Genomic DNA, 72,089 nt, shown 5'->3' with positions numbered 1-72,089 from the left:
CTTAATGCACTGAATTCTTATTTTTCCAAACTAATTCTTACAGAAGTTTATTATTTTCTTTAAAATATGTATCTCTGTAGTACACTGGTTGTTTTGAAACTTATTTCCACCAGGATTATCAAAAGTTGCCTACATGAATAATTTAGATATTTATTTGTGAAAGTCTTTCATATGTACATTCACTCAGCAGGATATAAAGATTTACTTAGTGATGGTCATCACAAAACATGTTAAATTTCCTATGACCACATCTAATTGAGTTGTCCAATTTGGATATATTGCAGTTGAAGGCAAGGCCCATTATGCAATATTAATTTTCCAAAGCCATTTTTAGTTTGTGAGATTATGTTTCACTTTCTTGTATTAAATCTGAAACTAAATTTGCATACAGAAAGTAGCGACAGTAAGAAAGAGGAAGATTTTGTGGATGGATGGATGGGTAAGTACATATATGCACACATATAAACATACAAATATATAGACATTAGGTACAACATGCATAATTGCTCTGACAGGGAAGTTAGACCAGTGCATTGGTAGTGTTATTTCTACTCTAAATTATTCTGTCACTTAATTATTCATTCTCCTGATCACTAAAGAATATGTGAGCACTTCACATACAATCAAAGATGGACTTTCACTACATTTCTCAGGTGTTAGTCTTCCTTCCTTCCTCCCTTCCTCCCTTCCTCCCTTCCTCCCTTCCTCCCTTCCTCCCTTCCTCAGTCCCTCTCTTCCTCCCTTCCTTCCCTTCATTCCCTCCCTTCGGCCAAGTTCTGCAATGCATGTTGTATCACTTTCTCAAAGGCTTTAGGGCAACAGTCAAATCTACCCTTTTATGATATTTCTATGGAGTACACAATATAAAAATGAGGTATTTATTGTTTAATGTTAGGACACGATGTTGCCAGTTGACTTTGACAAATAGACATGAAAATGTGAGAGGTTTCTTTCATCTTAATTTTCTACTTTTTCAACAAAACACTTTCTACACAACAATTTGAATTCCATTCAATATGTATATGCATGTTTTCCTCTCCAAATACATTTGCCGGAAGAAGAAAATAAATATTTCGTATGCATTATTTGGTCCTAAAAAGAAAAATAAAAATAGGTGATTTTATTTTTCAGCTGTTCTTAGTGGTCAAAGGGTTTTATGGCATCACATCTACTTTCTGCTGTTTGACTTTTTCCTCGATACTGAAAAAAATATTGATTGCCCTTGACTCTGCAAAAAGCTGGTCTTTAGAAGGTAAAAAAGCTATTTTCTTCCACTTTTAAAAGACTGAGGTGATGATGCAAGATGTCATTGCTTCATCAAAGTGTCTTCCTTATAAACTTAATGACAAACCTTAAAAACATTTCTCTACATGCAGAAATGAGTCTTTTAATCACATAAAAAGTGATTGAAGAGATAAGAATTTATCAAGGAAAAAGACTCTTTGGAAAGATGTTTTACCTAATGCATATGTGTATTTCTGTGCATTTCTATTGCTAGTACACAATTTATATTTCAGCCTATTTAAGACTATTCTATTGTTTAGTCTAGGTTGGCTTAAAAGCATGTTAAATAAAGTTAAAATATTAGAATGTATAATAATCTAGCTACTCCATTTCAAGTAACTAAAAAATAAAAGAAAAAAAATGAAATAAGAATATAGAATAATAAAAAAATAGAAAACAGTAAATAAATTTTAAAAAATAAATAAAAGAAAATTCATAAGACTTTCAGTTAAGCAAACTATTGCATGAAGTTGTTAATTACTGAAGACATTTAGGATTTACAGAAGTCAAAACTGTCTCATTTTGGCCACTCAATTTTTACACCATAACATCTGATTACTGATTAGAATATAGCACTCTTGCTATTGTTCATATCCAGATATGAACAGATATGAACAATATCTGGAAAACCAGAGGGCTAGTCTTCACAAATAATGTTCGTCCTTGCTAGTATCAGTCTTAGATCAGATGAATTCTGTACAGCAAACAATGAATAACATCTGCATAAGGGCAACCTGGGAAATATTTCTTCTGTTGTCACACAAAGTACAGATAAAGGCCCATTTCATTACTTCGAAGACATTACAAGAGGAAAAATATCTTTTATACTTGCCTAGAGAGCTTAGGAATTCCCAGTGTCACTCTTATGAGAGGCAAGAGGAATGTTTTATTGTTGCTAAAGGATATATAGAAGCCTCAAAACTGTCCTTTTATTATGGCTCAAGACCTCTAAAGTTGTTAAATAAAGAAAATCGATTTTTGGTTTGTTACTTTGTTGGTTTTTTTTTGTTGTTGTTTTTTTTTTTTTTTTCTGGTAGTTGTTAACTTTGAGATTATTGCCCCTAAAAAAAAGGAATTAAGTGTATATCAGTTTGTTTCCTGCTGTTGAAGAAATCAAATGACTTTATGTCTGGTTTTGTTCTTTTTTATTTTTATACATATACTTTAATCTTGACCTACTTATGAGCAACCATGCCTGCTACGTATAGCTTCCTCCTGGGAAAGATAATAAAAGAATGCAGTTAGATTTTATTACTGATCTGCATTATAGGAGGTATTTTGAATTTATCCAAATACTTCAACAGGATTTCAGATGTTAGAAATGAAACTCTCTTGTGTCACTTCACCACGAAGGTAGAAGCTGTACGATAGAAACAAACTTTTTAGTTGAAGACTATATTATTACTAAACTCCAGAAACTTAGCTGAAGGACTCTGCTGGCTCAAGTCATTTATGAGCTAAAGCTCAAGATAAAAGAAAGAGAATGGGTAGGTGGTCATGGATAGTGGATTTGTATTGACTGTCTTTAAGACTAAGATACACACTACACATTTGTTCAGAAGTTGACAGACTTGCATAGGTTGAATTCACAGCATTTCAGCTAGAGGTGTCTTTCCTGAAAATTCTACATGTTCTTACTGCTTAGCAGTGACTACTGGACACTTCTTGATGCCAGCCCCTCAAAATCCAGAACATCATCGTTTGTGATTAGGCACTGAGAAGGCATATTCAAATTTAGAGAATTCTTAACTTCATTTAGAAATTCTTGACCTATGAATGAATCATATGGTGCAACTTTCCTTAACCTCACTTTCTACCCAACTAACTTTCTACCCAAAGGGACCGTCAGTGGGACAGATAAGTAGGGTCATGTGGAGGCCTTGAAATGGAACATTTCACAATTTATTTTTAACTCAATATGTGGATTTCTTTCCTAAGACCATGCACGTTCACAGCTGTACATATGTGGATGTGTGTGCTGGAGGAAGGAAAGGGAGAAAGAGTCAGGAAGGAGAGGAAGTGAAAAAGAGAGAAGTATATATAATCAAATCTCTTGGTTTATGAGCCAAAATCAGATATGAAATGTCTCGTTCTCATGGAAAGACGAGGCCTTCAGGCAGAATGTGGCTTTTATCTTTGTTGAAGAGAGACAAAGCTTTTTTTCTCAAATAGCATGAATTAGTTTCTTTGAAAATGTCACTGAAAAGGATTTTCATTTTAATGTCATTATTAGGAGATTTTTCAACATTCTAAAAACCAAACAAAATAAACAGCCATAAGAAAATAATAGCTGTTATTAAACAGCAGGGTAAGAGGCAGAGCATTTCCAGTTTACATTTACATTACATAACAAATATCTAGTTACCAAGCTATAAAACAGACATGGAAAGTAGTTACATATTTTTATCTATTGCCACATCAAAACAATTACAAGAACAGAGAAGCTAAATCAGAAACTGAATCTGTAGCAGGGCCAGGAATATAACCTATGAAGTCATCTCTATTCTTCTTTGAGAGGTTAATACTTGAACTGACACTAACCTGAGCTTCTTTTGCCCTTGAGAGCTGAAAGAGGAAACCCTGTCCATTTAATTTAGATGCCACTTCACTAGCTCTATGAGTTCCTGGCCTTAAGGACTACCCAGCCTGCCTAACACAACTACCAAAGTTTCATACATAAATTGAGCCAAGCAAAGCATTAAACTCTGAAATCTTGTCCTGTTTGTTCCTCTCTTTCTATCAAACTCCTCAGGGTGTGAACTTTTCTTCTAAGTATGAAAGAAATATTTTAAAGTCCTTAACTTCCTGACATCTTGAAAGCTGATTGGAAATTTTATACACTAACACAGTGGCAAAACCTTTCCTTTTATACTGGTATGAAGTTGTATTATAAGGTGGGAAGACATAATGACCACAAAAAATAAGGAGACTGAGTAACCACACAAAGACATCTAGTGCTATTCCAGAAGACAGCAGAGTCATCTAGCCTGGCCTTCAGTTGATACTCCAAAAGTTAAAATATTTCCCATAGATTCTGTGCCATATATCCTAATTCTCTGTAGCCTACGTTTAAAAACAGACAAACCATAAAAAATAAATAAATAAATTGGGGACTATTTTATATGAGTTTATATGAGTTGTAAGGGTGAAACTGATCTTACACAGAGTAAGTAAACCTCCATATTAGAAATAAGACTTGAACCTAGTCACCTTAGGCTCAATTATCAGGTACAGAATAATAGAATCATAAAATCATAGAATAACTTAGGCTGGAGGGGACAATAAAGATAATATGGTTCCAACTGCACTGTCATGGGCAGAGTTGCCAACCACTAGACCAGGTTACCCAGTTTGTCATTTAGTTATCTAAAGTGAAGCAAAAACTTCCCAAAAGAGCTTTGAGATTTAAAAGACACTAAAATTTGTATAAAGCTTTCCATATCCATCTATTCTTTCACAGGACATTTCTTAGCACAGTCATTATTTCTGTAAATGTTACCATTCACATGTTCAGAGGAGCAACGCTTCTAACAGCAAACCCCAAATGTAAGTATTTATATTTGATAATGTAACATTGCTAATCTCTCTTCTTCAGGCACATTTGTTTTCCAATCGTGATCCTAATGTGCAAGGACTGCTCCAAAAGTAATTCCTCCTATTTTGTTAAGTTGGCCCACGATGTCAGAGTTGGAGGTCAGTGGTATGGCAGTAGAAGCTGAGCTTTCCCACCAGTGTTCCATTTAATTTTGTTTCTGTGTGACAGATGGCAGCCAAGGGGCAGTCTGACAAATGGCATCTGACATTATGTATGATACAAAAATGTATGGGGCAAAAATGCACCCCTTTACATTCATTGACACTTGCTTGAAGGTTTATGGAGAACAAACAGTGGATGCAAGCACAGTGAGTTGGTTGATGATGGGTTTCAGAAACAATGCCATCATAGCCACTGTGAAACCATGGCTCAGCTTCACTGGTGCAGATTTTTACAACCATAAGGTGCAGAATTCTTGTTCATCATTGGCCAAAATGCAGTAATGGTAACGGTAATGGTGGTAATGGTAATGGTAATGGTAATGGTAATGGTAATGGTAATGGTAATGGTAATGGTAATGGTAATGGTAATGGTAATGGTAATGGTGAGGACTGTGTAAAAAACTAATGCTTTGCTCTATCAAGCAGTGTTATGGTGTTGTTTGTACTTCTAGTTTCTATGGAAATATAAGAGGCATTACATTCAGAGTCACCTATGTATTTTGTAATAAAAAATGTTGTAAGTTGTCAAAAATTAATATATTTGCACCAGAAATAGGTTGAACTACATTGTGATTCCCAACTCACAGGCTGCTAAGTTGGAAAACTTGTTTACTATCTTTACCTCTGAGAAAGTATATTGTAGATGACAGAGAGAATGTAGGAGGCTTGAAGACTCAGTTATTAAACGAAGCCCTAGAGAGCTTCCCATCTTTAAGGAAATAGCATGCAAAAATGCCAGAAATGCAGACAGTTTAGATAGGAGTGGAAGAACAGTGTTTGCTAAATTTGGATGCTGCACTGACATTACAGAACAGAGAACCTATGGGACTCATTTTCATCTCACTCTGGCAAAATGGCTTTCTTGGGCTCCTGCCAAGGGCACTGCCATTGAGCTGGGAATAATGAGTGGTCTTTGGCCCCATGTGAAAAGGAGAGAACAAGCAGAATGGCAGATCCTTTTATAAAGTTTTTACAATTTTTTTCCATGGAAAACAAAACCACATTCCTCTTTCTTCTGCATTGTTCCAGTTATGTCTGGTCATATTTTTTCACCCTGAGAGAAAGGAGATAATTTTGTGATTTGTTTTTCACTCAGGAGAATATTCTGTTCATGTGACTGAAAACATAGAGCAGGTTGTGAGGAGAGAGAAAATGGCAGTCCTCAGTCCTAACCTTAGATGTTCAACAATCGAAAATACACACACACAAAAGCTGTAAGACTCCTTTTATTTTATCCCGAATATTTATTTATTTATTTATTTATTTAATGATTAGTAAAATGAATGAAGACGAAGGAAATGAGTTATGAAATACACTCTAGAAACAAAAATAGAACTTACATTCCCATGAAAGGAATCCAACACTGAGACACACACATCTCATATTTCATGTGAATCATCAGGTTGGTTAGAAATACAGTCTTGGTCTAAAATCACGAAAATTTTCTCAGAGCAGATTGAAACATATATTTCATTAATTTCACAATTTTTAAAGATCTTCAAGAAGAAGGTCATAGACAAAAATTTCCATATTATGATAGTCTGTATACTACACTTTGCTGTCTCAAGCAGGGAAAATGAAAGACATATCTGCTGGAAACAAGAGGCAACAAGGGATTGTTTCCTTTTCAATGCAGGATGATCTCAGGATTCTCTCCTTCAGCAACTTGGTCCTTCCAAAGTGCTTTCACCTTATTCATTTGTTTACTTCATCATGTGTGAAGATTTAAGCATTTCTGAATTTTCAGAAATGAGCTGGCACCTTAAGGACTTTAAACTATGTTGAGGGTGTCAGGTTGGCTTTGTATATCTTTGTGGTTTTAGTAGGTATTCTTTATATGTTTCTCTCACTCTCTATAGCAGAGAGGATGAAATGACAAAGAGCAGAAAGTTCTGGCATATCACATGGGGAAAGGAAGATTGCAAAGATGAAACTGAGATATAGATCAGTTTAACTGCCCAGGGACACATAATAAGCTGTTGGGGGAGGAAAAAAAAAAGCAAAACAACCAAAAATCTGAAACACCTTATTAAAAATACATATCAGAAGAGATAGAAAGGATGTGGAGCTTTATTGTGTGGTATAAAGGGGTTTCAGTATGAAGATTAAAGCCTGACAAAAGAGTCTTCCCACCCTATCCTAATATATTTTTTTCATGACTAATTAGAGGGATTCACATTAAATACTAGATACAGTATCTTACTTCTGTTTTGGATCTCAGAAAATTTGTACCAGTACTGCTCCTACAAGGAGAACTAATGACTTACTTTGGCTAGCCTGCTCAGCACTGTAACCAATTAAGAAAAAGGCATTCTGCATGGAAAACTTACCAATTCATTAGCAATTGTGTTGAACATCTGAAGGAGTGTACCTTTGGGAAGAGAACAGAGGAAAAAGAACAACCAGGATTATTTCAGGTTAGTTTTTCAGTCTGCTTATTGCAGGGAGGTTGAAGTAGATACCTTGGAGTATCTGTTCCAAACTAAAATATTCTATGATTCTATGTGGACTATGCAATAGTGCATCATTATAGTACTAATGGGCTCTGGAGCTATGTATATGTGTTTTTAAAATGCAAACATTTTTTAATTTCAAATCATTCACACTGGATTCCAGCCACTGTTATGACACCAAACCATTTAAGCTTCCCACTGCCTATTGCCTTAAACCACACTGTGCGATGGAAGAAGGCAGCTTCTTGACAAGCATGGCCAGGACCAAGTTGCTTCTTGTTTTGTCTTGCCCAGTGGCACAGATCCTTATCAGTGTTAAGCTTTTTCAATCTAAAATTGATCAAATCCACAGCATTCTCTGGGTTCACCATATACAGGACATTTCGGAATTTCTTGGGCCCCAGTGCTGGGGTGAGAAGACCCCAATGGCTCTGGAGGGAGGCACCCCAGCCTGGGTCTACATGCCCAGCTGAGCTCCAGAAGCTGGCACTACATTCCACTCACACTGGTCCCCCAGCATCTGGCATAAAGTCTGTAGGATTTTCTCATACCCAGAGAGCTTCACCTCCCACCAATTCCAGGGCCCAACTGGCTTCATTGTCTGGTACCAATTCCATTCACACTAGTCCCCAGAGAAAAGCTAACAGACGGGTAAAGGGAGAACTGTGCATCACTCTTTGACTCTTCACCAAAACTCTGACACAAAGCGTGAGATGCAGGATGGTTAATTTTGAGTTGTTTGCTCCAAGCTTTTTTCTATAATTAACCAGGAAAATGCAGCATTTTTGTGGCATTAACCCTTCCTCCTGTTTAAGACACCAGCTTCTGAAAAAATTATCTGTCTCTTAGAAATTCCTGTTGCTTAACTATTACAGCAAAAAGAAGCTTTGATCTTTACTGATATGATTCTATACTGAAATAGCATACTTCTGAAGTTAAGTATACAAAGTCTTTGTTTTCTTTGCCAGGAGAAGTCACAGGAGTTGCCTCCACTCACGGTAATCTTACTGCATTCAGAGCATTGATACTGAAAACAGGATAACCTATATCCTTTAAAGAATTTAGTAGTGGAGAACTGCAGTACCACTGGGTTAATCAGCTCTGTCATTCCCCTACAGACATAGCCCCAGTGATCCATTAGATGTAACTTTTGTTTACCATCTTGTTAATTAATTCACTATTGATTTAGGATAAAAATTAGATCTGATCTGCCAAGAGCACTGCACATGAATTGATTTGGTATTGGTAAGTTGTACACATTATCAGCAGACGTAATGCTGTCTGCTCTATTTACATCCTCAAAGCTGTATACTTGCATGTACAAGCTTCTACATATACATTTGCATAAATACAAAGAAATTAAACTCATTAAATAAGGGGAAGTGCTTAGTCTTGCTGGCTTATGTGAAATCAATCTGCATTGTCCACAATTAGGAGGAGAAAAAAAAAAAGCAAATCAGAACAAAGACACCAAAACAAATGTCTGTAAATAACTATTGTGCTTAGTGTTCTGGTACAGTATGGTTTGGTTTGGAAGGGATGGTAAGAGGTCAGGTAGAACTAGATTAGTCCAGATTTCATGACCTAGTGCTGTAATTTTATTTCAAAGTGGCTGTATTTTTCCACTTTGAATACTGAGCTTCTGAATGTACATGGAAGCATGAATTTCAGATCCAGGGGAAGTTTGTAGTCCAATAAAGGAATCCCAGCTAGTTTCAGGTGCTTCTAGATCTGAATAATGCTTTTGGGTTAGATGATCTCTAGGTGAACACTTAGGAAGTAAAAGTTCTGCAGAATACAACTTCAAGGCAAAGTTGCAATGATCAGCTTATTCATTATTTTCATATGAGATCTTGAGTTTGAGGTTGTTTTGATAATACAAGGTGGAATGACTTTTAACTAAAAGAGGGGAGATTCAGGTTGGCCATTAGGCATTTATTTATTTATTTATTTATTTTCCCAGAGGATGGAGAAATTTGCTCAGAGAATTTGTGCATATCCCATCCCTGGAGGCCTTCAAGGCCAGTTTGGATGAGATCCTGGCAGCTTGATCTAATGGTTGGTAACCCTGCACATGGCAGGGCCATTAGAATATGATGACCGTTCAGGTCACCTCCAAACTAAGCCATTTGGTGATTCTATGATTAACAGCTGTAAATCGAGGCTTTCTTGCTTGGCATCTACATGGTTCCACAGTGCAGTCTTAAAATTTGTTACCAAAACCAAAATTTTACGAGGTAAAAATAATAAAGAAATGCATCTTGTTTGAGTGCTGAGGATTACATACTCAAATTTAAAACTCTTTCTTTTTTCTCTGTAATTCCATTTACTGTAAGTTTTATGATCACTAATTTTTTGCTGTTTTAGCTCTTCCTCTAAGGTGCACACAGTAAATATTTCTGTAAATTTAAGTTTATATCTTCTACTTATGTCAAGAAAAGCCTGGGGGGGGGGGAGGGGGGGGATAGGGGATGGAGGGAAAGTTACATGTGACTTAACAGAAATAAAGCAGGCATGGTAGCCAGAGGGAGTATGAGTTACGTTCAGCAAACAGGTTCTCAGCTTCTCAGAGCTCTAAATGCTGAATGAGAGAATCAGGTACAGCTATAACAGCAGCATCCCTCCCAGAAGTGATACGAATCACTGCTATTATTTTATAAGATATTTTGAGATCATATGATGGAAAGCCCTGCAGGAAAGTAAGATGCTATGTCTTATTGTCATAGCCTTCTCTCTCTAAGCTATTCTGTGAACTCCATTAATAACTACGCTAGTCATTATCTTTCCTATATTTCACAATTATTCCACATTACACCAGTCAAAATCTTTCCCCCTTTTCACTATTAAACAAGACTTAACTTTTGATTCAGATGTTACTGAAGAAGTTAGTGCATCCAATTGAAGGTTTCTGACTCATTTATGAAAGTTTTAAGAGCCTAATCTTCAGTTTTGAGGGTCTAGATGACCTGATTACATGAGCCATGGCATAAAGTATGTCTTTCTGTATTTTCTGTGTCATTAAACCTCTGATTCATTTGATGGAAATATGACATGTATTTTTGCACTTCTCTGCATAGTATATGTATATGCTTCAACATCAACAAAATAAAGTTTGAAGCAGTGTGCTCAACTGTATTTCTCATATACTGTTTCTGTATCAGTCATCCTATTACAACAGTGCCATACAAAGCACATCTGATATAGATAAGTGAGTTTAAAATTAAGTACTTAAAAAGATCATGTAGGAGTTTTTGAATGTGGCATTCTCTTAGAAATCATGTGAAATAAGCACATAGTAAAGGTATGAGAATGGGTAGCAGGCTGTGAAGAGGACAATGTTTAAAATCATTTAAATTTTAGAAATAAATACTCAGCATTTTTGGAACTTTAAGAGGCTCATTCTTGGGAGTATCTAAAATAAAATCCCGTTCACTTAATTCAATAGGGTAAAAATAAGACCTCCACAGAATCCTAAGATCAAAAATTTCCAAGTGCTTGTCGAGTCTTGGATGGAGAATTCTTTCATTTGTAATGAAAATGAATCCTTACTTATTCTTAATATGAATTGAGTAAAAACTTATGCTCAATATAGATATAGTAATAATACACTTGACATACTTTTAGACCTATATCTATTACTGCATATTACTAAGAAACTTTCCCCAACAGTTTTTAACTTTTGCTATTTTTATATTGTGTGCAGAGATGGGATTAGGAAAGCCAAGGTACAGATGGAGCTGAACTTGGCAAGGGATGCCCTTCCCAGCGATCATGCCCTGGTTGAGTTTGTGATCTCAAGCGATGTGGGCCTGGCAAAGAGCAGGACCAGGACGCTGAACTATAGAAGAGCAGACTTCAAGCTACTCAATGGAATGCTGGCCAAGATCCCCTGGCACACTGCCATCAAAGACAAGGACGTTGAGGAGAGCTGGCTGCTCTTCAAGGATGCCCTCCTGAAAGCACAAGAGGTCTCCATTGCCCTGAATAAGAAAGTGAGCAGGCGAGGTAGAAAATCGGCATGGCTCAGCAAGGACCTGCTGAGAGAACTGAGGGTGGAGAAAGGGGTGTACAAGCTCTGGAAACAAGGCTGTGTCACCTGGGAAGAATACAAGGATACCGTCTGGACTTGCAGACGTGGGATAAGGAAAGCCAAGGCGCAGGAAGAACTGAACTTGGCGAGGGACGTGAAAAATAATAAGGAAACCTTCTACAGGTACATTGGCCAGAAGAGAAAGGCCAAAACGGGTGTGCCTACTTTGGTAAATTTAAAAGGAGAACTGGCTTCAACAGATGAAGAGAAAGCTGAGGTGCTGAATGAGTTCTTCACCTTGGTCTTCACTGGTGGCCAGGATTCTAGTCTTTTTCAGGTCCCTAAGCCCTGCACCCCCATACCTCTATGTGGGGACCAAGGAGGTAAATCCCTCCCCACTGTAAGGGTAGAGCAAGTCCAAGAGTGCCTCCTTAGACTGAATGAGTATAAGTCTATGGGGCCAGATGGCGTGCATCCCAGGGTCCTGCAGGAGCTGGCTGAGGTGGTTGCTGAGCCGCTCTCCATCATATTTGAGAAGTCGTGGCTGACAGGTGAGATTTTGGATGATTGGAGGAAGGGTCCCGTCACTCCCATTTACAAGAAGGGGAGCAGGGACGACCCGAGGAACTACAGGCCAGTGAGTCTCACCTCTGCGCCTGGGAAGATTATGGAACAGATCCTCCTGGACAACATGCTTGATCACATAAAGAATGAGCACGTGATCTGAGACAAACAGCACGGCTTCACCAGGGGAAGATCATGCTTAACTAATCTTGTGGCCTTCTATGATGGAGTGACGGCATTGGTGGACGAAGGGAAGGCGACCGATGTCATTTACCTGGACCTGAGCAAGGCCTTTGACATGGTCCCCCACCACATCCTCATCTCCAAATTGGAGGGAAGTGGATTTGATGGGTGGACAACTCGATGGATAAGCAACTGGTTGAAAGGCCGCAGACAGAGGGTGGTGGTCAATGGCTCTGTGTCCAGGTGGAGGCCAGTAACGAGCGGTGTCCCCCAAGGGTCTGTCTTGGGAATGGTGCTTTTTAACATCTTTATTAATGAAATCGATGAGGGAATTGAGTGCACCCTCAGCAAGTTTGCTGATGACACCAAGCTGAGTGGTGTGGTCAGTGGAGGGAACGGATGCCATTCAGACCTCGACAGGCTGGAAAGCTGGGCTCGGGTGAACCTAATGAGGTTCAACACGGCAAAGTGCAAGGTTCACCCATGATGTTGCCTCAGGAGAAGTGGTCACCCCCAAGCCTCAAGACTGTTTCTACCCGTAAGGACAGAAGGGTTATTGTCATAGGTGACTCCCTTCTGTGAGGAACGGAGAGCCCTATATGCCAGCCTGACCCTACCCACAGAGAGGTGTGCTGCCTTCCTGGGGCACGGGTCAAGGACATTTCAAAGATAATTCCTGGGTTTATTCGGTAAAAAAAAAAAAAAAAAAAAAAAAAAAAAAGTCTGAACCCTCCTCATGAAATCCTCATGAAATTGAACATGTATAAGTCCATGGGACCAGATGATATCCATCCTAGCATATGGATTATGTGGTTGCTGAACCACTGTTGATAATATGTGAAAAATCCTTGCTGTCTGATGAAGTCCACTGAGACTGGAAAAAGGGAAATATTATTCCCATTTTTAAGAAAGGGAGAAAGGAAGACCTGGAGAACTATAAGCCAGTGAGCCACACCTGTGTGCCTGGGAAGATCATGAAGCAGATTCTCCTAGAAGCTATGCTAAGGTACATACAAGACAAAGAGGTGATTCAAGACAGCCAGCATGGCTTCCCAAAGGGCAGATCTTGCCTGACCAATCTGGTGGCCTTCTATGATGGAGTGAGGAGTGGTGTCCCTCAGGGGTAACTCTTGGGACCAGTGTACCCTCAGCAAGTTTGCGGATGATACTAAGCTGAGTGGTGCTGTTGATATAATGGAAGGAAGGAAAGACATTCAGAGGACCTGGACAAGCTGGAGAAATGGGACCATGTTAACCTAATGAGGTTCAGTAGAGCCATGTGCAGGGTACTGCACTTGGGTCAGGGCAACACCAGGTATTTATACAAACCGGGGGAAGATCTCCTTGAGAGCAGCCCTGCAGAGGAACCTGGGGGACCTGGGGGACAAGAAGCTGGATATGAGCCAGCAGTGCATGTTTGCAGCCAGGAAGGCCAACTTTATTTTGGGCTGCATTAAAAAAGGGGTGGCCAGCAGGGAGAGGGAGGTGATTGTCCCCCTCTACTCAGCGCTTGTGAGGCCCTATCTGAAATACTGCATCCAGACCTGGGGAAAATACAGGAAGGACGTGGAGCTCTTGAAGCAGTTCCAGAAGAGGGCCACTAAGATGATCAGAGAGCTGGAGCACCTCACCTATGGAGAATGGTTGAGGGAACTGGGCTTGTTTAGCATGGAGAAAAGAAGGCTCCAGGGATACCTCATTCCAGTGCTTGAAGGGAGAATTTAAACAGGAGTGCCTGTCTGAGGGTGGATAATGATAGGACAAAGGGGAATGGTTTTAAACTAAGACAGGGGAGGTTTATGCTAGTGATGACTAGAAGAAAGTTTTTCACACAGAGGGTGCTGGCACACTGGAACAGGTTGCCCAGGGAAGTCATGGATGCCCAATCCCTGAAGGCATTAAAGGCCAGGCTGGATGTGGCTCTGGGCAGATTTGTGTAGTGGTTGGTGGCCCTGCATATGGCAGGGGGCTTGAAACTAGATGATCATTACAGTCTTTTTCAACCCAGGCCATTCTATGATTCTATGATTCTATTTAGAATTTATCTGTATTTAAGTGTCCTCTTCCAGATTTGTTTCTGGTGTCTTCAAGGGCATTTGTATTTAAACCAGAAGTCAAAGTAGTGGAATATTTATAAAATAAGAAAATATATTGAATTTGGAGCACATCAGGGAAAATGGACAGTTATCTTGGGGAAATAGGAAGTAATAACTGGATGAAAAATCATTAAATTACTGCTAATCCTTAACTGTGCACCAAAAATGGAGATATTCTGGGCTGCCGTTAATGTGAGATCTTTCCAAGCTTGTGTCCAAAGGCAAACTCTATGAGTAAGATGGAGACTCCTCTTTGTAGTGTTTCCTACTTTTAGAGACTTTACCTTTTTGACTTTATTAAAGTTATTTTAATACTGATCCTTATTTTATATTACTAAGTGAAAACAAATCACTCAAAACACTGCAATAAAAATGAATTGCATATTCTTCCAATGATTCCTAGCCATGGAAGTCATTTGGCACAGAAACATGAATATCCACAATATTAAACTTCCTTAATCTCTGAAAGAATAATCCCATCCCAATTTTCCATTGTGTATGGTCCTTCAAATGTTCTAACTCCTCCATCCAGGAAGTGTCTCTTAGCCAAGGACTGCTTCAGCAGTTAATAATGAGACACCAAGATTGTGTGGTGGCATTTCCTGGTGTAATTAAATAGAAAAAAAAAAAAAAAAAAAAAAAAAAAAGGCATCTGTTATAATATTTTTTGTCATGTGGATTCATTGCCTTTTCATTGCCTTATAGAAAGAAAATTTTCTGAAGGATATTGAATTAACAGAGGGTTTTTGGTTTTTGGTTTTTGTTGGTTTTCTTTTTTGTTTGTTTTTTTAGTGGATAAATAGTCCTCACACTCTCACTTCAAACCATGCTATATTACTTTGCAGAGGAATAGCAGAGTTTCCAGGCAATTATAGAGTTTGTGACCAAGGAAGCTTTTGGAGGATAGGTAGGCAAGCACAGATGTATTTCTGTACTAGCCCAGGTTTTATTGGTTTAGGTGAACAGTAGGGTTCCATGCCTCCAAATTTCTACAGTCATTTTTCTATCCATCACAACTCATTTCAAGGGCAAAGTAAGAAATCTCTCAGCAATCAAGGACTGACTGACAGGGTAGTGAATAAAAATGTCTCACATTTTAGCAGGCCAAAAGCAATGCCAGCCAAACTGCAGAAGCTGCAATATTTTTTGATATTTTATTGAATGTCACTTTTGACAAGGAAACGATCCAAAACTTAGTATAACACTTACTAAGCTATCTTGAGTCTCAATCTCTTTTCTTGATAGTGTGTTTTATTTGTTTATTTGCTTGCATCCTATTGATTGTTTAATGAGGTCCTTGAAAGCTGGAACAAAGGCAAGATCCTTGCTCCAGACAGCAGCATGTAAGGAAGGTTGTGAAAAGTGGCATGCTTCAGGAGTCTGACGGTGCTGACCACCTTCCTTTTGAAGATCAGTTCAGCCAAGGATGCTTAAAATTACTAGCACTCTTTCTGAAAATAGCCATTCTTTTATTAATATATTATTTAGTACAATGAGTGTGATCCTGGAATATTTCTAACACCTTGGCAATGAATATAAATAATGATAGACTGAGGATTACCATTACTTTTTCATCTTATTCATCTTTCTCACCTTATGATTTTTTTCTCCTTATGAAAGGTTTGAGAAGATTTGGACAATGGATTATTTAAAAGCAATATCTGAGGGGAATTTTTATTATTGGCTTTTGGATAAACACTTTTTGTTTTACCAAGTATGTTTTAGCGTTATCTTGGCTTGTCTAGGAAGAAGAGCAGGCTTTTTTGGTTTTTTTTTTTGGATCTCGGTGATATTCACATGAAAACGCAGAATAATAGCTGCTATTTTCCCAGGGGAAAAAAGAAAAAAAAAAAAAGAAAAAGAAAACAAACAAACAAACAAACAAACAAACCAAGCAAAAAACCAACAACAACAAAAAAAAAACAAAAAAACAAAAAACAAAAAAACCAAGTTATTTCAAAGTCACTCTTAAAGATCCAGGTCTTTCACAGGATAATTGCTCATTCCTTTTCATTACCGAAAGATTTCTCAGTTCTTCTAATGAATAAGGATACCCTGTGCAGCCCTTCAAGACAACTTTGCAACACCCCAGTGTCTTTCCTCATGCAAAGAGGGGGGATCTACATCTATCTTAACAGTACAATTTTTTGCTTTGAGACTACCATTAATTTTTCAGTCTTCCTAAACTTTCTGCTGACTCTTAAAATCTTGGGTAATTCTGAGACCTTAATGAGGCCATAATATCATAATTGAGATTATAAACTCATTTTGAGAATATAATGATTATCCAGTTTGACCTGAGGCATAAACTGGCTAAAGAATTTCATGAAATGATTCCTGAAGCAAATTCATTTTTTTTTCTCTTTTTATTACTGTAGAAACTGAACCCAGGGTGATACTTTGTGCTGTACAGAAGTATAAAGAATTTGAAAAATATTTAGAACATCACTTTTCTTATTAATTTTTCCCTTACAAAGCTATAGGATTTGTGATTTCCACATCCAGAAAGGAAACAGGCATTTTCTTTCCATATTTTCTTTGAAAAGGGAACATAATTGTAAGCCATCATCACAAAAGGTACAGTTGAAGGAGTCACACCTATCCCCAAATGAAAATGTATGTATAATATATCCTGCTCCTAGTTAATATATGCTTGTCCAAATTCCCCTCATTGCTTAAAACATGTGACACATTTTGATTTGCTTTTAATAATGTTTTTCAACTGCTGAATTGTTATAGCTAGGAAATGTTTATCATCAGATTTCTTCCTACAGAACTGCAGACAGTGATTCACTATTCTGTAAAAATTAATGAAATTTATTCAAGCCAATCTGTCTTCAGCTTCATGCAACTTTAGCTAAACTGTCCCACCCAAATCAGAGATAGCTATTTAAAGCATGTGTGAATATATATCAGAATTCTGATAAGCATCAAGCCTCCCATAGAACAATACTGTGAACTGTAATTGGAGCACGAAGAAAGCTCTTTGAAAATATTTACTTGTTTGAAATAAGTTCAGGTCTGTGTGGTTTTATACAACTGTTTGGATACACCTATTTTATTTGACACTTCCTCCAAAATTACACTGTTAGAAAATGGCAAAAGAATTGTGTTAAAAAGTCCAGATTTTCATGTGGAAACATTGGAAAAATTAAAAATATATCTTTTTCCTCCTTGTGGAAAATAATTATTTTGTATGCATGCATACATAAACTAAGATTGTATTTGAAAACTTACATTCTGAAAATTAATTTCACCAACATTTGTATAAATGATTAATCATAACCCTTAATGTTTATTATTTCCTGTAAACTACGTATCAACCTGTTTTAGTGCCTAAGTAAGCAAATATGTTGGCAGAAGCGTAGGTCTGCAGTCACCATCACCAATTCAGAGTTTCTGAGAATATTTAAAGAGAAAGGAAGAAATTACCAGAGGAAAAGATCATGTCCACACCTTGGGCAAGTTTACTTAGTGCCACTGATGGCAAGTAGCGTCACAGGGACATTATCAATGTCCAGTGGTTTCACAATGGAAGGCATGCATGTGACTGTGCTATTTCCTACAATCCTGACCTCTTCCAGTCCTGCTGGTAGGACTCATGATATAAGAACATGACTTCCTTTTGGCTAACATGCAGAAATTTTCTTCACTAAGATATGCGAAGGGTGCACGATTGCTGGTAATGCCTATGAGTCCTACTGACAGATTTATGTGCAGCTTTTAATTATAGATATTCAAGGTTTGGAAAATCTGAAAAAACAAACAAACAAACAAACAAACAAAACTGATGTTGTGCTTTCATTTCAGTGCTATTTTCTCTTTCAGACTGTTTAGAACAAGACCAAGACTAGCTGAAGTAAAGTAATTCTTTCCTGTGCAAAATTTACATCAATAGAAACCCAGGTAGATGTTGATCCTGAAGAAAAATGATGAACTAGACATAAGAATACTGTATTCCTCCCAGAGCTCCTCCTGTGTAAAGATTACAGTACTGCTCCTTTTTCCCATTAGTACTTGGCAAACACTCCAGCTTTGAGAACAAAACATTCAATATACTAAAATCACAAGAAAATAAAAATTAAAAAAACCCATCTTCAGCTGTCTTGCTTTTGTCATATATTGAATATCTATATTCTCCAAACTGAGGAGTATATGAGTATGTTTTTTGGGTTTTTTTTTTGTTTTTTTTTTGTTGTTTGTTTTTTTGTAATGTGCTATATATAGTCTAACAAAAACATATATTAAAAAAGCACATATGTAAAAGAATTACTCCACATGCATTCAAAACTTCACTCTACTTCATTCTTAATATATCTGCAAAATCAAGGCTCAAGAAAACAAAAAACAATATTACTAGTTCAAACAGCTTATTGTCCCTCCTTTGCATCCTAATATTTCTGTTCAAGACCCTCTGAGAAAAGATTGGATATGATCGTAGGAGCACTATAGTCTATGTTTCTCAGACACATCTCTTCCATGTTGCCAGCACTTCCACATTCAGATATCCTTCTGTAAGCCTTCAGAACTGAGGCTATTCTACTACTTTTTTTCCCACAAGCTAAATTCTTCATGTCTTAAACAAGGTGAAATAAATTCCTCCCAGTATGGAATTTGGCAAAGAAGCTGTCTAATTTGACGCGTTACAACTGAGAAAGTTCAAATGTGTTGAGTTTTTCTTTCCAGAGCTAATTGCTTGGTTTGGATTAATAAGCTAATGAATTCACTGGAATATTAGCCCTCTTTTATTATTATTTGAGAAACTGCCTATATGAGTATTATGGGTAATAAAGAAGACAAAGTAAAGTCAAAAAAAATGTCCAGTATCAGCAAGTGAAATTTTAAACCAACAGTACATAACATTTAGTGTTTTTAGTAAATGTTGCTTTCTCAGGTTTTCTAACTATAATTTCCACCAGAACAGCACACAGGATGATAGGAACAGTGAGCCATTTGATGCAGGTTCTATCAGAAAAGGAGAAAAACACAAAATTTGCCAAGAAATCAATCATCTTTAAATAACTAGCATGGAATTTTGAATATCATCTAAGAAGTATTCTTGAATCTTGACTAAAATACTGAGGACTGTAAACCATAAAGAATTTTTTGAAGTTATCCAGCACTTGTAACCACTTGTACAGAAAAGAAGTAAAAGCATAATATTTACTGAAAAGCTGGGTGAACGACTAGCTTAAGATAAAAATCATAAGCTTTCTTTCACTGTAGATATGTTATTTCTGGTGCTCAAATTTTCAAACTTAGCCTAATAACAACTAGAGAGAGTGGAAAGAATCAATCTCCCAAAGAGGCATGTGAATGTTTGTGTATATTCAGGTATTCAATTTCTATATGGCTTGTCTGTCTACATTTCTGTTTTTATTTATGTATCTAGTTAGTTAGTTAGTTAGTTAGTTAGTTATTCCAAATCTACAAGGTAATTCCTCTAAGTTAACAATAAATAGCACGTAGCTGAGATTCCTCCCAGATGTGTTTTAAATTCAGGAGATTTAGATAAACTTTCTGTTGCTTTTGTATACAATTATATGATGGAAAACCAGTCTAAATACAAATCCTCTTCCCCACACATTGTTCAGCTCATACCAGCAACATAATTATAACATTGATTATTGGTATAGCAATTTATAGTTGGATTGGGAAAATTACCATCTGAACCAAAGCTCATTATTTATTTTGGGCACATGCATTTATTTGAACATCATCAATTCTAGACTAATAGAAAAATCTGGTAGCTTCAGAGGGAAATTATAATAAATCAGTGTGCCCATATGCAGGATGCATGAGAAAATACTGTGATGAACAATGAGCAGGAAAGCAAATGCACATCTGTAAGCTAGGACCTCTGGCTCTCTGTGCCTTATCCTAAATTCCTTGGAAGTTTAGGATCAGAGGATTCCTTTGGAAGAAAAAAAAAAAAAGAAAATAAAAAAATAAGAAAAAACAACATAAACTTCATACATCAGAAAACTAAATAAAAACTTCAACCATCACAATATAAATGGTATCAAAATGCAACATTAGCAGAATTTTTACATGAAAACATTACATCAGCTTTCCTCTCAACTTAAGAAATCCTCATTGAAACTTCAATGTGTTTTTCTTCCTCGTGGATACTAATGCACATCTGGCTGCTCATTTAAGAATTCAAATTATTTGCTGGTACTTGTTTCTGTAAAATATTGGTCAATTCTTTTTAATAGGGTATAGTTAGCTATAGAAAATTATTAGAATTAAGGGGGAAAATGTTATAGATCATACTGATGAAGAGTTAAAAAACTGAAAGCAAAGCAGCCACAGCTTCTATTAAGTCCCATGTAACATGCACTCAAAAAAGCAGTGATAATGTGAAATGGATAAGCATGGTCATCTCAAAATTATGGGGACTGAAGTTTCTAGCAAAAGGATATGAAATGGACAAGAATTTCTTCTATCTGCAAAAAAAAAAGGATAATGAGAAGACAGGAGTATTTTGAAAATCTATTCTTACAAAATGATTTCTAAGAACGTGTGGTATTGTATTCCCTATAGAAGTGATCCTGTCAGGAACAGCAAGTGCTAAAACTCAGATGAAGATTTCAATTCCTGAAAGAAGCTGTGATCTGAAAAAGAAAGCTTTGGAACCATAGGTTGGCACCTTGTCTTTCACACAGAAGTCAGAGCCTGTCACTGACTCAACAGCATCATCTGGCAATACTGGGATATCAGAGATTTGGGAGAGAGACACGTGGCTGTGGAGCTATCTGTCAACTCTGAACACTTGGAAAGTCAAAGTGAGGGAGGCTGCCTAAGAAATCCATTAAAGCATGGTCTATTTGTTATCTTTTCCTCCTTCCCTCCCTCCTTCCCTCCCTCCCTCCCTCCCTCCCTCCCTCTCTCTCCCTCCCTCTCCTCTTTTCAGTTTTCTCCCTTGCCTCCCCCTCCCTTCCCTTCTCCCTTCCCAACACCTTCTCTTCCCCTCCCCTCCACCCCCCCCCCCCTTCCCTTCCTCCTCTTCCTTACCTTCTCTCTCCCTCTATGGCTTTCTTTGGTCCATTTTTGGTGGCACATGCCCCGTCCTTCTAGAAAATAGAAAACTGCATTTGCTGCCTCGACTAATGACACAGTCAATAATGTTAAACTTTGAATGAATAACTTCTGCGTATTTATCTTGAAATAATTCACCAGAGATGAGAAAGAAAGAAACTCAAGGAATTCAACACAAGATCAGGGAATACTGGTCTTTTATTCAGTTTTTATTCAATTCTTACTAATAAAGCCTTGTAAATATTTTCCTAATGAGTTACAAAACCTGACTGCTAGATTTTACTGGGAGAGTTTCAAAAGTTTGTGAGTAGTTTCCCCTAAATAATTTTCCACTGCAGAAGGTCTGTCCAACAAAGTCTTCTGTATGTCATGATCCCTTCAGTGTGTAGTGAGACTTTTGGCTACAGCAATGATCTAATACCAGTGAGTGTACTAGACTGTCTTGAAGCATTATATGCACATACTGAGCTGGGATAGGCTTAGAAAAAGTAACATTATACTCTGATATTCAGAAGAGAATAAAGTACTTGTAAAACATGCAATAAGGCTTAACTTTGCTTTATTTTAAACCCATGACAAACCCAAGCACATTTTCTAAACTACATGAGTATGACTTTATTGACTTGCACAATGTTTTCAGAAAGTGGTTTTTGCTTTGATTTTCACTGAAATGTGTCCAACGTTGTTGATTATGTAGTTTTGCATCCTGTTGCAAATAACTGTCACTTTACTAACTCCAGCAAGTGATTAAGGATGAGAGTCCTGTGTTCAGTTCACTCTAATTTGCTCATATTCTCCAGTATGGCTGCCTTATTTTCATGCAATATTTCTGTTTTGCTTCGTTATCCAAAATGACTATGTGACAGTTTTTATACACTCATTTTACCCATTCCTGATGGAATTGTGGAAACAGCTAATGTATTACCAAATAACTAAAACCCTGCAATTTTCCACCTCATAATAGATCAGAAATGATAAGAAAATACTATTTACTGTGTGCCACCAAAGCTCCGTAGTCACATAGAAGCATTAGACCGTACTTAGCCTTTGCATTAAAAAGTACAAATTCTCATAAAATCAGACTCTAAACAGAACTTCATCCATCCGCAAACAGTAGAAAAGCAAACAAGAAAAACAGAGAGAACACAATTAGTTTTTTAATGTTAAGCAATAATAATGTATAACAAACAATATCTTTTTGATTTTGTACAAGAAAATCTCAGAAAATCGTCTTCAGTTCTGTACTGGATAACTGAGGAAAAAAAAAAAAAAAGTCTAAATAGACAGAGTAACTTCTCTTATTAGACTCATTCAGAGCGATCTCAGCAGGGCAAATATCCGATATATTCTGGATATACAAGCTTGGCTCATGAGGTCAGCATGCAGAACAGAATCTTCTGGTCTGCTGGCTTTTGAAGCCGAAGCTAAAGGTCAAGTGGAGTACAATAAATGAAGGTTGAAAGACAGCGGAATCCCAAGTTTTCCTCTTCAAAGATATTGTTTGATTTTGGGAAACAATCCAGGTCTAGATTCAGCGCCAAACTAGGAAAAGAAAACAAATGAAAACATCCATTATTTTTATTCCTTTGTCAGTCTGAAGGACATCAGGTCAATTGTTCAACTGGATATGATTCTGTGAGAGATGAGTGCTACACTTTGCATCTATATTCTCAAACATTTGAATAGTAGAGGCAAAACATCCTGCTGGGATTAAGATTTTCTGATTTTTTTTTTGTTTGTTTTGTTGTTTTTTGTTTTGATTTGCATTTTGTCTTTTTTGTATGTTCTGTTTATTTGTTTGTTTCCATTTACTTAGATTCTTTGAAAGTGTTTGATGCTTTTTCCTGAAGTGGGATAAAATATTGCTAGACACTGTGCAAATCTTGCTTAGGTAGGAATCATAGAACAAAAGAATCATAGAATGGTTGGAAGGGACCCCAAAGGATCATCAAGTTCAACCACCCCTGCCACAGGCAGGACCACCAGATTCATTCTCCTTCCCTTTTTCCTGGATCTGGCAGTGGAAACTAAGATTTAATTTCTACCTAATACCTGATTACATCCTATGTATTTCTATCTAAAATCATATCACAAAATAATAATAATAATAACAATCTGCTCCTAACAGCAGGCATAAAAATTTGCATTGTGTATCAGACAGTGTGGTGCACCAGAAAAATTCATTTACTTATCACTTCAACTTTGCAGTAGAGCTTAATGATCAATGTTAACAACTTTATGAGTCTGATTTTGCTTCCTGTTCATACAGAAGTAACCAGATGTACATATAAATAAGCTGGGAGGTCAACCTGGACTTTTATTGGTGGATAGAAAGACAGACCATGCTATTTCTGGATGATAAAATATTACTAGTTTCCACAGGGGATCTTTTACACCGTCATAAATCCTCCATCTGGCATTTAATTCACTTCACTGTTCAAATATTTGCTATATTCTGACGCATTGAAGTTTCTTTGCTTTTTTTAATATCTATTCATTTGTAAACTTATTTTCTAGACTCCGCAGTGGAAGGACACCCCCAGTGGCATGGTGTTCAGCAACCTCTTTAAAAAACAAACAAAACCAAAACCAAAACAAAACAAAAAGCCATATATTCTCATTTTTTTCTTCTTTGGAAATTGTGTTGATAGTACACTGAGAATTTTCTAAGTCAATTTTTATAACACTGGATCTTTGGCCTTAAACATTATTTCCACAGGTTCATATACAAATAGGCAGTTAATGCTGTGTGCAAAACCCAGGTTTTACGATGTTGATACATTCTTTTTTCTTACTCCAGAGGAAGAAGATCAAGTTTAAATATAGGATGTATCTGCACATTTAGAATGTGTTTTGTTCGTCTGCTTTTTTCCTAGAGAAGATGCTATTTTAAAAGTTCATATAATTGGTTAAGGCTTCAGAGTTCCAGTAGAAATCTATTTTAAAAGTTCGTAGAATTGGTTAAGGCTTCAGAGCTCTAGTAGAAATCCTCTCCTGCCGGATCTTTTCAAGGCCACTAAGGTTAATTTTTCCAGAGCCTCTTTGGGTGAGATTTCTTTCTTATTACACTAAAAGGAAATAGTTTGTTTTAGGATAACCTCTGGTGCCATAATACCTCAGAGAAGGCATGACCTTGAAAGAACTGAAGGTATGGGAATATCAGAATTCTTGGGTGGGTTTTTTTGTTCTATGTACAGGAATTATACATTCAGGTTGCCAAGGTGATAGGAGCATAATGGATATTCTAACGGATATTCTGTTATAAATACAAAATATATCTATCTCAGTATATAAAGAAAAATTCTCCAGAAGTTTCTGTCAAAATTAAGGTGCTGGAGTCCTTAGTTCTCCTCTATTTGTCTGATAGAATACGTAGTAGGCTCTCACACTGCTGCATCAAATGGATTTAACATGAGTGTGAAAACATCAATTTTCCCAGACTGGAGTATGTAATGTATCATACCACATTTCTAGTTTCACCACATCAGGATCAAAATAGATCAAAGAACAGTCAGTGAAGCTGCCATCATTACCAACTTTGGCTAATTTCTCTTCTGAAGATGGGAAGTCCTATTGTCATCATTGTCATCTTCACTATTCTGAGGTTTTTTATTATCCCTGGGGGATCATTATCAGGAAATGAGAATTTTCTTTCCTTCAAATTAACATCCAGGAGTGCATTTTCTGCCATAGTTCTATGAGCTTGACACAAATATACCTATAAACCCCAAATTTATATGGATGTATCAGATCTTCTAAGCCTTTTTAAAAGCTTGTGTGTGGAGCACATACTTTTCTAGATGAGGTCTTGAGAATTCATACTCCTGTGATCACCCCACAGACTGCTTCGAAGTCCACAGTAAGCTTGATCTAACAGGTAGGACCTCAGTCACCAGATTCCAACATGAGAAGTTCTGCAGCGTGTATAGAACCTTGATCTTAATTGCTCCTTCTGTGAGACTGAAAGGATTATGCTTCACACCTCTGTGAAGAAGTCTAAGAGCAGCAAAGACAGCATTTAGAGAGTCAGGAGTCTGTGGGTTTGGTCATTGTTTTTTGTTGTTGTTGCTTGGTTTTTGTTGCTGTTGTTGTTTTGTTTATTTTTCCTGTTTAAAATATATTAAATGAGAGTGATTTGTGAATTCTTTTTAAAAGGTCTTGAAATTTCATAAGGAAACAGAGTTACTGTTAAAAACTTTTAATGCTTTCTCTTGCAGGTTTTCTAGACTGCTCATATTTATTTCCTTCTATAACAAACACTTCAAAAGATTTGATTGTAGCCTTCTGCAAAGGGAACAAACTATAGCAAGTTGAGGATATATTGAATGGGACCTCAGGAAGACATTCAGTCCCATCTGCCTTCAGAGTGTTCTCTACATGGCCTATGACTTCTTATCCTACCACTGACAGACAACAGGGGCCTCCTATAAATTTTTGGAATCTCAAAATATTAGACTATGCTTCAATTACATGATGTAACAATGAACAAGATTTTTATTACCATTTAAAACTTACTGAACTCCACAGTCTCTTTATCAACCTAGGAAAATGCTGCTTAATATCAAATATGAGCCTTTCTAATTAATTCATCATGCTGAAATGAAGAAGTTTGTTTCATTAATGCTGGAAGCATGTAGTTTCAGTTTAAAAACTCACCCCAAAATGCTTCTGTGTTATCATGTAAAGTTTCTTCATAAGGTTTTTCTTCACAAACAAACAAAGAAACAAACAAACAAACAAACAGTAAATAAATATTGTCTTTTTCCTGGGTTCTGAGATTTTCCATAAAATTCAATTTATTTGTGTTTTCCTTTGTTCTTTCTTTCTCTAGCTTTGCCCTCCTTGTATTCTCATTTATAATTATACTAATTAATTACACATAACAAAATAAAATGATATTTCTTACCTCATTAATTACAATCCAAAATACAGGGCACTTTAACCTGCAGAAAATATTTATGTTCTTCCATTATGCTTCTTTATAAGTTTTGAAGAATGAAACAGATACTAGTTAACTTTAGATTTTCATTCTATTTAGTCTCTGAAATTTATGCCACACAAGGACACTACTATGCATAAGAAGACATACAGGTATTATTTAATATTTCTATATTTTAATTACCTACTACTGAGTCATAAAACTCTGTACATTTGGGAACTGAAAATGATTTCTCTGTGAATGTGTATTTCTCCCCTGGCATGGACATGATCACTTCCTTAATCCTCACCTGAATCTGAACACAAAGTTTCACTCTAAGAACAGTGCCTCAATTGGTGTTTTTGAATCTACCCAGCATCCTGATCCAAACTGGAATGGAAAGGTGCAGTATCTGCCATCTGGCAACAGCTCTGTGGGCTGTAACAAGCCAGTTGTGTCAGACCTGTTTCTTCTAGACAGATGCATGCTCTTCATTGACATTCATGGCTAGCATAAGCCAACAGACACAAATGACAGAACTGTCACTGAAATGGCATAAGGAGTGAATTGCTCTCCAGGCCATACAGCCATGTCTTCATGAATAGTTTTAGCAGTAAGGGACATCACACAGGAGTGTGAGATGTCTCCATCATACAGGAACATAGTATATATTCATATGGAATCAACAGGTGATTTTCTTCTCACTTCAGTATTGGGTTTACTCCCACAGACATTTTACCTGACAAAATGTTCTCAAATTCTACAAAATATAGACTATTCATCTAATGTGTTGCTCTTCTCTGTTTCCCTTTTTTTCTTTTTTTCTTTATCTTTTCAGATCATCAAGTATCTAAGTGATAACTATCAACAGATAAATGGAGACTGCAATAAGGCTTTACAATAGTGTGTACTTGCTTGATAATTCTACAGTGTGAGTTTTTACAGCATCACTTCCTAATGGCAAAGTTTTGCTTCCAAAACCCACATGCTGTTTTGTGTTTCATGAACTGAACTCTTTTTTGTCTTCTTCTTTTCTTCTTCACAAAGTGTAACTCTAATGAATGTGTGTTACATTTCGGGACTGGTATCCACTGCATCCTAGCAGATAAGCAATGAGTATTATGTTAAATCTGAGCCTCTCAAGAGGAACACTAGTTCTCAGCCAAGCTCCTTACTACAAAAAGTCCAGTCTTCTGCACAGAGGGAGATCCTCTACTGCCAAGCATTCAGAACATCTGTAGTCATAAAAATCCTCTGGCAAGGAAGTAGGTGGACTCCAACAGTATCACAAAACTCTTTCTCCCTTCATCTAGCAGTGATATCAAGTAGTATTCCATGGATTTAATATAAACAAAGCAAACTAAAAAATTGAGTACACTGCTACAAACACTTTTTCCTCACCGGAAACAGTAGAAATGCATAGCTACAGCATGATACTTCAAGTAAATAAACTGCAAGAAAGCTCTGAAATGTAAAACAAAGGCAATAGACCAGTCCAGTTGGAGCAAACAAACAAGCAAATATATATATATGTATAAATATATATAATATGAAGTAAGAAGGAAGTCCCTAACTCTTCTGACTGGCACAATCAGATAAGGTCTCTACCCTGTAAATATCTGTGTAATATTTCTGTAAAGTAACTATTAGATGCCTTTCAGATTAAACAAAAACAAAGGAAGGAAGGGAGGAAGGGAGGAAGGGAGGAAGGGGGGAAGGGGGGAAGGGGGGAAGGGGGGAAGGGGGGAAGGGGGGAAGGAAGGGAGGAAGGGGGGAAGGGAGGAAGGAAGGGAGGAAGGGGGGAAGGGAGGAAGGAAGGGAGGAAGGAAGGAAGGAAGGAAGGAAGGAAGGAAGGAAGGAAGGAAGGAAGGAAGGAAGGAAGGAAGGAAGGAAGGAAGGAAGGAAGGAAGGAAGGAAGGAAGGAAGGAAGGAAGGAAGGAAGGAAGGAAGGAAGGAAGGAAGGAAGGAAGGAAGGAAGGAAGGAAGGAAGGAAGGAAGGAAGGAAGGAAGGAAGGAAGGAAGGAAGGAAGGAAGGAAGGAAGGAAGGAAGGAAGGAAGGAAGGAAGGAAGGAAGGAAGGAAGGAAGGAAGGAAGGAAGGAAGGAAGGAAGGAAGGAAGGAAGGAAGGAAGGAAGGAAGGAAGGAAGGAAAGGGGGGTGGGGGTGGGGGGCATTTTCTTTTCAGTAGAAAATGTAACAGTTGTATTTTGGGGGAATCTGGAGCAGAGTTGCACTATGACAGATGGAAGCCAATAAGCAGAGAATTGAGAGAAACCTGAACACAAACACATAAATCACGGATTACATCAAACTCAGATCATGATAAATATGTTCAGAGCATTTCTACTGAGCAAAGCTAAGTCTGAGATTTAGGGAGCATGTAATAGGCCAGAATTAAAAGACAGCAGTATTAATAACTGACTATATCCTGAAGGCACAGAAATGTTTTCTTTTTTTTCTGACTGCTGCTGAAGAGCTATCACCAGGCAGACTGCATGAAGTTGTGCAATATGAATGTCAAAATGAAGCAGAGAGAGAGGTGTCTTTCCCATTACAACTGAACTTTAACAGTGATCAGATGGACAGTTTGGATAGGAGACTGCTGCTCTGCTGTGTGATCATTTCTGTCTTTCTTTGCACTGAGAAATTAAAATGACATTGCAAGTGACAGTGAGGAATATCTTCTTCCTCTGGAAGTCAAATTGAAACAGGGATATCTGATATTAATTTGATAACTAACTAATAACCTCCCCAGTCTTAATTCAAAAGCGAGACTGCTTGACGATCAAAAAGAGGGGCATCAGGTGACCTACCAAGTCCTTGTATGTGTTCCCACTGAGCAGGAATGATAACAGAACAGCAGCCTTCTGGGGAATGTAGTTCATCTTTTCCAGGCAGGAAGATGCCTGGGACTGGAGCATTAACTCTTTAACTTCTAGTGCACTACATGATTTTATGATATGGAATACCAATAACTAAAAATCATAAAATCATGACAATTTGACATATTATTTCATGCTAGAATGAAATACAAAAGAGCACTAAAGAATAGATATGGATTATGAAAAAGCACAGGAGCATTTTTCAAATACATCCACGTCCATGCCATTCCTTCAGCTTATATTGGGAGTCAATGAAACCGGTCAGTGAGAAATAAATTATGAGGGGTGGAACAGATGGAGAACAGTAGACAATCATCTGGCACAATTCCCAGTGTGAGATTGCTCCCTTAGATTCATTTGCTAACATTCCATCCAGACTTCTGTAAGTCAATGAGAAAACAGAAGGGGATAGGAGAAACCACCCTCCAAAATAAATTAAAATAATAAAAAAAGTCAGAAGCAGAAAAAGCATCTTTTTAACGTGATTCAAAGTCATAGAATCATAGAATGGTCTGGGTGAGAAAGAACCTCAAAGATCATCTAGTCTCAGCTCCCTTACCAAGGGCAGGGTCACAAACCACTAGACCAAGTCTTCACTCGTTCTATAGCAAACAGGAAAGCATCTGCATTTTATTCTGCCGTTTTAGCCAAAATAAGACCATTAGTGAATGTTGAGGTCATTTGAAGCATTATATTCAGAATCTGATGTTTATTTAATGAAAATCAAGCTAATCAGATTTGAGACATAAGCATCTTTCATCATGACTGATTTCCCAAATATTTTCTCCCTAAATTCCTACAACTGAAATATAAAATGCTAAAAATGGGGAGGAGGAGGTGTTGACATCTCAGCTTGTAAACATTCTTTGTAAAATCAATGGATGCAAGAATGCAATTCACTTTAGTATATGGGTCTTTATCAAATGATGAATGTAGTCGAGCAACTTTATTGAGAGGACCAGAGCCTTTCAGTGCAGCAACCCGGAGTTAGAAAAGACAAGTTCCACCCTTTGTTCTAGTGCAGTTTAAGTTGTATCATGGGCTAAACTGACTAGAAATACTGGTAGAGCAGGAGCTCCCAGACCTTGAAACCAAGCATGCGCTGTTTAATATTATGAAGGATTTCAGGAAGTTGAAAAAACATGGAATAGATGTTCCAGTGTCCTCCAAATATTGAACTACTCTGTAAATCTGACCAAATTAGCTGCTGCTATAAGTTATGGGAGGTCATTCTGTACTGGATTTGAAAAAATATCACTAGGTCTGAATTACATGATTTTTTAAAAGTATTATTGCTCTTTGCTTTAGTTGTAACTTTATTAACAGAGTAAAAATTGTCAGCTGTGTTAGTAAGGTATAGAAGCAGATAAGCTTCTCAAGCATGTTACAAGCTCTTGGAAAAGAAAATCCTTTATTTTTGTTCCATTTACTCACTTTCTGGAAGAGACTGGTAACAAGTTTAAGTTACAAAAGTAGATGCAGCATTTCTTGTGTCATTTGCTAAGTTCCAGCCAACTGAAGATGAAGGTTGCAGAGGTATGTGGTATTCTACTTCTGTTCACACATCTTAAACAACCCATTGACAGTGTTTTGCCACCTCTAACAGCCTATGACCAATTTCTAGTATTGTGTTACCATTGGCAGCTCCGAACTAGAACATTCAGCAAAAATCAGACAATCAGAATAAGCTTCAAGGCAGCGATGAGCACTATTGTTTCCTGTTCACTTTATTGTGCAGTGGTAACTTGGCAGAGAGCAAATCTTCCTTACAGAAAGATTTCAAATCCTTTGATTTGAATTTTGTTCCTTTAAAGACAAGGATGTGTGCAATTATCATCACATGGCATGAATATTAAGGTCAGGTGCAATCTCCTGCTATCAGAGTAGGAGTTAACTTATTCACATTTAACCTGCTCTCACAGGTTCGACTGCATCAATTACTAACAAAACCACAGCTCTTTGATAGTCAGAGTCCTATGTTAGCTTTTAAGTTACAACGTGGCTCCGCCCCATCAATTATAATTTCTTCCAGTGATCTGTACAACTGGAATTTGTTAGAGTGCTGATTTATAATACTAATTGCAAAGTTAATTCACCTGGGCAGAATTCTAAACCACTGGCATTAGATGATAATTACTATTATTTTTCCATCCCCGTAACTGAAATCAAGTGTTTTGTGAAGATTTTTTCTACCATCCATTATGTTCTCTTGGCAACAAAGAAATCTCTTTGGGAGTTTGAGCTGTGAGTTGCTTTTCTTTCCCACAGATCCGTATCTGCTTATGTCAAACTCAAAGCTAAAAGGCAAGGATCCTAGTCAGGATTATCTAGCAAAAAGTTCAATTCATACTTATTCATATTGATTCAATATAGACTCTCCAGCTTTTGGGGATTTATTTTTAAGCTAAAATCATGTTTACCAGTGTGCAATTCATAATCTTCAGCAATCCAGTGGTTGAATTATTCTTTATTTAATGGACTTCTGCAGTGCGTCCCTTACAGAGAGCAGGTAATACTTTGTTATTATGATCTCTGTTATAACTGGATTTCAGAGTACTCTGGTAAATGAAATGAAGTGAAAGAAGGTAAATCAAGATAAAGAATGACTTGGATATTTCCTAAAACGTTGGGCTTTGGGGTTCTTTTTTGGGATGCTAGTTACATAATCACTGAAATTTTGGCCATGATCTTAATATGTGTGCATCTTTGGACTGTCATACAATTCCTGGTGTTTGAACTTTTTAATAGAAAATGTAAAAAATGCAAGTGGGTAAGAAAGAAAATATAAAAGGTTCTTAAGTTTAAAGACTTAAGATTTTTTATTTATTTATTTATTTATTTTTAAATGGTAATCTGTAGTTTGCCTGTTTTATAGATTGCAGTTCTTGCAGAGACAAACTGCTCTAACTACAGTCAGCTTTTTTACAGCTTCAGTACTCTGTACTTCCTTTTTGGAACCTCCATTGTTCTTCATGGAAAGATCTCAAATAAATAAATAAAAATTAATTCAAAATCTGATTTCACGTTTGTTCTTCCATATCCAAACAAAATTTTCACAAGCAAGACATCAAAATGTGTATCTACCAACAAGTTTTTTCGTTGTTTCAGCAGTTGTTACAAGCAAAACCTGACTGCTGCTGACTGATGTAGTTACATTTCCAGGGTTTTGAATTCTTAGTCCAGTTTATTTCCATTAGTTATCTCAGCAGGTACAGATCTATCAATAAGTAGATCAATAGGTAGATCAACAAAGATAGACTTAATGATAATCTATTTTTTTGTCTAGTCTCTAAATTATTTAGTTACAAACAAGCTTTAGTCTAAACACTGTGTACACAATCCAGCTTTTATTTTAGGTCAAGCTCTGGCTTCTGTACTGCGGATGTCTCAGATGTGTACAACTTCACGTACATGGAAAGGACACAGTTGTTGTTCGTATTCAGATGAGTGATTAAAGGCAACAACAACAAATATTGAAACACAGATAAGAAAAGCCCTTCCTGGCAGATTTTTGACTAGTTGGAGAAGTGGTATGAGTAGCATCAAAATTTTATTGTTTTTGTATTTTTGTTTGTTTGTTTGTTTGTTTTTGTTTGTTTTCCCTAGTCAAATGTCTGAAGTTACAAAAAAACAAAGACAAAAACAAAAAACAAAAAACAAAAAACAGAGGAGAAATCTGTATTAGTTTAAGCTTCTACATTTTTGGTTAGGGAGTAAAGAATTTAGAAAACCTTTATTTTTCTCTTCAGAACACCATATTTACTGAAGAGACTGCTCATATGTGTAATGTTTCCTTTATTGATTCTTGTAATACTACAGCGAATCTCAGAACTATCAACAATTTTCCAAATAGTTCTCTGTTAACATGATTTGGGCCTGAACTTTAGGTTGAATAGAGAAAAAAGCAAGACTTCTTGCTTTGCTTAACTTTGCACTTTGCTTATGTATCATTCGCTGGTCTCTATAACCTTAGTAGCCTTTGTAGCCTGTGTAACACTTGTAGCCCTTATACATACTCAGCAATGACAACAGCAACAAAATCACAAGGTAATTTGGAGACCTTAACTTGGAATTTTGCTATCATCATTTATCTATGAAGCCTATGGTTACCAGACACCTAAAACAGATATAAAAATACATGTCTTGAATAAAATGTGGTAAATTTTCCTTAAATACAGTTATCATTTCCAATATATTGGTTGTTTTGCCTATGATTTTAAAGGTTATATAATGGCCTAATACACACTAGGCACTGTACCAAAAGATGTTACTTGTTAGGACTGATGAGGCCAAAGGCCAAATGTAAACAACTTCAGCCACTTGAAAATAGGAGAATTGCTTTGATTTGCGAGACTTGGAAGTGGAAAAAGCCAGAGAGAATGCAATTTATACTTAAGTAATGGATCAAAATGGCACTACGAACATGGATGTAATAGCTAATGATGATAAAGGATTCAGGGAAATGTTCACATCATCAGGAGGGTTTAATAGATTTCATCCAGTTCTCTATCTCGTCTCCTGTAAAATTCATTTACAAAAGGCTTTAAAGTGTGAAATTGCTTGTTTGTTTTCTAAATAATAGGAATACAAGATCAAACCATTCCATATGCAGTGTAGAACAGAAGTAAGAAATAATTTACCTCAAAATGGAAAACAATAGAAAAAAATTAATTAGAGTTTTTCAATCTTCACAGAAAATATTTTAATAAATGGATTAATTCAAATTTTATATGCTACAGAATTATACCTAGATAATAAAAACAAGAACAGGCTTCACCGATTTTGCAAATGTAATGCAAAAGCTTCCTAAGATTTGGTACACAACATTTTTAATTTTGCTCTGACTTATGTGTTCCAGAGTTTCCAAAATTTCCCCCAGGATACGTGTAAAACCTTCCTACCCTCAGAGTTACAGAGCACCTCCCCTTGAAATTGCTTCTCTGATCCTCACCAGGTCTTTGATTAACCTTTAATGAGGCAACCTAATATGCACAGCTTGGGTTGGCCTAAAAACCTAATGGTTGTCTTTACCCAGAGAACATTCATCATTACAACAGCATGAACAACCTGTAGACATTTATTATCTTAATAACATTTTCAATGATTAACTTTCATAATGAGAAATCCTGCTAGGCCAAGAGGCGTTCTGCATCATTTTGCAAGTTCCTGGTGGAAAAAGTGCTCCTATTAAAAAAAGGCTTTACTGTTCTGCGGGAGGCCATGATGTTCTACCACAAGCATTCTTACCCCACACTTCACATGTTCCAGACTACTGCACTGGATGTGCTGTCAGAACTACAAGCTCGCTATCACATCCTTCCATTTACTTCTTAATTCTGGGACAGCAGGGAGACAGAAACACAAGCAGGTGAGAGAAGAATAACTAAAGAATTTTCTGTGTTTCAGAAACTATTTTACTTCTTTTACAACTTTGATTTTGATGTGACACTGCCAATGAACATTCATGGGGTTAGAAAGCTCAGCAATGGATCCTTGCTGCTTCACAACAAAGCAAACTCATTTGTTACCAATTTCTAGTGAAAAGGGTCCAGCCTTCTCTATTTACAGGCACATACAAACTGAGCAGAAAAAGCATACCTTTACCAGCAGCTCATTAACTCCCCAAAGATCCATCAATAAAAGCAGGACCATTTCCTAGAAACCTATTTTATTTTACTGCTGAACATGATGTGGTTTTAGATATGATGCATGCTGATTAAGAACAAAACAAACAAAAACAAAAAGAAATTAACAGGGGAAAAAAAAAAAGAAAAAAGTGGGCAATGAGTGTGCAATCCTTAATCACTGAGGTCAGGTTATTTATCCTGCCAAAATAAGCTAGTGGTGAAGTGAAACCTTTCTAGTAAAGCTGTTAACCAGTCTTGATGCTGAGAATGCTGTTTTGTCTTGTTGCATTTGACCTGAAAATGAGCCTCTCTATTAATAATGAACAATATTCTATCTATGGTACTATCCCAGTAGTTAGATGTTGTTTTTTGAATTCCAGTGTGGCAAGTAGAACTCTGTAATTGTAATTTTCTTCCTAATTTCAAAATTTCTTCCTCCTCCTGGACTTCATATTGTGCAGCAAGAATGGCTTAAAATAGATGCAGAAAAAAAAAAAATAATAAAACATCAAAATCCTGGACATGAATATACACTGGGATTTTAAGAATATTACATCTAGACTTCCTGAACCACTACTATCATAAAACAACAAAATATAGCAATTTAACACAAACCTAATTGCAATAGTAACATCTGTCTTAATTATGTAAATACAAGTCTATTTTCAAGCATCAAGTTCTCTTTAATAAAATGTCAGGCAATTTGTATCACTTAGGAGTTACATTTCATATGTACAAATTGCACTTAAAAGTATGCATCCTTTATGTAGCAGTCACGAACTAATAGCTATAGTGTTAGACTTTCCTGTTAAGGAGCATGATGAAAAGTGCAAGGATTCCCAGGGGAGTTTTGTCACACTGGGAGAAATTATAGCTTTGCTTTGTGAGTATATTCACTGAGCAATTTTTCCTCCTGATAGTACTGCACATTACATTTCCAATTGAAAGAGTTATTTTAGCTATGTTAGGATGATCTATCAGCCATCTGTGTATTACCTACAGTTTGGTTTCAAGTTAAAACATACTCTTGATTTAATAAATTCTCAGACTACCTTATGAGTTTGAGGAAAATACTGCATTCTGACACAGCTTTGGTTCTCTTACCCTCCAAACAAACAGCTTTTGCTGTTAGTACCAATAAAGTCAGAAACATGACCACAGAAATTAGTGGTTCCATCACAAAAGATATACTATTTCTGTAGACAAAGCCTCTCAGTAAACAAATGTAACATCATTTTTTTCCGCTTGCACTTTGACAGTTTTGCAGATTCTTACCTGATGCAAATTAGCTTTTTGGCATAGATTTTGTGCTATTCCCAAGAGTCAAAGCACAGAATCCTGACTCGAGGGGAAAACAGCTGAGCTGGCCTGAACTACCTCTGACACCAGTGGTGCTCTGTAGCTTGTTTGGGATTTAACAACAGATGGACAACTCAATGTGTGTCCTCCTGTCTGAAATATCTGCATCAGCTTATGCTCAACAAGATAATACATTCATGAAATCCAGTGTAGTATTCAGAGTTTGTAGGTAAGGTCCTGGCAGTTTAGATTAAAGCTGTAGTTGGACAGATATAACCTCATAGTATTAACTCTATGAAAGTCTCCACTGTTCCTCCATGCATTGTTTCTGAAGAAGCCTCAGGCATCGGTACTATTGCTGACAAGTCATGCAATGCTAGATGATCCTTTGAAGTCAGAGACACTCTCAAGCTACAACCCAACATTATGTTCCACTGCTCAGAATCCTCTTCTTCAGTTCAGCCTAATCATTTGAATAGTTTTCACAACTAGCTAGCTGTTGTTTTTTTTTTTCCATAACCCTGGGTACTGGACCAGTTGATTCTCCTTTTTGGGTTGTTCTGCAGACTGGCGAATTCATTAAGCAAGAATAGCTCAGCAACCTGAGGGCTGTAGTATGCCTTAGAACAGGCATGTCCAACCCATGGGCCATTGGCCACATGCAGCCCAGCACAGCTTACAGTGAAGTCTGATAATGCTGCCACAATATCATGGAGGCTGCTCAACAGACAGTGCTGTCAAATTATATGATACTATACTTAATTTACAAGGAAATTCTGTCTTTTTTCAAAGATTATAATTTAAAAAGACATAACATGCAGAAATATGCTGCCAAATTTGATGTGTATCAAGGAATGCTTCATAAAGACAAAGGAGTGGAACAGACAGAACGTTTGTCACCTCAATCAGATCTTTTTAAAAAAGTTAAAACTGAAATGGACTCTGACATAAAAGCTAGTTACACAATAGTAAATCTGATTGCAAAAACACCAAAATCATTGATTATGAGTTTATTAAGCAATGTAGGGAAAGCATGGCAGACATAATGTGTTCTGAATATAAAAATAGATTTTTCTAAAATCAGTTTGTGTTTCCAGACTGTAACCAAGCAAACTGAATAAACAGGAAAAATCTATCAGAAAATAAATAAATAAATAAATAAATAAGAAATAAAATATAATAAAATAATAAGAAATAAAAATCTTTTAAATATATATTTGTGACTACATTTTCAGTCGATACAAACACAATACCTGTGAATTTTCACATAGAATGGATAGTTGCAATCAAACATTCAACTCAAATGAAAATTTTGTCAAATTTCTTTACTAGATTTTCATAAGCTCTATCTTATCAAAGTAAAATATTCCTCACTTCAAAGCCACACTTCATTCTTGTCATCATTTTTTGGCTTTACACATATTTGTGAACAATTACTGTCAGGGATCAAGCACAGGAAAAGTAATATCTCATCAAAAAATCTCTGAAAAATACCTAGTGAATTCATGAGGGATGGCAACCGCTGCCACTGAACCTGCCTCATGCATCAGTTTCACAATAAAAGGTCAAACATCCCACTAGTTTTATGCTTTTGTTGCTCTCTGCTTTTTATGTCCTAACAAAGAATACATTAAATATATATATATGTTATATGCAGCACCAAACAATTCCTGTTCACGCAAATGTGGCCCAGGCAAGGCAAAATACTGGACAACCACGACCTAGAACATGGCTAATACTACACTATATTCTTGAGGATTTTTTTTTTCTGGCCGTTACAGGCAGTCTTATTCTTTGCTACCATGCAGATTAAGTAGGAAAGAGCTCTAGCAACCCATTTCTTATCAGGGGACACCATACACATCTAGATCTCTTGTGGATCATTTCTGGCACCTTCTTGTTTCAGGACCGATTCTGTCTGTAACTGTTTGAAACTCCTATCCACGTTCTAGCTGTATCATTAGTGCGAAGTTGTAGAGTATATCTTTGAAATCATTTTAGTCACCCATATGCTTAAGATTATTCATCAAATTATATTACCACCTCTGTTCCTTCTTGTTCTCTACTCACCATGGAAAGTCCACTTTCCACCTACTCTGCTTTTCTGTCTATCCCCACTTAATTTATTTTATCACATCAGGTATTCAAGAGGCTAGCAAGATATTTACCATTAAAAAAAAAAAAAAAAAAAAAAAATCCCATTCCTAGTCTGTTCTTTTAGTTTTTCCTTCTTTTTGTTCATGATTTCTGCTTATGAGTGTAACCAGTATTTTTGTTGTTGTTGTTGTTGTTGTTTTCTTCTCTAATATTCCTGTGATAAGACGATTCTTGTTTCAGTTGTTTCTGCACTGCTCAAACACATTTGTCATAGTTCAGAGTCCACAATTCTTAGATATGACTACCTGGGAGAAAGCAAGCAATTTATATTTCCACTTAGGTTAAGGTTAGGTCACTGGGTTTGGAGAGAGATAAGTCTTGGTAAATGGACAAGAGAAGGGTCTAGAGACCTTCAAACAAATCCATATAGCTCCTAGATATAACCTTTATAAAGTACCAGACACACACAGGAAAATGTGAAGGATTCGGGAGGAGTAAGAAAGGTGAATCATGGAGCAAGATAGCTTCTTATCCTTGGTAACACAGAGGGATTTAGCCTACAATTATTAATGTAGGTTCCACCCCAGAAGTGAAAAGTAGATGTAATTCCTCTTGAATTAAAAAAAAAATAATAAAATCAGTTGCAAAATACAGGAATAGTTTATGATCACCAAGCCTGAGAACACAGCATCTGAATATGAAAGAAAAGAGGCACAAATAGATTGTCAATTTGTCAGTGATTCCTTTCCTGTTGGAGAAAATATGAAAGAGAATATGTTAAGGAAATGATAAATTTTTAAGAGCTCAGATGCTTGGGTCAAAGCAGTGAAGATAAATTTAAGGAATAACCATCTTGGAGTATTTAAATACAGCTAGACCAAAAGTAAAAACAGGAAGATAATCAAGGAAATAGAACAAATGTCACTGAGTTGTGAATGCAACTGGAAAACGGAACAAGAGAGAATGAAATATTTTTGATTAACAAGTCTTTTCTGTTAGGTTTGGAGGTCACTCACCCATATAGACTCATTCCTAAAATACATGTATCTAGTTTGATTTTCTGTGTGGATAGTTATCTACTCATACATTTCTGACAATACATGCTGTATTAAGAGGTACCCAAGCTGGTTTAAAACTAAATAGAGCTATCTTAGCTCATCAGGGGAACTGGGTGAGTTCCATGGACTTTCTGTTATCCCATTTCCATAAAAGATTAGTCCACATCTGCTGGCAAAGGAGAGGTCTTCTGGTTTGGCAGTGAAAGTAGTAGGATCAATGCTCCTTGATCAACTGCAAGATAAGTTATTCATGCCATGAAATGGGATAAAATGATAAATAAATAAATAAATAAATAAATAAATAAATAAATAGATAAATAAATAGATAAATAAATAAATAAGGACTTGACCCATCTAAAAGATTACCTGTGAAACTGTACAATATCAGTTAAAATTTCATTCACCCCTCATCTTCCCAGATGTTTTGTTTTGTTTTCCAGACACTCAGAGCCATCACTCATGCCTTCTTCAGCCAGCATCTGACAAAACAACACCTGCTATAGCAACTACTTTAAGCAAACATTTAAATATTTCCCTTCTAACTGGAAGAAATGGATACTGTCACTATGACATTGCTAAAAGCAAGACATAACTGGAGCTTTGCAACAGTACTCCAGGATGTTTTCTTTAGAGAAAACAAAATACAAAATAAAATATAGCTGTTATAAACTGTTAATTATAGTTTATAATAGTAATAATCCCAAAGAATTTGATCATTACTGCAGCTAATGATCAGTTTAGAAGGGTTTAACTGCCATCAGTTCCATCTAGGGATACCCAATTAGCAAACCAGTCATTAAATACTAGTAATGACTAAATATTTGAGGATTAAAAGTTTAAATATAAATAAAAGCGAGACTGAGACTCTTAAAATTAATGTGCTAATGCTTCCCTTCCTCACCATGAGTTAGAGTACAGTCTGTTCTTATGACTACACACTTTCTATCAGGGATTCTGTTCTCTCTACATGAGTTTCTTTTTATGTATTCTCTCCAGATGTTTAACTCACATACATATTGGTCATTGTTTCAAAAGCTCAGATTTTTCATTTAATGGAGTATCTTCAATGGACCTAAAATTAATAACTTCTTTTCACTGTTCATTATGTTGCTGGTTTTTCGGGGGTGGAAGGACTTTAAAGCTTTGTTTGATTTTCTTTAGTTTCAATTTCCTGTTTATATCAAAGTGCCTTCAATTAGCATGAGTAATGTTATTTGACATGTAAGCTATCAAATATACTTACACAACAGAATCAAGATGGTTAGACCTGTACATGGAAAACCAATAAAAGATAATTATAGCAGGGATCAGCTTGAGCCTTTTATTTAGTAAAGAACAAGGCTTTTCACCAGCTGTAAGAAACTGACAATGATAGAAAAGACAAAGACAAAGAAGGTATGGTTTGTCTTGACAAAGAAAATCTGAATACACAGATATAGCCCAGCTAGGATAAGTAACCAAGGAAATATGGATAATTCCAAGGCATAAAATATATCTGCAGAGTGCCAGCAAAGTGTCTCCAGACCACTGAAGTCTTGCAGATAGAGGTGAAATGTAAGGTAAGTAGGGCAAAATATATATGCTAGCTTCTCCAGTAATTTACTTATTACTTGAATGTATTTAACCATAGCTTTCTGCTTTACAAATGAAGCACAAATAAACTACGTTGTTTTCACGAGGGACTCCTCAGCCCAGGAAAATGCAGCATTTGTTTGCAACGTAACTTCAAAACATAACTGTACGTTACATAACCCAGTTATTTAAACACAGTGGCTGAATAATCCCAAGACAACCTCATACTTCAGGAGTGGTTACAAATACCAAGATGACACACAGAGACAGCTTACGTCTCAGGGGAAACCTACTTCTGTACAATCTTTCTTAATTTTCCTCAGCTATTCTAAATTATTTCAGTGGGAGTCTCTTGTAATATTTTGTACTGAAGAATTAAGTTTCTCTTCACCCTCTTTTTGATATGATATTTACTTAATAAATCTCCGGACACCCTCTGTTTATAGAAGGTATAATTGCTTTATTGAAATAGTGGATCCAGACCTTCTTAATCTACTCATTAACCTAAGCCCTGTGAGTAAAATTGTTGAAAATGCACATTGATTTTTTTTTTTTTCCATATTTCTGTTCCTGGGACTTTTCATAGCAAATGAGTTATTCACTACATATAATGGTATAGTTGAATCAAAATTAACTTATATTTTATCTTTATGAGACTTAATATTTCCAGAGACAGAAGGTCACTTCTCAGTTTGGTCAATTAGAAGGCACATACACACCCATAAATTTGTTCTCTTTCAGAGAGGCTCACTTTGTTAAATCTCACTGGTTAGATTTCAAATGAATAACTGTAAGCACAAAGCATGGATGAACCACTCCTCAGAAATGATGGTTCTTTTCCTATTTGACTGGAGTAAATGATTCGAATTTATTTACCTCACTGATACTGTGTATCTTTCCAGGATAAATTCTACTACCAAGACTTGGTGCAGTACAGTTGATTTATTTTCTTTCCATAAAAATAAAAGCAATGCTAACTAAAAGGTAATTCTGATTCATTAATGGGAAAATCGGAAGGAAGACATGAACATCGTTTTTCTTTGGGAACTGAACTATAATGTTATGTTCCATGATGGCATACAGAAGCTCGAGACATTTTCAGGCACTGAAAAAGTGTCAGAAAGAGGTTTTAGTTGAATGACTTCATATTTACATTGCAATCAGCTGGTAGGTACAGCCAGCATGTGTAGTAGTGACACTTGGTAAAAAATGACAGTCACAAAATCACACTCGCCTTCGCTGAGCCTGCAGACTCTCATATGTGCATAACTTTATTTTTTTCAACATTTACAGTTACAACTGCAGTAAATCTGTGTGTGTGTGAGTGTTTGTACTATAAACAACCTTTGAGGAAAGAGATATCAGTCTTCTTGACTCCTGTTTTAATGGCATCAGTTGAGGAGTCAGAAGAGTCCCCCAAAAGTCCACAGTAATGGTGGACATGTAGCTGCATATCTTTCAGTTCATCCAAGCACTAAATTGGACTTTCTTCCTAGGCTTCTAATGGAGCACACAGCATTTGTTACTTTCAGAGACATGTGCAGTATCACAGCAATTCAGCACCATTAGCACTCAGTGCTGGGGGGTAAGAGAGAACTATTCTACATTCATTGGTCGCTGTCTGATACGCTTAATGAAAAAATACATTAAATATGATAACACAGCCCTAAGAAACAGAAGTAATTATTCAGCTTCTGTGTATTGAGAATAACTTGCTTCCTTTTTCAGTGTACATCAGGAAAAAAAAAAAAAAAGAAAAGAAAAAGAATATGCTATAAGCACGTTTTATTCTTTCAATTTCTTCCTCCCCCATCCCCCCCTCCAATAAAAATGTCTTAACCACATACTGCCAGTATTGCAACCAGGCCTTATAAACCCATGATTTATGAAACAAGGGAAATGTGAGCTGTAACTAATTGGTGAAGCACTCTGGGCTGCTATAGCTGCTCTGCACACACAATGAGGTTGGCTCGCATACCATCATGCTAAAAGGAAGAAACAGAATTTAACTCTTTCTTCCCTTTGTATTGCATACTTGCTCAAAAGACTAAAACTTTTTTGTGCAAGGGTGTGCATTCCCCAAGTGCCCCAAAACTTTTAACATGCATGCTTTCACACAGAAGTCTCAAGTGACCTTTCATGGAGGGGAAATAATGTGTTATATATGGTAACACTGGTGTGAACTGAAGCAGCAATGTTGGTCAGGATTATTCAAGTGGTGAGTTAAAGGAACACTACTGAAAGTTTGATTTCTATTGATCACTCATTGGGATGGTTTTATCTCCATTCTTAATTTATTTGATCAATTTGGGGTTTTGATACCATTCATTTTACAAAGACCACACAGAACTGACAGTCAACATGACTGATAAGTGAACTTGGGCAGCGGGCTGCCAGGTGTGTCTATTAGAGATCAAGAAGGACCCATAGCTCAGGTTACAGAATTCAAGTCTTCCTGCAGTGCTGCGCTGAGATTTGCTTTGCAAAACTGAAAGTTCCTTACTGAAACATCTTCCGCAACTACTTTAGAGCAGAGCCCTTTCCCTTGGGAACTTGGTTTTATTAATAGCTAGAGAGAAGCTGAGACTATGAGACTGAGTCTGTTGTGAGCTAAGGAATGAGGAGCTCACAGAGAGATATTTGCTTGAGAATGGATAGCCACAGACATGACCTGAACCAGTCTTATTTTTTCTCTGAAGTTGTTTACTCTCTTATACAAGTAATATAGATTAACAGATAAGTATACCTGGTATATCTCCCTCTCTGTCTTTCCTTTTGATATTTATTCATGTGTTCAGTACATATGTTCAGTTATAAACAGGGAGATTCAGTGAAGCTTTAGCATAACTTTGCCTAGTCATAAGGGCCATCAACGTCTCATTTAGAAAGGCCTTAAATGAGAAACTAGGAATTATTTAATCACTTTATAACCTAAGGGTGACTCAAACTCACTTCACTTCTTGAATAGCACATAGCAGAAGCATACATTTGCGAAGACCTTGACAGACAGTACTGAGAAACTACAGCACTAAAATAACACAGGTCACTAAGCAGTCAGAAATCCATAAGCCTTACTGATAACACGTGTGGAGATGATGAAGCAAGCAAGGAAGTCAAATAGATCATAGGATGGGAACAAAATGCTAAGGAGAGAGTCAGACAAGCAGAAGGTGAGGAAAAGAAATCAAACTAACAATGAAATAAAAATAGTTAAGTCAGAGGGAGAGAGAGAGAAATCACTACATTTGATGAGAGAATTAAAAAAAATATGAAAGAAGTCTTGAAGATTAAAACCAACAATTTGATTTGAGCTTCTTTTTTTAGCAGTCTGGTTCTGAGGTACAAATCAGATGTCTCACGAACATACACGTCCATGAGTTCAGGCATTCAGACAAGGAGGAAAAAGAGATCTGTGAGACCCAGCTTAACATTCCTTCTCCTCCAGGAGTCTCCTTTTTGAAAATTCCACTTAGCAGAGCAGTTATAAAGAGTGTTAAGGATATTACTCAGCAATTCATCCACAGTCCCACTGAGCTGACACATAACACCATAACAGAGTGCCAGCACAAACCTGCTCTAAGTCCACAGCAGTATTGGTTTGTGAAACCTGGTCGATTGTGTCAGGACCAGGTCATTTTCAGTCAATCCTCTGCATGACATGTAATGCCACTGCATGTTTAGAAGGGCTCTGTATTAAAGGCCAGGCATCAAACTTAGCCACTCACCCTGAAAACAAATAGGAGTGGCAGTACCCTTGAAAAACATGATAAATACTTTTTAGTGTCCCATCATCGTGTAACCATCTGCTGTTTACTGCACTGTGCAGATCATAATACATCTAACTGATATTTACATGGATGCTGCTTCCACATGAAGTGCACTGTAACTTAACACAGCAATATTTTAATGTTCCATTAAAATACATTGCTACTATGCACATGCATATACGTTCATCTAAATTAATGTTTTTCTACCCGCATGCAGAAACTGCTGGGAAGCAATATAGACACTGAACTTGTTCAAGGAAATATTTTCAGTACTGAATGGAATAAAACTTGTTTGTTCAAAGCCTCCCATTTCCCTGATTATAGACACTCATACTGTACGAGGAAATTGCTAATTGTGTACAGCAGGAAACAAAGACACAAGGGCTTTGCTATCAGTTATATTCCTACTAGTGTTATTCATACATTATTTTGTTTAAAGAAACAAAAACAAAAACTTCAGTTGTTTTATTGTTGCTTAGTTTTGCCAACTGTAAAATAATACTAGTCAGAATCCTTGAGGCTGTACATATTAAACACTGAAATAAAAAGATTCCTAACCCTGAGATGGTAGTGAGGGTATCAACAAAGCCCCTAGAAAATTGGCTTTATTTTCTGGGAGGCATTTGAACCAGCCAGGATTGGAAAGGAGTGGATTTCCTTGCTTCTTTTCACACCGATATATTTTTTTTAATCTTAATGTTAGTGAAAACCATGGAGGAAATAAACTGAACTGATGGACTAGGAACAGCAGATCAAATGCCCAGAACACAAAAACCTCTCCATTACTCAGTCGAAGTTATTGAGAGCACCTTGAATGACATCTCGTAATGTTCAGGCCACATACATTGGCAGCTGGCAGTCTAAGGACTACAGGTTCCCCAGGGAAAGTGCAAATATTGCTCTATTAGCAATAACATGCTCCATAGATCTGACTGCTAGGAGATTATATGAGTGAACTGTACAACAATTTGGGACACTGAGTAGTAGCCAGGCAGGCTTTGCTGAACGATCTCATGCTATTAGCAGTAAATGTGCTGATGTCAAACTAACCTTGAAAACACGTGTTTAAATATGCTAACCAGAGCAAGACCTGTGGAACTGGCACAAAATACCTAAGAAGTGTGACACTGTATAAAAGCAACCCAAGTTTCTTTCCTTATGCAAACAGGATTCTTTATTTTTTTTCCACCACCTTCACGGCCTAACGTCACACCAATGAATACGGAATTATTTTCATTGATTTCCAACTTGCTGAGGGATGCCACCATTGTAAGTTCCTGTTCACCTAGGGCTGATTTCCTTATTGAGTAAATAAATGCATAAAGTTGGGATAATACATCCATATCTCAGGTCCATTGCTACCTAAACAAGGTGCTGGGCATAGTGATCTTTCAGAGTGCTAAAGTATTCTGTCTCTATCACTCCCCTCTCAGTTACCTTTCCTCTATTGCTCATAAATATAGAATGAGCAACCCTGGCAATCTATAGCTAATCCCCTCCTTTTCCCATATGCAATATGTTTACCATAAATGGGCATCTGGGGCTTTCATTATTTATCAAAGGAAGGAGTCACACCATTGTACCAGAGTCTCTGGGAGCCTGAAATCATTGTGATCTATTGCACGGCATTTGTTGGGCCAAAACAGCCTTAAAGCCCATCAAAATCAAGCAATGCAGCAGTGCCAGGGGATCTCATATGGACAGCTGATAGACTGCTGGCTCTAAGCTTCAGGCTCCACGTGGGAATGGTGATGAAACCTCCTCTCTGTGCACAAAGCAGTGCTGCAGACCAGAGCTGCTCTTTCTGACAGCATCCTGCAGCTCTGAAAACTCTGCAAATCTCATTATATGCTGGCATGGCTTGTTTTGCCTAGAGACACACTGCAAGAGCACTTTTTTTTTTTCTAAAGCCCATTTAGCAAAATGATGAATTTATCTACATACATGGCAATGTAAAAAACAGAACAGCAACAGCAACAACAACAACAACAAAAAATCTTACATGGTTTCTAAGAGAAAAAAGAGTCTGTATGCATACTTTCATTTCCCTAAGCTACCCCTCAAGGAGAATACAAGCACTACAAACAGAAAGTTGATTAATTTGGTCAGTAATTATTGTGATGGTGGCATCTCCACATACATTAAGATCAGTTCTATATGGTGGTGTGCAGTGTGGTGTGTAACTACTACTTTGAACAGCCTAGTGGAGAAACTCATCCAAAGGGAAAAGGAAATAGGAAAATGTAACATAGGAAGTCACGCAATGGGTCAGTGGTAATGTTAGGGCTACAGCTTGTCACATAAGGAGACTTGTGTCCCTTAGTGCTACAAATGGAAGCTGAGACTGAGATCTTTCATTTTTAAGCAGCCCAGACCATGGAGACCACTACAGCTCTACCTGGGGGACAAACCCTCACAATGTGCATGGCAGAAAAACTTTTTGTGCAAGGCCATTCTACCAAGTAAAGCAGAGAAACAAGGCAGCAAGACAGATTTGGATAAATAGGTAAATAAATGAAGGGATGCAATGCCAGACTTGAAGGCAGCTGAGAGTTTGGAGAAATGCTCCTTACATAGCCCAGCCATTGTCTCAGAGAAGGAATAAACCAATTCTCTGCCATTCTTTCCTTTTCATTTCCACCAGTGATGATTACTGCATTTCTCATCTCGTGAGGTGCGGGAGAAGAGAATGGTAACGATAAAGAAGCCTGCGGAAGGTGAGCGGCTACAACCCGCCGAAGCGAGCTGCCGCAGCACGGCTACCTGCTCCCTTTTCTTGGACTACCTCGCAGTGCCATCTGCTGGCCCCAATTCTCGCTCGAGTGGAAATTTCCGAAGCGTGTGCTCTGTGCCAGGCACACTGCGATTGCTCTCTTGTCTTCCCTCCCCCGAAAACAAAACCGCCCTGAAGGGCAGGAGTAGTGGCTGCCAGGGCTTCTCCACCGAGCATCCCGAACAAGTCTGCTCCCACAGGCATTCTTGGCAATGATCATAGCACACATTCTTTCATTTGTCTAATACCACGCTTGACTGATACCTCCCTCAGATGAGAAGCACCCATTTCTTTTTAGCAAATGGGAAGTCAAATTTTGAGCATATACAGGCTGCTCAACAACCCTAAATGTGACTTGTGTCCCATTCTCAATCCCACCCCTCCCCCTCTGGGATTTCTACTACCCTAAGGCAGGGGACAATCCACAGTAAACGATTGAGTAAAAACTGAAGGTCTGAAAAAGCAGGTTTACATTTGCAGTTTTGACTGGCTGGAAAACTTGATCCATACACTGGTTTGTTTCTAGAACATGCAATACCCTTCCCTAGTCACCTAGAGCCTGATTACTTGGGCTAACCCCAAACAGGTAGAACCAAACATTGTGAGCAATATAACTGTGTTAGTGGCTCAACTTCACCCAAGCTTTGCTAGGAAGGAACACAGCAACACAGCTTCAGGTAGGAAGATTTCTGTGTCAGAAACAGCACCAAAGGCTCTGCAGAAAACTGCATTATTCACTGTGAGCAGAGATCATTGATCATGATACCCTTCTTCTCTCATCTCTCTGACTGTTTGATACAAGATTTACAGATCTGGAAAGGAGGGTCTCCTCTGAAGAAAGATGAGGGCAGAGGATGTGTGGGATGCTAACAGAGAAAGCATTAGGGTTATTGTTCTATGTAAAATGGGAGAGGAGTTAAGTTAACAACACTTGGAAAGAGAAAAGCCTGAGAATTGGACATGGGAAGTAGAAATCTGGCTCAAGCAAGGCCACCATCAAAACTGATCCTGTACTTCTGGTACATCAAAGCTGCTGTTTCAGCTAAAGCAGGAAAACTGTGGGAGAACATGGGACATATGCAGGGTTTTCCTTCTCCTCACTCAGGGCTGTAATATCAACAGAATCAATATAATTCCAAGAATAAATCACAGGTATTTCTGGACAGAAAAATAAATTTTGTTTTCCTATCTCCTTATCACAAAGACTTCAACTTTGAAAACAGTGGTTATGGAGGAGTAATTTCAGCACTGCTCACAGAGTGATCACAATTATTACACTATGAGCACAAATGCCCACTGCTCTTCCACTGCATTTTCTTCAGCTGAAGTACCTTTATCTCAGGGAAGAAGGCTGTAATAAACTCTGATTCCCATTTTAACCTATTAAATTGCTAGAGTTTAAAGAAGTATTGGTAATCATTGCTGTTTGCCAGTGCCACAGTTATGATCTGACCTCCCAGGCTCTTAGCACTGTGTACATAAGTTACTCAGCTGGTTTTCACATCACATCTCTCACATTTCCTGTCTCCATTCTTTCAGTAAATGTCTCAACCAACCTCTTACTGAAAGATCTCCTACACTTGCCACGATGCCTTTGTGGAGGGCTGCTGTGCAGAAATGTATTGCTCTCCCCAACTATAGTCTAGGACCAAGATCAGCTGCAGTTAGAGCTGGACATGGGTCTGACACAGACCAGATGTGGGCCTGTCACAACACTATCGACTGGGATGATTTGGAAAAGTTCTTCAAAGTGCATTAGACTTTTCACAGGCTTTGAAACAGATCCATATTTATAAGTATCTTCTTGCACCTTGTTCCATTTGACTTATGGCACAGACACAACCTGAGAGTACTGCAGATAGATCCTATTATTGGAGTACACTGGCCAAGAGAACTTCTAAACCATTTCAAGCTGCACACAGGTAAAAGAATGTCCCATCACACACAGCCCTGACAAGTTATCTAGGGTTAAATATATCCCTAATGGCTGCTTGCTGAGACAAGGAAATGTCATGCTAGGCTGGCTGAGATAATATGTTTATTGGGATCCCACCCTCACCTATCACCCCCCTCTGCTCCACTTGCTGGCCCCTGAACACTGTCCACAAGGCTCCAAAGCCACTTAATCGAGGCTGTCCACAAGAACTGATGATTTGCTTTCTCATTTCCAATGTTAATGATCAGGACTTGATTATGTTTTAGTCAGATCTGAACACCATAACAGCTACAAACATAATCCAAATATTCAGTATGCTTTATTTAAAAAATGCAGGGAATTTCTGGAGACCAGACAGCATCTTGGTGAACTCTGATGTAAAGTTAAAGCTGTCAGAGAGAAAAGAAGGTGTGTTGTTAAAAGGGTAGGAATAGTTGGTTTCCACAGTGTACGCTGTCTTACTGCCTAGTAACTCTTTGTTCTTTGGATGCAAGATATTGCTCTTCATTCTCTTATCAATTGAATCCCTTACACTTTTCTTCTGATGGACAAGGAAGTATTCCTGAATCATGTTCGATCTCACCATAAGACCGTGAGATCCACTCCCTAAATAACAAAGGAGCTGCACTGACCTCTTTCCCTTTATTGATTCACATGATATCTGCCATAAAGCAGCCTCTGTTGAAGAAGAATCTACATAATACATCCATAGGCTAAAGGAAATTTCCACAGACACTAAGAACAGCAAAGAAAAATATGCTTTCAGATAACAGTGCAAAGGGCCAAGACAATTATTTTTAAAAGCTCTGAGTCCTGATTGAGCTACTGAGGAGCTTGAATCCTCATTGTAAGCTACATGTTTCATCCCTATTTACTATTAAAATGAATCCTAGCTTCAGTCACCATTTCAAATTGCTTTTAACACATTGTTATTCCTGCAAAATAAGTATGTGCATACACATGCAACCTAGAGCAACGTGGTTGCCAGAGAACAGTTACCAATATTTTGAAGCCGCTTAAAACATCAAAATTTACTTTCACAGCTTATTAGAACAGCTTTATTTTTCTAACTCTAATGTCTTAATGCTGACAAATTAAGTATCTTCCCATGCTTAGTTAATTAGTAAGGTGCAGAGTAATATGTTTGATATTCAAAGCCAAAAACTTGTGAATTTTGACTCAGAGGCGTGGCAGCTATCCAGAATGTAGCATAGGCTGAAACTACCCTGTAACAGCATCCTTCTGCTATAGATTTTATTTTGTATTTCTGTCTGATTACTTTTAACGCACATGGAGTATTTAACTTGGCCTCTCAGTTTCAATGTGTGGTCAGCTTCCATGGGAGTTTAAATACTGGATTTTACTACTAGATTTCCTCAGACAGCTCTCCCTTTATGTATTTACTACCAATGTTAACATAAAGGTAAGAGTTAAAAACATAAGTAATAGTACTTTCCTTAATCGTCTTCAATCATCACAGCTGAAGCACTGATGGGATGTTGTCCTGCTTCTCAATGCTACAAGCTAAACGCAATACTGAGGAGGTGTTTCTATCATTAGTAAAATTCTTATCAGCACTTCTTTGAGGCCACAAACTGTATACTCGCAAAAACTCAACTGGACGGTTAATCGTGACCAATACATGGCTTCAGTATAACAGAGGCGAGTCTTACTATACTTTGTCTTTGTTAGCTTTTTCTTCTTTCTGTTTCCTGTAAAACCATTTCACAAGCTCTTAGGAATTTAGGATTTTATCACAATAAGTACTCACATCAGGGTGGGATACTTGAACTGGAATGATTTAACGCTGCTAGTAATACCAGTATTAACAATATTTCTTATCCAAAAGGTATCAAGGAAAAATAATCTCAGAATATCTTTGGACAGCACATAAATTAGGTGGCCTCCATGCTATGTAGCATGTTCAGCAGTGACCTACCAGTGTTTACAGAGCACAGAGAAGGATTCACCATCAGTTTACTATATTTTGAGGTCTGGACAATAACATGGGATTCATGACAAGTCTTCAAAGGAATTCTCTAGCAGCAGCTTACAAAGTGGGAGTGCGATTTATGCAGACACTTATTCCTTCTTCTAATGTTCTTGTTTAAATCCAGCTGAGCTGGAAAAAAAGAAAAGAATTTTTGCTTTAGATTATATTTACTTGGAAACAAGTAGAGAGGAAGCCAGCAAACTAGAGAAGAGACAGAATCTTAAAACAAAACAACAACAACAACAAAAATACATCATAGGACTTTCAACATCTATCCATACAATAGAAATTACAGGGTTTTAATTTTTAGAATCAGGTGAGAGATATTTCCCATTTCCTGTAATCACATAAAATTCAGTTATTTTCTTTGAACCCTAAATCTCTAGTACATATGACTGGAAGCACTGCTTTAAAATTGTGTATTCTTCAAGCCAGCGTCTTGATCAAAATGAGGCTTACGCTAATAATATTTGGTCCAACAAATATGCATCTTTCTCTCCCATTCACCACATAACTTCAGCCCTGCTGTAACACAACCCCAGTCCCACCCATCTAAGGCAGTTCTCGGCCCCAGCTGGCTATTTATCCCATCCCTTACATATGCTCAGCTGCAGCATAATTATAGGCCAATGTCTCTGAGCTGCACATGCTGTAAAATTCACGAGCAGATAGTTTGCAAATATATGGCTGGCTATTTAGAACAGAATAATCTTCTCTGTTTCTGTCAACGTGGTTTACAATTAAAATATTCCTCTGTCACAACTTACCAGGAGCATTCAGGAATTTTCTTGTGCCCTTGCTAATAATAAACAGGTGGATGCAATCATTTCAGATTTTCTTTCTTTCTGGTGGGGTAAAATGCTCTGCATAACAAGCTCACATAAAATTTAAAATGCACAGAACAGAACTATAAGTTAACTTTATTGTCTAGATTTAGTGTTAGCCCATTGCACTGAAAACGATTTGCATACATCAGAGATTCCTGGACTGTATGTGTCCAGGTCACTTATTCATTATTATAATTTATTTCTAGCACAGCAATACCTAGAGGCCCCAGGGAAAGGCAGTTATACATACATGCATATAATGAAAACACAGTTCTTGCCCTGAAGAGCTCAGTGTAGAATTGCCTACCTGGTACAACAGCACCCCATGCAGAGGTTTCAGGTTGCCTCCAAATGAGGTGATACTTTTATGTACCATAGAATAATGCTATGCACAAATACTCTGTCCTGGAAACTGTATGGTTACATCTCCTCAGATATCTATGCGGATTAAATTCACTGTAAATAAAGTATGAACTGACAGTTACAAAGCTTCTAGTTTTAGATAATTCTGAAACTGCATTTTTCCACAAAGACCTATTCTTTAATTTTTTTTTGCCTAGATAGTCATAGGAAATATAACAACACAAGGTTTAAAACTGAAGCTCTGAAGAGAATTCAGGGGAGAAGGCATAGATTTTTTTCCATGATGAGCGCACTTGCCAAATTGGGCTAATATTTCTGGAGAACAGACTAAGTAAACTTGTATGAGAAAAAAAATAAAAAAAAAAAAAAAAATTACAAGAAAGAAAAGCAGCACACAAACTTGCAGTGCAAAATCAATTTATTTCCATTAGTATATGTGCATTTATTTTTTGCATGCAAAAGTAGTCCTGATTTGAATTAATTTTTCAGTGTTGTTTTGAGATACTTACAATATCACAATCAAATCAGGGCTAGGTGCTTGTTCTTCTTTCAGATCTTTTCTTTTCTTGTTGATCTTTCTGGTGGTGGTTGTTCGTTTTATTTCTGGGTTTTTTTGCTTGTTAGTTTGTTTTGGTTTTTTTTCCTCCTTATTAATAAAGAAGTATCTACCTACAGGCAGGAATTAGTGCAAGGAAATCATATGGTTGGTGCTACATAGGTGGTCAGATTGCATTAACACAGTGGTCCCTTCTGACTTCACAGTCAATATTAATATTAAGTTAGAGGAGAAGGGGGGATAAAATTTGACTATAGGTGTAACTGATTTTTTCAGGTCAGAAATAAAATAAAATTGGAACAGCAAACATCACTTATGATCAGCATGCTTTATTTTTTTTTCATTTTATAATTTGTAGTGAATTGAAACTATTTAGTTCAGGCTGAGTATTTGCATCAACCTGTAATAATCTGATTAAATTCATTTTCAAACACATTTAATATAAGCATAAGTAGGATTAATAGAATCCTGGAGGAGATGTCAAATTAGCCTTAGGAAAGGTATGGTTTACAGGTTTCTTGGTTCCTTTGAGGAAATTGCTGTCAGTGTGATTGTCTAATCCCTTTTCTATCTCTGTATGTCCATGTGGATTACATTCATATTTCAGCAAATATATAAAAAAAGAGCAAAATACTTTGTTTCATACTTCCGAGAGCATATTAATTTTAGATTTGAGAAGGCAAGCGTGAACTTTAGATTTAGTATACACAATCAGTGACAATATGGAAAAAGAAAAAAAAAAATCAGGGTATCATAGAAAAATTAAATTACATTTTAAATTTTAAATTTTGAGATAGGAAAGGACCTCTGGAGATTCAGCCCTGCTGCTCATGCAATGACACCCAGAACAGATTGCTCAGACCCATGTCCTGGTGGCTTTTTAAGGTCTTCAAGGCGGAAACTCTATAAAATCTCTAGCGGCACTCAATCACCTTCCATTTAGACATTTATAAACATTAATAAGACCACCATAGGACTCCTCTTGTTCAGACTGGATAGTCTCAGCTCTCTCAGCCTTTTAACATAGGACAGGTGCGCCAGTCTCTTCACTGTTTTCATGACCCTACATTGGACTCTCTCCAGTATGTTCATGTCTTTCTTAAGTTGGGGAGTGGGACAGAACTTGACACAATACTCCAGCTGCAGTCTCAACAACACAAAGCAGAGTAGGAAACACCTTAATTATGCATTAAAAAAATAAGAATTTTCATGATGCAATATTTTGTTCTACTTTGGAACAAAGAAAATGGACATTCTGTGGGACTGCAACAACTTTCAGTTATGACTAACTTTTATTTAGGTTTTCAGTCTGTCATTTCTCTAATATCTCACTCTTCTGAGGTATTTATTATAATCAAAATTTCAAGGGATTTTGAATCCTTTCCCTTATACAAAGAATTCAGTCTGTCTCTTCCAATGCTTGCCATATTTCAAATAAAATTGCCATGCAAAAAATAAATAAATAAATGAGAATGGAGCACAAAGGGTAGCTTAGGATCTTCCTTTTTCTTCTTCTGGCTGATTTTTTTTTTTTTTTTTTTTTTTTTCCCCCAAAGTTCTTAAAACCAGTTATCATGCTGTTAAACTTTGGAAAAGCACTCCTAAATAATTTAGAAAGTTAACAGTTTTTTAGTATAATTACCATAATTATTTTCTTTTGTACATGAGAGTGAACTAAGAAATAAGTATCTTCTAAGTCAATAAATACCTTGGCCTGAAGCCCTGAAAATTTGGTTGTCTGTGAAGTGTTTATCTTACTGAAATCTTCTTAGGAAAACAAAATAATTATTACTTAATGATAGCACAAACGAGTTTTCTCTTTCAATTACAAGGCAAACTGCTTTAAATTTTTCTGTTTCAGAGAATCATCTCTTGAATCTGGCTGGAAATAGATGAGTGGATGTGCACATTTTTTTCTTCCTATAACTCATAACACTAGTAGCAACACAAGAATTAGTCTCTGTCCCCATGAGCCCTGCAGGAACCACTCCATTGCTGTTAGTGAATCAAGCCCCCAGGGAGAGAAAGTTCCCATTTACTAATAAGATTTCAAGGGTCACCAAGGGAAGACTTTTCATTATAATGGTCTTGTTTTTTTGAGCATCAGCAAAAGACTTTCCAAGGTGAAGTACTGAGAGATGCAATCTCTTTCTAATCTGTAGGAAATGCCTTTTTCTGTTATTAATAGTGCTTCCTCAACATAAGGTAACACTCTGGAAAATACATATCACGTGCCCATATTAAGTAACTTTTCAAAATCCCGTTGACATCCATGGCATTTGGGCACGTCCTTAAAGTAAAATTATAGTTTCTTATTCCCTCTGAGAAAAGGAATTACTCCCTGACTTAAAGAACACTATGCATGCACACTGTTAAATAATATATTAAGTTCAAGACTTTCAGAAAGGTATGGTAAATAATCAGCTCATTCTCTGTGCATCCTTCAAATCTTCATATTCAGCGTCATCGCTATTAATGTCTACTAATCATGAATTCATAAAATAATTAAGGTCAGAAGAGACCTCTGGTTGTTACCTGTGAAATGCAGACTTAATTAAATCAGGTTGCTTAGGACCTTGTACAGTTGAGTTTTTCTATCTGGAAAGATGGAAATTCTATTATTATTTTCCTTATTATTATTGTTGTTCCTAATCAAATTATTACCTGAGGGGAAAGAAAGAGAGGAAGCAAATTTGAGATTTCCTAGACATCCTAGAAACTCTTGGTTCTTTCTGTAAATGCATTGTTCTGCCTAAGATGCAGTGAACTTTCACTACTACAACTGATACATACAATATTATCATTTGAAAGTATATGGTGGATAGCATCTCCAACATAATTTTTTTGCTTACCGCTTTTTGCTCTTCCTTCTCTATTCCAGGTAAACTGGGGAGGGATACAGGAGGAGAAGGGGACAATGACAATCAGAAATATCAGGAGAAGATGGGGTACTGAGTGGTGGCTGTTTTGAGGCTGTGGTGGATGGGAGTCTGGCTAAAAGTCAATGACTTATCCAAAAACTACATTATCAAGTGGGGATTTCATGCTCTTCAGTAACCTAACATAGAAACTATCCACTGTTTCTATTTCTTTAATTCTTACTGCTATGGATTTTCTAATTCCAGAAATAAGGTTAGTGAGGCACTGGCACAGGCTGCCCATAATGGTGATGGATGCCTCATAATTGGAAACAAATAAGGTCAGGCTGGATGAGGCACTGAGCACCTGATGGAGCTGGAGGCATTCCTGTGTATTGCAGGGCAGTTGGGCTAATTGGCCTTTAAAGGTCCCTTCCAACTCAAATGATTCTATGAGTCTACAAGAGTAACTTTAAAAGTTATTTTGGTATAATTTCTTTTATCCTAAAATTTGGTGAATTTTTACATCAGTGTGCAATAATTTCACTTCTGCAATCTGTGGCTCTGCTAATTGATTAATTTCTACTCTGGGAGTAAAAATTGCATTTTGTTAAACTGATGGAATTGTCCTGGGAACAATTTTGGTGCCCAAGCATTTCTTGACCATGAAGATTAAGTAAAAGACATACTTTCTCTCTTGGAGAATCAGGGAGTTAACTGTGTAAGAGCAAGCTATTTCATGCTAGTAGGTCTGAGTGGTGAAGAACAGTCAATAGTCACATTTAATTTACTTGAATAGAGCATCTCTCTGCTATAGCCTCCTTTGTTATTTTAAATTACTCAAGAAACATGTACTCCACATAGACCTGTAATATATCTTGTTTTCCAAATCCATGGACAAAGATTGATGGACATTTAATTTCTGACTTTTGTATTTTCTTGTATTTTCCAATTGACATATGAATTATTTTCTACTTGACTCTATGTAGGTATATCAAAAAGTGTAGTAAAAATCTGATAAAAATTTAATCGTGCCCATGCTCCTGTTGATAACATCTTCCCATTATGTCATATATAATCCAATACATGCTTGTTTATCCTGCTTAGCAGAAGACACTTGCAAAACAGAGATGTACAGTCTTGCAAGATATTGAATGAGGAAATCATGATGCTTCTATGCCCTCAGAAGCAAGAAAGCTGTTGGAATCAACATCTCTTGGCAGGTGATATAAAGAAAAGGAGAATGAAAAGGAAGAAGATTTGAGAGATAGATTAAGTTATAAACACTGCAAAAGTTTCTATAATAGAAAATCTAGCCACTGCTTTGCATGGCTCTATTGTGAGTTGTTCAGGTCGGCATTAAACAATATAAGATTAAGTGCTCGTCAGATGAACTAATGAGTTTTGGATTGATTTCTGTCTTCTGCAAAGCTACTAGCATTTTTGACAGGTATGATTTATAGAGCATTCTTTGGGCCTGCTCATGAGAAGAACTGTTTATTTTTGTTGATAGACAGGGATTCTAATGCTCCCAGTGGAGTGTGCAGATGGCAGGAAGGACAGTAATCTTTGAGACCATCTCTCAATGTCTAGAGTATGTCTTTTATAAATTTCTAATCAAGATCTCAAGAAACTAATGTGAGCAGGCTGCCTCTGAAATTGTTTTTGCGACCTCTGGCCAATGTAATTCTCCCTGAAAAATTTATGTCTGGTGTTTTTGCTGTTTAGTAAATGGAGCTTGTATAGGCAATCAAGGAACCATACTTTCCTTCTTAACTGATGTGACATATATACACAGACGCAGAGTTTTACACGTTTACAGTTCTATTCCCTCTGGCTTAGAAGACCTTTTGTATTATTGTTTATTTATTTATTTATTTGTTTGTGTTCATTTTGTGTCTATGGATAGTTAGTACACAACTATGCTACAAAAAAAAAAAATATAAAATCAGCCAGGCAGTCTGTGTTGGAAACCTAATGGAATCTCTAAGGCATGAAGATAATAAATCTAAGCAACTGCACCAGTGGATAATTTTTATTCTCATCTGCTCATCTTTCTATTGTCTGATTTCTTTTCTTCTAATTGTTCTATTTTTAATTACATTGCATCATCTTGCAGACAGGAATGTAGGCCATGTCCAAAGTGGCATAGTTACACTGGCTGACAAAGCTTTACAAATGTAATATAGACATTTATTTTATCATTTATAATTCTTAATTCTATTATAATGAAGTGTGTAAAATTCAATGAATAACATACCGATTGTATTAATTTAACCATCTAAAACTGATTATTGTCACAGCTTTTACAGGGCAAATAATGGTTACACTGCATTAAATTGATTCTGTGGTACACTTTTGAATCCAGTCCTTCACAGATCAGCTGTTAAAAAATTGGCTTCCTACTTAATAGGAAGCTGGACTTTTTGAAATGTAAGCTGCTATTTAATTATTCAGATACTTTTGTTGTTGTTGTTGTTTGGTCCTACTCAGTCAAATGAAAAGTCTCTCCTTTTTGTTTATATATTTATTTTTCTCCTTTTTCAATTATCTGTGTCTCTTAAATTGAACCCAAATTTTTCAGGTCTGTCTATCCCTGTACTATTCAGTATGTAAGATATTGGCCTTTCCCCTAGAAGATCTATAAATCTTGAATACAAGCTGAACATAAGCAGTTACATTTATGCTTTAATGGTCAGCAGAAACATAGAAGAGTTGACTTACATCTACTTTCAAATAGGCCTATGACACTGAATTGCTCTTGGCTGCAAAAGACATTTTTACAGGAGAGACAGAGGTGACAGGAGCTGTAGAACAGCTGTGCCTTTCTGAACAGGCATCTGCTGGGAAGCCCAAAAGACAACTGATATCTATTAAATGGCTGAACTGAACTCTGACAGTATTACTACTTACAGCACCCTAAAAGGCCCCTATTTTCCATTGTGCTATCCCATCACGGCCACCAAAAGCATACTTGTGATGGCAACAGTACTAACAAAAATGACCACACAGATGAAGGCCAAGTCAGGGAGAAGTCTTCAACGAAAGCAGTGAGGTCTGCCAAAGCAGCAGAAATAATCAAATTTGTGTAACTGTGTAATAATCAAAAATAATCAAAATTGTGTAACTTTCAGAAAGGAAAGAAATGCAATGTTTTCCAAATTGTGTCTACCGCTAAGATAATGTCCTACTAAAATAAGTTTTTATGCCTTCCAATAAGTACGTTTTGTATGTAGAAAAATCCAAGATTAAAATATTCACAGAACTGGAACAGACCGTTGCCACTGAAGTATCAACTTCAAAGTTATCCTTTTATAGATTCATTGGACACACTTAACCTGATGCCACAGTTGTTACTTGGCTTAAATAGCGTGCTTTGGCCTTATTATCTTCAATATCTTAAATAGCTTAAGAGTAATTTTGCCTCAGCTAGACAATGCAATGTCTTCTCACGGGATTTGATTGTGCAAACATCCCTTTACCCTCACTCCAGGGAGCTGCACAGTCACTCTGCTGATGTTCTAAGGGAATGAATTATATTAGTGAGGTATCAAATCTCTGTTAACAGACACAGTGTCTTCCAGCAGCATGTATAATCTAAGAGATGATGCTTCATGTGTGAGCATAACACCTCTGGTTGGTTAATAGCTAAGCAGAGTGCACACTCAGAGCCCTCCATGAATACAAAGTAGACATAATGTCAGTGTCCTCATTTATGAATGATAAGATCTTCTTACACTAAAGATTAATAGCCAAACTTGCTTCAGTTTGATTACTACTTTTTTAAACTTACATTGCAAAACTATCTATACTGTATCTGGTGGGTTCTCACCACAATTTTGTGTGGAGAAATTAATAAATCCTTACCTGTACTGAAAATACCTCACCAAGCCATCACAACTGCTTTTCCTATTGCTGAATGTTCAGCCCTCTCCTCCAATGACTGATAAAAATATCCTAATCTTTCTTCCCTTACTATGTTACTAAGTCATTACCTGTTTATAAATGAAATCCTTGCTATTGGTACCCCACCTCATGATTTTCCACATCACAGTTAGAAAGTCCACTCCACTTGTCCACTCCATTATCCATTTCTTCCCACAAAGTATCTATTTTTTTTTTCTTCTGTGCTAATGATGCCCTATCCTTTCATGCCTTGAGCAAATTTCATGAACAATCTCTTGTGCTTTGTGCCACAATTATGGTTGGGAAAAAAAAAGAAAAAAAAAAAAAGAAAAAAAAAAAGCACAAATCATGCCTCAGTCAGTAACCTATTTCTAGATTTCTAGCCTTTTAGTCATCTATAATAATGTCTTATATATATATTTACCTTTTTGAAGCTCTTCTAACTGTTCTTATTTCTATCTCCTCAGCAGTATCTTATGCGACAAAAAGAAATATTTGGCATTATCAGATTCACCTGTTGTTGTTTGATTGGTCACTTTTTAGGTTTCAGGGGTTTGTTTGTTTGTTTGCTTTGTTTTTCTTATGTTTTGTTTTGTTTTGTTTTGTTTTTTTTTAAATGCCAATCCTCTATGGAAATTCCTATAGTAACAATTATAGCAAGAGCTATTGAGATGAAACTGAAGTCCAGCTGATAACTTGTTTTTACTTTGCTAGTTATAGGTTCTATATAATTATTTGTTTACAATTTTAAGCAATTTGATTTACAGCTCTAGAAGATTGTCCATTACACCAATTATAAAAATGAATCTCACTTAATTCTATCTCGGTTTTGGTCATACCATTATTGCCTTCATAGCCATTTCAATAATACTGAAATGAGTGAAAACTGTAAAACAAACACACACACCACTGAAAACATCAAAACAGAATAATTTGCATTCAGTTTTTAGAGCCAGTAGTTGGCTTAATATAATTTTTTTTTTCTTTTCTTTTTTTTTTTTTTTTTTCCTTGAACATTGGAGAATTACGGATTGAGCCAGGTTCACGCCACCTTCTTCCCATAATTTTCACCATATGCTTGCAGGAGAATTCAGCAACAAAGAGCTGCCTGCCCTTCCTGATAGCAGTAGAATGAAGCAGATTTTTCTCTTCTAAGGGTGGGATGCTTTATGTCCCATAGCCATTCTATGTTTTTTATGATTTAACCATATTTTAAACCTCAGTAAGTAAACACTTTGGGTTCTGATTCTTTTGCAGCATGTTCCTTCAAAGTTCAGAGAATTACTTCAGGACTCAGAATGAAGACTCAGATTGCACCACATTTTTATTGACTCCTGCGGTCAGTAAATCTCCCCTCCCACAAATGAGTGAGTGAGCTCAGCACAAAAGCCATTTCTCACTACTGTTTTTCTTTGGTTTGATCTGTTAAGAGCAAAAGCTATTTTGTTTCCTATTTGGCCCCCGCAGGTTAAAAGGACAGACAAATCTGGGTGAAATAGTACAACTGTCATCTACTGGTTTCAAATGAGGGTCTTGGAAAGGATTATCCAGAACTTCAGGTGGCAGATTACCTTTCCTTGTTCTCATATTGTACATCAAAAATTAAGTTGTGGGTAGAAAAAATGCTCCAGAAGAAATAGTAATAAATTTGATGGGATATTGTAGGTAATCCAAAGTTCAGTTTCTGTCCTCCTACCCTGCTATTTGCACGCAGTAGCAAAAGAATCAATCCCTGTTTATTACAGATTTTTATTATTTCTGTGTGCATAGCCTTAAAAACTTGTAAATGTGTTTATTTCCTTCTCATTTCCTACCTGTGGCTTGCATCAGTCAACTGCAGTAGTGACTTATTCTAAAACCATGATCATTCTCTGTACAGTAGCTTTCCTGCTATTGCAGTGAAAGCAATGTCTACTTTCTTTCCTTGGGCATATGAAGATCTGATAGTGAAAGATGTTCCCTGGGACTAATTCAAACTCCATTGAAGCAGCTGAGAACCTTTCAGTTGAACTCAACATGCTCTTAATCAGGTGCTACAAGAGCCAAATTGTTGCATTATGGAACAATTCTCACAATTATTTCAACCCCAATTATGAAGCAGCAAATCATTCAGCAGTCATTCCTAATTTCTACAAACAGATTTGTTTATTCATCTCTTCTTCTTATTCTTCTTCAGATAGGCATGAAGTTGCCTATCTGAATCATATGTCAGGTCTTTTAATCCTTCTCTGTGGATCATGTCTCAGAGAGAAAAATAATGAACTGTGATAGGTTTGTATTTCCCACTCCTTTTTTCTCTTTGTTTCTTTTTTAATGGATGAATTCCTAAAAGTTTTTGAGTCATGAGCAGATCCCTGTAGAAATTTCATTTTTGTGGATTACAGTGTGATATGTCCGTGTGTCCTTTCTCTGTCACCTTCAAGGAACATTAAGAATTACATGATGCATGACAGATTATACTTATTCTGATAAACTAGATGTTTCTACTGCTGTACTTTGTAAGTGAGGCCAACTGTTCACAACAGCAGCATTTCTTACTGTCCAGAACTGAGTAGCTGTATGCAAAGTGCCAGATTAAAACATTCAGGTTATTCTGGGAATGGTGTGTAAGAATATAATTCAGCCCAGATCAAAATGATACAAGGAATACTTTTGCAAATCAACCCTTTAAGAGATCAAAAACCAGAATCTGTTAAAATCCTTTGAATACCATAACTTCTGAAGCCAGGGGAACACAGACTGAAAGACACCTTTAGAAGAATGAATAAATCTACAGAAGATTAGCTGGCAAAGATAGAGGAAACACTAACACAGTTTGCCTTGGGAAGTTGTAAATTCTCCAGCATGGGAGAATTTAAGAACAGCATCGGAGATTTTAAGAACAGATATAAAAACATATAACTGAAACGTACAGTCTGAACTGATATTTTTTGGTGCACAGAAATGGATGAGAAACCCTACTGAGACCATAATTAGCTTATTGTCTGTGGATCTAGGGTATTACAGATGTATGTTCTTAAAATCAGAATTTCATGTCACCCTGATGGGCAATAGGAAATCAGATAAAAGTATAGATCAAATTAGACTTACCAGTTTTGTTAAATATGTACTTAATTCTGTTGTATCAAAACACAAAATGACAGTTTTTATTTTAATGGATATTTTGCATAATGTGATTCATTTCAAGAAGAATTGCTTAATAATTATATATTTATTTTTCCAGTGACTTAATACTAAGATCTCGAAGGGAATTAAGGAAATATTTTGTCTACATATGTTAACTTCATATTACTTTGTAGATAGGGAAGAATGAATAGGAAAAATGAAGGCATTGTTTTTCAAATCCCTATGAATCAAACAGAACCCTGTATTAGCCTTTTTTTTTTTTTCTTTTTTAACATTGACAACTCATGAATGCTTGTGTATGATGTCAATAATTTGTGTCAATGAATTACTTTGAATATAGGCTGTAAAACCAGTATTGATAAGAAACCGTGTTCCATAAATATGTACAAAACAAGTTATTTAGAATATGAATACCATTACAGAAGAATGGGTTCTGTGGGTCTGGGGATTATGTACAACTTGTATGAGCTGGCATTAAAAAAAGAATCCCTTTCTAAAAGAGATTAAAAATCTGTTCCTGATCTTTGTGACTCAGAAGGAGAGACTGAGAACTTTCACCCTGATGATCTCACATCTGAACCAGAAGATACACTACATGTTGCATGTAATTCATTCAATAAAATGTCACCTCAGTCTTGGCTCCCATCTTCCAGTTCATGCCCTGCAGTGTAATCTATTGAAGCCATTAATTTCTACCGGAGTAAAATCATTTGTTATTTTTTGTTGTGAGGGCTCTTTGAAGTAGAAATGAAGGGCTACATGTGACCTAGAGAAAGTCTGTTTGATTCTTCTCTCTGCTACAGTGATGGAAAACAGACTAATTGTTAGGGTGTTTAGATTATATCTTGGTAGTGAATATAGTTTTATGAAGAAATTTAATCAACTAACCCCTGTTAAATATTTATTCTATTAAGCAAGCACCAAGTAAAAAATGAATGAAATCCCTTTTAACAGAATATAAAATAGCACATAGCAGAAAGGAATTTTATCATTAAAGATATAATGAGATCATGAACACCTCCAAAGGGGTGAGTTAATCAAATAAGGCCATTATATGACAAGCAGCCTGCCAGAAGAAATTCTATTTGCTGCAGTGTACAAGTTGCATTTGAGTCAATAATTGAGTCGCGTAACCATTCTACCAACCTTGTTAGAGAATGTCACACTCAGCTTCACTGATGAAGGAGAGCAAAAGTAGTTTGTATGAAAGGGGAATTCCAAGAGCTGAGCTGATTTTGGTTTTAGGGGTCATTACAAGAATTAATGACAGAGATACAGACTTTTCCTCCTGGTGCATGCTGTGTATTACACTCTTCCTGTCAAGCTGGTAGTAAAATAAATAATAACAAAATAAATAAATAAATAAATAAATATAAACATAAATATATGCATACTTGAAGAACTAGCTTTGTAGAGAGCATATAACAGAGGAGAATCGAGATTTGTATTCTTCTTCTGAAAAGGAAGACTCAAAGGCCATATCCCTGGTTGATCCAAAACATTCCAGCTGCACTGACTTCAGCTGAGCTCTGATGATTTAAACAAGCTAATGCTCTGTCTCACAGTATGTAATCTTTTCCCATTAATGTTTGCCTGCTGTGTCATAATGACTACAAAACACCCGACAATATCTAGACAGTGGGTGTGCTGTGACTGCCACTTACTACACGAATCATAATCATGCTACTGGTACCTTGTGCTTCCTCCCTTTATTTGTCATATCCATCTGGTGTCCCTCCTACATAGACTAAGAGTAGACACTATCTACAAGTGTAGTTCTCATCTTTCCCTGGGGCTGAAAAGACTGTCGCAGTAGAAACAAGCAAAGATCAGCATCTGATTTCTAATCATAACACAAAATACAGTAGAAATTTTCTCCCTATAGGAGCCCTTGTCACTTGGACTACATAATAAGTAGTGTTCTGTACAAGATGAAATACAAATTACTAAAATCAAACCAAACCAAAACAAAACAAAACAAAAAAAAAGAAGGATTAGCTTGTTATTTACAATTGAAATATCTTCTTCCAGCTGTAAATGAAAGAATGATGAGAAAATTCATATCATTATGAAGTATTACTTCACTACAGGTACTAACTGCTGCCAAGTTTAGAGCTGTAGAGGAGCATTCACGATGCACACTTAATCCTAGCAAAATTCATTAAAATTCATATTTTGAGATCAGTTCTCTGGTGAATAAATAAATAAATAAATAAATAAATAAATAAATAGCTGCTGGAGTAGTTTACCAGTCTTGGATAATTTTGACTTTTGAAAAATTCAAGATTTCACCACACTTTGTCTCTATTCAGTGTATTTTTGGTATAAAGAAAGTCTCTTTTATGTGTTCTTGCTACTCCTGCTGCCATGGGACACTCACCTTGGTTAGAAAAGCAGTTCATTTTGAATGTGAAAATGTCCCCAAATTGCCACTAGCAATGTGCCCACAATCCTCTCCCCAAAGGGAACAGTTTCTGTCTTCAATCAGATAAAGCTAATCAGCGCTTTCCCTTCAACTTTTTGTTACTTTGATTAGTACATTTTCGTGGTAAAATATACATTAAAGCAGCAGATAAGTTTATTTAAATAGCTTCCATGTGCAAGTGAGTCTTTTATATTCTTCAGTAAGAAAGTGTATTCAAAGAGGAACATTAAATAGCATCCAGGTAAATTATATAGCGAAGTAAATTATGGTCATGGAGGACAAGGAACTACATTGAAATGTGTGCTCTCTGGCTTAACTCTCAAGATGAAAGAACAGTGAACAGCTTCTGCATGGTCAGACTAGAAAGGATCCCACAAAGAAGGAGCAGTTTTTGTCTCAGGAAGTGGCTACATTATCTTCAAGTTGTGGGAGGTGAGAGCAAACAATATAAAAAAACAAAAACAGCAACAACAACAAACAACCCATAGGCCAAAATAAATTTAAATAATAACAACAGAATCTAAGACAGGAACTCAGTACTCAGAGCGTGGTGGAGCTGTCACAGGCTGCTTGGAGAAGCTGTGGATCCCTGACTATTCTCTAGGCCACATTTGATGGGACCCTGGGCAACCTGATGTAGTGACTATGGAATTCTGCCCATTGCAGGGGAGTCAGAACTAAGTGGTCTTTAAGGTCCCTTCATACCTAAGCCATTTTATTTTTCTATGATTCTGTGAAATTATTCTATTTCTCATACTGTGCATGTTCACAGGTATAATTATCCATATCATTCCAGTTTATATATGAGTTTTAATTGAAATCCAGATTGTGCAGATTACTTCAGACTAAGTTGGTCCACTACAGAAGATTTTGGGAATTATTTTATTAAAATCATTTAGTTCCTTAAGTTGGCTGAGATCTGTCCATAGGAAAATAAATTAATCATATGGTTATCAAAGTCAAAGCTGTCTAGATGACCTAGACCAAGAGACCAAGTAACACAGGTCCCCTTCTCAAATATTAGGGCAGAATATCAATGTGTTAAAGTGCAATATCACACCCCAAAGAAAATCATCAGATTGTTATCCAGGCCAAACCTTCAGTGGAATCATTATAAGCATGTCTTGTATTTCAGTCTTATGCCAAAATTTCTGTTGCTAGTGAAACTGTCTATAGACCCACACATTCAGCAGGCAATCTGACGGAGTACTACAGCATGCAGACATGGAAGGCTAAACAGAAGAGCTATGAATAAAGCAGGATCCTGTTCCCAAGGAACATTAACCGATACACACCTTGCAATCTGTGATATAACAGAATATTTAAAGACCAAAGTTTTCCATAGTTTTCATATGGGGCATGGGCAGAGAAAGGGTACATCTAGAAGAAAACCCAATGGAAAAGAAAATGTCATGACAAAGAACAAAGAAGGATATGGAGACCTGCTTTAATTATCTTAGGTTAGAGGACATAATTGGGTATTTTCAGTATGCTTCCTTTATGATCAAAATACACATTTTTATTCTACAAGGCCAGATATTTTGAGAGTCCCGATTTATTTACTTTTTCCTGTACTTAAAGCAGATTAATCTGGATTATTATATAGTGTTTTGATGTTTTCAGTCCTCACAGATTTCCAGTTTTCTTATGTCCATTTAGGAATCAAATTCTTAAGCTTTTCAAAGAGATCTGAAATCAGAACTTTGAATCGTGGGCCGTCTGAATCTCTTTGAGCTGTGTATTTCCACCTGATGGCCCTCAAAATACTGTAAATGCTGAAAAAGTTGAGGAGCACAGTTACAAGAATAAAACATTTTACGTATCATTAGTTTCTTTTTCCTGAGTTGGAACAGATCACTTCTGTCCTTTAATAATGTCGCTAATAATAGAAAGATATTTTTTCACAGTGCCATAAGTATTTGAAGAAGACAAATCACATCTCTACTTCTCTTGCTACTCAGCTGCTTTGAAGACTGAGTGCTAATGTAACAGGAGTACAACAGAACAGAAGCCATAGGGATAAGAGTTTCTGAAGCTAGAATAATTAAATAATAGCTGAAACAAAATTCCAATAAAGACTATTTCTAAGAATTCTCATATCAACCACTTTAAGTATGTTCCCGTGCTAATAGTTATTCATAATCCAAACAATCCTTCAAAGAATTGGAAGCTTATTGCACTACATTTTAATCAGTGTGTCAGTTCAACAAAGAAGATTCTCCTAGATGCCTGTAGCAACTTTATCTTGGGGATACATTAAAATTTAATAAAGTATTCTTATGGAATCAGTCTTTCAAAAAGAAATTTTAAGGCAACAGTAGAATCCTAATAGTAGTAGTATCAAGGCTAAACAGGTATGCAAATAGTTTCCAAAATGTGAGAACTATATCTATAGTCAGATTCGCCAATTCATTTATGACTGAGTAAATTTTTTATTTCACTGCGATCATCAATTAAATTCAGCATTCAGTGGTGCAAGTTGACGTATTATTCTGTCTTCTTTATATATATATTTTTTTTCATTTCACTTACTTTAATTACAGAATTAGATATAAACAATAACAGAATTTATCTCCTACAGATCTGTCGTTCTAGGAAAAGATGTTCACAAGGTTGGAGAACTAGTGGGTGCACTTGAAAATGTGACCTCAAGATCCATTAATCATGACAATTCTCTCTCCCTCTCTCTCTCTCTCTCTCTCTTTTTTTTTTTTTTTTTTAATTTCTGTATAATGATGTTTCAACAAAAAAAAAAAATAAAATAAAATGTTTTAGAATTGGTGTCAGGATTTGAGATGGAGCATCTGTTTGTCTCCAGATCTGAGTGCATTAATTTCTCACCATATTTTATAGTAAACGCTGTTTTGGGGTAGAAAGGGCTGGAGAGGGGAGGGGGGATGTTGTTCTAATTGTTTCTTACTCTCATCTCCTCAGTTTAGCTACACGAATAACTGAGTTAGTGCAGAATTTCCATAAAAGTGAAGAAGCAGGGAGGAAAAGCATGTGACAAGAATAATCTCCTAATAATCTCTAATAAGAAAAACATCAGATTCCACAGCTGATAATGGCCAATACCACAGGCCAATACAGCTTCCATGAAGCTACTGATGCTTTAGTGATAGAAAATGTTGTTTAACTTTCAGATTTGGGATAGAATGTGTAGTGCAGATAGGAAAGATTATGGGGTTCCTTCAAATGATGTTGAAAGGGTATTATGATCACAGTGTTAAATCTAAGCATATAAGAAGGAGTGTGCTGGCTCATGTTGAATGCCCTGGCAGCATAATCTCTGGTCTCTGAAAACATCCAAAAGTAGATGGATAAAAAAAAAAAAAGAAAATAGAACATTATTCTGCAAAAATGTTACAGCTTCCTGGGAGATCTTGTTCTTGCTCCCTTATCTGAATATGTCTTTTACTTAACAATCCTGGGCAGGTTTGCCTTCTATTAATAAATATCACCGATCATTTCTGAATGCACACAAAGCTTAAGCATCCACAACCCCCATGGAAAATGCAAGCAGAACTCAGACGCAGTAAAACAGCTATCACTTAACAGCATTATATCAGAGTAGATAATAATACTTACATGATAATAGGGTTCAGTATGGGAGTTAGGATATAGAAAATCAGTTTCACACTTGGTCAGGTTTTGAATGGATAGCAGAACAAAGATAATTTGCACCTTGGGGAAGTGTGCTTACTTGGGCTGTGCTGGTAGTCCAACTACAGCACACTTGATCAGGAACTCAGAAACCCCACTGAAAAGAACTATAAATACCCCTTGTTTTGTGCTATGTACTGTTTCAAATTATTGAACTTTGAAGGTCAGCCTGAGCTTCACTACCAGATACTAGCCCTAGCCCCTTCAGAAGCTAGTGGGGATCTGTCTAGAGGAGATGAACTGCATACAGAATAGGCATGTTGTCAGAAAAAGGAAACTAAGATTAGATTTGGGCCATTGCTCTTTACATCGTAAACTCTGGTCTACTGACAACTGGAACTGAACGCATTCATTTGTTTTAGATAAATCACCACAAAGGTACAAAAAAAAAAAAAAAAAAAAAAAAGCTTATAACATACAGATACTGCTGACCCAAATCCCATTCATTTTTGAAACATAAAACCAAAAGGTTTTAAATGTGTTAATCTATATTGCTTTGGTGGTTCAAGAGTGCCTGAAATATCCATTCTTAGGGGCATGAAGTTGTCACTGGCTGATCTATGCCTTCTCAATTTTGAATCTCAGATAATGAGGTAAATTAGTTTAATCTACATTAGTTCATTAGTTTGATTATTTTATTTTATTTTACTTTTGTTGTTCTTGCTGTTGTTACTCTCCTTCAAAAGGAATTACAAATGTAACTCTGAAACAGCTAATGTGATATATATCCTTTACAATCAGCAGATTTTCCAGAAGCATCAATCAGTCAACTGTCTGAAGCTCTGAGATATAACTTAACTCTCTCTAAATGAATAAAAAGAAACCATCTGGAATACACTTTCCTCCTGAGCAAGAAGTTAAGATGTGCTGAATTTTAAGCTCGCATCACTGCAAAACATTTGTGAAATGTGGAGAGCAACAGAAGCCATTTCATTATTTACCTGGGTATTTGATGTACCTCATTGTTGTTTCACTATGATCTTTGTCTCTTGTGATTTTCTCCTTTGGTAATCATACCTTTTGAACTTCCAGGACTCAGTTCAGATGCAGGAAAGCCCCTTCGTGGCAGATCCCTACACTTTCCATTTCAGAACTAGTGGGAATTTGCTGAGGGATCCTCCTAAGCCAGCACAGGGAAGGCTGGTAAGCCTTGGTGAAGTCAAAATAGAGATGTCCTGAAAAAAAGTAAGAAATAATGCAAAAGAAATGGGACAAGGATAACAATAAGGCAGAAGTATGACAGATGTAAAATACACATCTGGGCAGACAGACATATAGGAGATGTTGACCTGTTAGTGTGTCAAAAAACAGAGTATTTATCTCATTTAGAGCAACCTTCTCCAGATCAGTTTTTGATGTCGCTTGCCAGAAGCAATAGCTCCTGGAAATTCTCAGAGCCCTTTATTGAGTGAAGTGAGGGGTTAGAAGATGCAGGACTTAGAAGATTAATAGCATCACTTAGTTCAGCTTTTGCAAGCTCAAGAAAACACTTGCTTTGTTTAGTTTTTGGAAGCGCTTGCTTGGCTTAACTTTTGTTGGCTCAAGGAAGCACTTGATTAGCTTAACTTTTTGTTAGCCCAAGGAAGTGCCACAATGAGCTATCCCAAAAGGAAAGTTCTCTGCGGTCAGCAGAGAAGGGACAAATGACAAAGTAGTTATAAAGCATGTATGTTTAATCAGCAATGGGCATGTACCCTGGTGCAAGAAGGATAGCTTCACCTAACATGCACACCATTAGGAGAAAGCGTGCAATAGATATAGGCTAAACTAACACATAATCAATAGTTTGCAGGAATTCAGATACATATTCATTACATTCCTGAGACCCTGTTAGCATGCAGTCCCTCCCCGACTGAGCGTGCATAGTGAGTCATGGGGGTGGCCTTGGGATGAAGGCTCATTGTATTCCTCACCAAGGATCCTAGTTGTATTTGCTGTAAACTTTCAGCCCTGCAGGAGGGGCATCACCCAAGATTCCAGCTTGCCCTGTGGACTTCTAATCACCTCACTATCCTTGGGCTGTTTTCACACCCAGAGCTGTTTTTCTCACCCTTCTTTATGGCCTTCATCCCCCTTGTTATTCCATACCCAGTGTCTGCAATCCCTATTCTTCTAAGGTCTTCTAATCTTTTCACTACCCCTAACCCAGTTCCTGTGAAATTTCTTTCTCTCCCTTACTGTGGGCCCTTTCTCTCTTTTACTATGGGACCCTTCTCTTATCCTTCAAGAGAAAGTATATTCCTCTATCAAAACATGTCAGGAATGAGATTTCTCTCACACAGTTCTAGCTGGATTCGAATTTTGCTTTCAGGGAGTATGTTCAACTAGAAATTAATTGCTGCTCCCTGCAAAGCAGTAGAAAAGAGGTGAGACTTTCACTGTAAAAGCTCCTGAAGGTAATATGAAATGGACAAATGTTCTTGGAAGGCTTATCACACTTGGAATATTTCAAAGATTTCAGAACAGATTAATTTCCTCTTGGCACTTTGCCTGGACATTTAGATAGACATTTAATAGGTTCACAACTGAGACAGTTTTAAGTCTCCTCAAAATAAGTAAATGATTATAGGTGGGTCTGTTTCTAAATGAGAAGTGGACTGAGCAGTTTATATCTGTATTCATTGAAGCCTCTCACTTGAAAGTCATGAAATTAGCATTGCATCTGACTGCCCCTCCTTTAAAAATTATCTTTATTTTTGGTGTCACTGATTTAGCTATCTTTCACTTTCTGTTACAGAACCAACACAGCATCTGTCAAAGGTAGGAAGTAATTTGTCTAAACTGCCTTGAAAACAAATGCAATCAACATATTTCTACAAGAGAGAATTAAAAATCATCCTTGTCTAAAAAGTAGGATGCAAACAATATAAGCAATGTTTTTTTTTAGGGAGAGACCTTTTCATGAAGGATTTTGCTCACTAACATTAAAATGTGTATTATCCATGCAGGCCGATGCTGTTTCTAGTGGATATGTACGTAATTAGAAGCACTGACCAATCTGATCTGCTCTACATTATTTTGTGAGGAATGCTCATGTC

At 36.7% G+C, this 72,089-nt stretch overlaps 1 long non-coding RNA gene across 1 annotated transcript; it reads right to left on the bottom strand.

The window, feature by feature from the left end:
- Positions 1 to 21,949: 21,949 nt before the first annotated feature.
- Positions 21,950 to 47,389, bottom strand: LOC116652531 (uncharacterized). The gene is made up of 2 exons (XR_004305663.2): positions 47,199 to 47,389; positions 21,950 to 22,949 (listed from the first exon to the last, which is right to left on the bottom strand). It is a non-coding gene; the product is annotated as an uncharacterized LOC116652531 (long non-coding RNA).
- Positions 47,390 to 72,089: the final 24,700 nt, after the last annotated feature.

This window comes from Coturnix japonica, chromosome Z (genome assembly GCF_054131305.1).
Source record: "Coturnix japonica strain WE chromosome Z, WE-NBRP24, whole genome shotgun sequence".
Taxonomy (NCBI): Eukaryota; Metazoa; Chordata; class Aves; order Galliformes; family Phasianidae; genus Coturnix; species Coturnix japonica.
This window is presented reverse-complemented; position numbering and strand designations above follow the sequence as displayed.